Genomic DNA, 72,089 nt, shown 5'->3' with positions numbered 1-72,089 from the left:
AGTCATACCTGATGCTGCAGAAACAAGAAGATCACATTTTTTCAGCAGAGAATGATAGCCTCCTCCAGGCCCTCTTTGAGTCAGCTGGTGGATGCTTTATAGCAAGAAAGCAGATCAGGCCTTTTGTGAGTATGCCTAATGGGATGTTTTAGAGCAAATCAGTGTAATTTGTGGACAGAATAGTACCAACAAGTAGGTTCCAAGAAGGGTCACCAACAAGATTGTGCATGTGTGAAAAAAGGCTACCTTGGCACAGGAGCAGATGGCTATGGGTGGAGGTTACACAGAGTCGTTATTAACAGAAATGGAGGAGTTGCTAGCACCTCCATCCAGGGACCAGACAACTCCTTTATCCATGGTGGAGTACAGAACTGCATGTTGCAACTTGCATATTGGTTGGTGATCCTACAAGTGGGGATGTCATAATGTTGAACTATCAGTATTACCTGCCTGAGTCAAGACCATACACCTAACAAGCATGGCTTCTTTGTTCTTATAGTCACATCAAAACTACAGCTACACCATCAGCCTGCTCAAATTATCTTAACTTTAGGATATCTGTAGCTCTCTGTTATAGAGGTTTACTGACACTGGGCTGCAGGTGCTGGTGAAGGGTTGATTCTTAGACTATGTAATGTTTATATTTTTTTCCCAGGTGCTGCTTTGTCAGGCTCCTCCGCTGTGAATATAGACACGCGTGATGTTAGGGACCCTTTTAGGTGTATTGATGATGGCAGACAAATTCTGGCACAAATGGGGGTCATGGTGGCTGTGGTAGACATGGGTAATGTGATGGCAATATCACCTCCCCATTCCACAAATGCAGCTCCCATGTCTGTGCAACCCACTCCTTGGATCCAGCATGCCAAAGTAGGCAGGATGTGGCCAGCACATCAGTACAGAGAACACCATCATAACCAGCCACAGAGTTATCAGAGTTATCCATGTTTGCTGGATTGAGTGTGAGGAGGGTGGTAGGCGATGGCATACTGGTGTTTGACAATATTATAGACACTGGCCTCCTTCTGATATGAGTATCTGTTTGGCATATTTCTGCAGGGCTGTTATACAGGGACAAACAGAGATTAAATGCAACCATAGCAGAGCTGGTCATGGGCTGTATGCTGTCTGCCTGATGTACTGCAAAAGTGATTGACCCATTTATGCAGCATAATTGAAAGCCAATGTAGGGAGTCTATATCCTGTAGATGTCCCAGTGTTGCCACCTATCATGGCCACTGCCCTTCTTCTGGCTCATCCTTCTCCATGTCTGGGAGGGAAACCCACCACAAGAAGGGCGGGCACAATGTAGGTTCCATAGCACCCTCACCTCCACAGATTCATCTATTGCTGAGGGATCTACAGGATGCCATAGATTTAGATATAGATGGGGTGCTTATGCTGAAACTACCTGTAGCACATCACACTATTCATGCTCTCAGAGAATACCATATGTACCCTATGCATGCTATGACCATACCCTGCGCATGCTGTTGATTGTGATCTTCCCAGGAGTGGGTGTCCCCATGGACATGGAAGTAAATTTTCGGTGTATAGATCTCCTGCAGGTGCCCTACACCTGCCCATCAGACTCCCACATAGTGCTACATCACTGCTGGACCTGTGTCCAGGCACAGCAACACATGCTAAGCAGCACCACCCACCTCTGCCCAGTTTCAATGCACAATGTAATGGTGAACATCCCCTTCCTGCCCAGTCTTCCTGGCTCCAGGAGACACACAGCATATGTTTCAATGTCTTAGAGTAGGAATCTGGACAAAGCCATAAATAATAGGGGGACAAAAGCCCATAGGGACAATTTTTAAATATTCCTCTTACAAACTTAGAAAATTGATAGCATAGCAGATTTTCTGTTAGTATGAATTTTCTGAAGAGTATGAAGTCTGAAATTCAAATGTCTGTCATGATTTTTTTACTTTAATATTTAATGACTTGCCAATGATTTGTCAGAAAAACACAATTTTATGAAAAATGGACCAAAAATATGAGGCAAAAATCTGGACATTCTGCGAAAATCTGTAAAGTGAGAGGTATGACGCACAGTCACACACAGCATTAATTCACAATCAGTCTCACACATAAACACACATACATGCATTGACCATTGTTGACAACTAACATTATGGTACCTGTATATATGATGACAGCTGTGCTCTGCCCTCTGTAAGCTGCTACATGGATAGCTTGTATTGGATGCACAATGTGCCAGTTCATGCAGGGTATAGCACAGCCTGGATGTATCATGACATGCATTATCATTACTATTGTATGTTATGTGTAATCGTTAACAATTTATTTATTTAAATGTTTAAAATAGTTATGGACCAGACTAAATCTTAACCAGTGCCAAAGTATTTTGCACCCCATCCATCTCACATAGCCATCTCCTGCAGCTGTCTATTCCACAGGCTGCTGATTAGGCACCTCCTATACTACTGACTCTGGGAACTCCTCTTCCTGAACATCTCTCACCTGCTGTATCCATTTGTATATCAATATGTTGTGGAATAGTGCACATACTGCAAATATGTTATTACGTTACTGGGTCATACTGCTGTACACCACTGGAGACATCTAAATGGCAGAAGCAGGCCGTGTAGTCCGAACACATTTGACAATAATTCAGCTATGCAACAGGGTGGTAGCATATGCACTCTCTGCCATAGTCTGTGGATTTCTTATTGGTGTCTTTAGCCATGCTCCAGGACATATCAAGTATCACCAATAAGATGGCCCTGTGGAAAACCACCCTGCCTCTCTGCAAGAAGTTCCTTGGTTTGATTCTCAACTGGGGTGCCTTCTGTGTGGAGTCTGCATGTCCTCTCTGTGTTTACGTGGGTTTCCTCTTGTGCTTCAGTTTCCTCCCACATTCCAAAGACATTGAAGAAAAGAAAACTATTTCATTTCCCAGCATTAACTCTAACTGCTCCTATAATAATAGCCTTAAATTTGTCTGTATAGTGTCGGTATTATGGGAAGATTTTTATGAGGGTAAGGTGTAGGGATAGGGCTGAGGGAAGGGGCAGTGTTAAGGTTAGGATTAGCACCCATTACTGCGGTGGATGCTTTTGAGACTACAGTGGAGCAGGAGCCCTGGGGACCAATGTCTGCCAGGTGGACACAGGCACTGGGTGCATGGGGCTCATGACTACCCAAGTGAACCTAAAGCTGGAGGTGTGTAGCTTTTTATCTTGAATTATGCACTGAATTAAAATTTAAATGCAAGGTCAGACACCGAAGATGGGATAAAATGCCCTGAGGGAATGTGCCTGGTGCTTAAAATAGCCAAAAGAGAATACACAAAATGAAGTAAGAAGACAAGTAAAAAGACTGAGGAAAGCTTGGAGCTTTCTGTGAATCACGAAAATGAGTTAGTATTACTGAGGCTACGGGTTCAAGGACAGGATGAAACAATCTCTGATATCAGTTGTTTGCCCAGAGAGTAAACCTTAAAGGCAGTGTTAGTGTAAAGCTAGAAGAGAGGTGGCTACTGTTGGGAACAGCTACAGTGTGGCCTGGCGGAAATAAGAGCTGGGTTTATCGAAGTCTACTACTTGTTAAGGGAAATCAAGCAAACACCTGTGTTGGGAGGTAGAAAGTGATAAGCAAGCAACCTCTAATTGACCCGGTGACTGCAAATGCAATGTGATTGCAATAACAGGAAGGCAATGTAGGCTGAGAACCTTATTAAAAGAAAAATGAAAAAAATTCTTGGGGAGAAATTCTGTGTACCAAGCCAGATAAGTCCAGCCATATATTATCAAATCTGCAGTACAACACTAGTTTCATTTTTAGTCTCAGATATGAATAAATATCTCTTTCTTTACTACTGTCATATGACCATGTAACTGTCCCACTTCTATGTCAAAATAATAGGAAGCCTCAAATTAGTAATTCACTTTGTGCCATCAACTCTGTCTTACTATGTGCCAAGTGAAGCTATGTGTTTGGCAGTCGATATCTGACAGACATATGCTGAAACTGTTACTGTTGTCAGGTAATTCCAAGTATCTGTAGATGACGTAAAACTATTGAGTAATGCATATGCCAGCTGGAATAATCATGAATGAAATACTTGTTAGGAAGCCCATGTGTGAACAGGTTTCATAAATGTCAAATACAGCACAGACATTTCTCTTTTACAAAGTGGGATGAAAAAAGAACATTGACAAAACATAATGCATCAATCTTTATATTGGATTCAGCAGGATTAGGTAGCAGAATTTTGGATAGTGCTTATATTTACTAAGTATTCCAGTACTAGTATGGGATCCTAAATGGATAAAAGACCTTTATAAAACAATAGTTAAAACACATAATTACCCTGATTCAGCAATGAATTACAACAAGTTTTAAAACACTACTGCACATGGTAATGTTGTTATGGAGTTTGCCATTTGGGTAGGTTTTGGGGTTATCCACTAAAAATGTATTTATGTATCCTTTGTTGACCAAATAAGTTCCACTCTCCTCTTTTCACAAGAGACCCAAAGTGGTATTTATATACGTTTACCACCTATCCTGTTGTCAGTGGGACACTCACGGGTTGAGCTACGTCATCCCGTTGCCTCCACTGTGAAGCAGTGGGACTCTAAAAGTCTTGTTTTTTGATTCATGCAAAATTGCCAGGGAAAAGCCAAAAATACTTGTTTTTTTCACAACAATTCAGTTACGTCACAAACCTAGACCTGCAGGCAGAGGTATTCCCTGTTAGGTCCTGGTGTTCAACTCTTGAAGGAGGTGGGGGGATTCAACCAGGAAGAGTCCTACAAAGGACACAGCTGCAGAGTGTTTTTTTTTTATTAGCACTTCTAGAGCTGCTGATATTAGGACTGAGATTTTCTGTTTGTTTCAAGCCAGGATTCCAGCCATTCAGCCATCCAGGAAGCTAGCCACTAAAGCAGGTAGGAAGCCTGCTAGCCAGCCAGCCACTGTAGCAAGTAGGAAGTCTACTAGCAAGACAGCCAGGCAGTCACTGAAGCAGGTAGGAAGCCTGCTATTCAGCCACCAAGACAGCCACTGAAACAGGTAGGAGGCCTGTTAGCTAGCCAACCAGACAGCCACTGATGCAGATAGGAAGCCTCCTAGCTAGCTAGCCAGCCAGCCAATGAAGAAAGCAGAAAGCCTGCTAGCCAGCCAGCCACTCCAGCAGGCAGGAAGCCTGCTAGCCAGCCAGCCAGCCAGCCACTCCAGCAGGGAGGAAGCCTAGTAGCCAGCCAGCCAGGCACTCCAGCAGGCAGGAAGCCAGTCATCCAGCCAGCCATTCCAGCAGGCAGGAAGGCAAATAGCCTAGCAAAGACTGTAATAGTGGTAAGTACAGCAGTCAATATATTTTGTGGCTCTAGTTATTTAAAATGGGACTATTGTGTTTTATTTAAATTTAAGTTTTTAATGTTTAGAGGTAAATGGGGTGCACTGTACAGTATTTAAATCTGTGTAGTGGTTATTTTGAGATTTCCAAGTAATATCGTTTTTAAAGGTATAAAGTGTGTGTGTGTGTGTGTGTGTGTGTGTGTGTGTGTGTGTGTGTGTGTGTGTGTGTGTGTGTGTGTGTGTGTGTAATTATAATTATTGTGGAAGCAGTCTTTACAGATAAATGTAGTGTGATACATTTGCATTGTCGTGGCTTTTTCAAGGTGCTTTCCGTTTACAGATAGAAACTGTTTGAGGATAGTTTGCACTTTTTCATGTGGAAATGTCTGCAGTTTTATGCTGTTTTCAAGAAGTTAAGATATACTGCTTTGGGTAATTTTTTCTGTTGTTAGTTCTTGCAAGTCAATGTGCATGTGTGTATAACTCCTTATTTCTTGAGAGAGAATGTTTATAGGTAACATGGTGCATTTATTTTCTAGTAGGTACATGTTGACAACTTGCCATAGGTGTTTCAAGATAGCCTGCTTTTATAGCTGGAAATGTGTGTATTTTATTTTTATGCTGTCTTTAATGATATTAAAATGTCCTGCTTTGCTTATAATGCGAATATGGGTGTGCTGCTTTTACTTGGACCTGTTTATTGCATCGTTGTGCTGGGTAAATTACTGTTAAAGGTTTATTTTTATTTCTCTTAATTGCTATGTTTGGAGGTACAAGGGATCCATAGCGTCTGCTGTGCATTATAGTTTATTTTAGCGGCTCTTGCAAGACGTATTTTTGAAAGGTAAAGGGCTGGATTCATGAAGGCTTGCACGGAGTCTAAGAGTAGAGTAAGACTCCATGCAGCCAACATGTCCGCCGAGCAATCCAGGAACAGCCGGTAGGGGCGTGCAAGAGAGCTCCTAAAATGACTCTTACATGGACAGGGCTAGGATATGCGAATTACCTCAATTGCTGGTGAAAGCTATGCAAATGAGGTAAATTTGCGATCCAGGAAACCCAAACCTGTCCGAGTAAGAGTAGTGTTATTTGCAGAAATGTACTCCATTGACAACTGAGTACCGTTCTACAAATAGCAAAACGGAGCCGTGACAGCTCCAAAAAAAGGATGCATCCAGTTGAGGAAGCATGCCAATGGCCAAAAATACGGCCATTGGCAATGCTCACTGATGCAAAATAAAAATAAAATAATTTTTTTTTATCCCCATCTCCGAAGTTTAAGCGTAGCATAGTGCAGCACAAACGTGCTGCTCTCTAAAAACCAGAGAACCAATAATTAAAATCCACAAATATGGATTTTATTGTAATTCTTAATTTACAATGCAAGGGAATGGCAGGCTGAAGACAACATGGCTACTGAGTAGAGGTTGCTAAGGGGGGAAGCTCAGTCTAAGAGATGTAACCAAGCATTAGTAGGCAATCCTATGCAAATGAGGGTAAGGATAGTGAATCCCAAGTTTACATAGCAAATGAGCACAGTCAGTGGAGTGTATGAGTAGGATAAGGGGAGTATCAGAGTAGAAGATAGGTGACATCACGAGGGGGTATGTATGAAAGAAGTGAAGCTCATTGGAGCAGAGTGGCATGTGTTTGCTGTCAGTTACTCATCACTGGAAGAGGTGTGTCAACAGATACCCTAACTAAAGGCAAGAAATTGAAGGTGTATGCTGTGGATAACACTAACATTTCTTGTTGAAGTGCTTGCAATGTGTTTGTGCACGGGTGCACATCTGTATATCCGAGTAAGACTGTGTGCGTGAGTGTGCACCTGTGTGCGTGCGTTTAAGTCAGAGGAAGCATGTCTAAGGTTGTTGAAATGTGTGTAAGCACGTATGCACCTGTGTGCATGCATTTTAGCAAGAATAAGCAAGATTTAGTCCATGTAAGCATGTGTGCGCGCTTGTTAGCTGGTGTGAGCGTGTTTGCATTTGTGTGCGCAGCGCTGCCCCCCCTGAGGAAACAGAAAGGGAAAAGGAAGCACAACAAATAGTAGGAAGTTAACCAGGGAGTACTAGCAGAGCTAGCAGGTGAAAACAATCAGAATCAGGCAATTACACTGGCAGTACACTAGCCCAGCTCAGCCCAGCACTTAAAACTTTGCAAACAACTTTCCACCATGTTTTCCTCAGAGACATTGCAACACTGCAGTAAACTAAGAGAAGTGAAAACTTAAAATCTTTACTGAGACAAAAAATGTTAGGGGCTGCCATAGCTGTTATAAGGAGACATATGCAACATGCTGAGGGTGGTGACAATGCAAATGATGCTGGACAACCCACAGTGAGGAGACGGAGAAGAGTGTACAGGCCCAGGGTAACCTATCATGGGCTACATGAGCTGGAGATAGTGGAGCGCTATAGAGTGGACAGAGACCTCATGCAGCAAATTGTTGAGCTGTGCAGGCCGCACCTCACATACAGAACCAACAGAGGGAAACCCATCCCAGTGGAAACCAAGGTATGTGTTGGCCTAAGAATATTAGCAACAGGTACCTTCCAGAGACCAACTGGTGATATGATGGGGATATCACAGGCATCAGCATCCAGGGTACTGCACCAGTTCCTGGATGCCATGTCAGCACATGTCGGTGATCATGTATATTTCCCCAATTCCCGTGAGGTATTGGCCAGCAATATGTGTCTCTTCCAGCAAATAGCGGAATACCCTGAGGTAGTGGGTGCAATAGACTGCACACACATACGCATCAAAGCACCAGCCGGTGAGCGGGGTAGGGACTACTTTAACCGCAAGGGCTTCCCCTCCATCAACTGCCAGGTCATGTGTGATGCCCAGGGCTTAATACTGAATGTGTGTGCTGGCTGCCCTGGAAGCTACCATGATTTCCATATCTGGCATCTGACACAGCTGTACCAGACATTTTCCAAAGGGGACATCCCTCATGGTCATCTAATGGGGGATGCTGGCTGTGCACTGAAGCCGTGGCCAATGACACCCATCAGAAATGCACACACACCTGAACAGGAACGCCATAATGAGGCACACGCACAAACACGAAATGTAATCGAGTGTGTGTTTCGGCTGCTCAAGTCATAGTTCCCGTGCCTGGACACATCTGGTGGAGCCTTGCAGTACTCACCAACTACATGTACCCAAATTGTCATGGTATGTGCTATGCTACATAATATGATTGTGCAAAAACAGCTGCAGCAGGAGCAGCATAGGCCTGGGCCAAACAGCCCCCCACCATTGCAAAGGCCATCACAGGCAGAGCGTGACTCGGAGGAGGAACAACCTGAGCCTGCCCCAGTAGGCAGAAGGAGGCGAGCCCAGTATGTTTTGGCCTTGGCAAAGAGGCAACGCATAGCACATACACTGGCTCAGTAGGAACCCTGGAAATGATACCTCTCTCTGACTTGCACATATAGTAAAAGGGATGCCTAACTTGACACTACCTGTTTTCAAACATGTATAGGGAGTGTAGTATGTGCATCCGACATAGGCATGATTGCCATGTGTTAAGCAATATAAAGCAGTGCTAAACAGCTTTTACCACTATTTAGTATATGTAAACAAAATTGCACACACTAACTAGCACAACTTTGGTCAATGTTGAGCAATACTGGGCAACGTTCAGCAATGTTGGTTAACATTGAGCAATGTTGGACAAGTTTGGTCAAAGTTGGGCAAAAGCAGGTAAACATGCTCATATTTGCTCTACTGGCCCTTAAGCAGTCTGGTCTGCTCAGTATGAAAATATAAAGCAGTGACAGGCCTCGATCCCAGGATACTGTGCACTATAGTCATAGTACTGAACCACTAAACCACAACAGCATTTCACTGGTCAGCCTGTATGAAGAAATGTTGATAAGTCTATGCAAAGTATCTCATGGAAACCCTGCAGGCACAGCATAATCTCTGTCGAGTTATGACACAAAGGTGAGCCCTGCAGTAAAAATAGAACCTGATTTTCAACACACATATAGTATAAATGTTAATATTGGTCATGTTCACACACATTAACAAATGTAGTGGACTCAGACAGCAGCATAATGAAAGGTCACACTGGGCATGCTCACACACTTGAATAAATGAGACAAATGTCAGGCAACAAAACACTGAAAGGCCAAACTGGGCATGCTCACACACTTAGGCCATGTCTGAGTACAGCAGTGGGCCACACATATCCGGCAGTTGCATGTGTTAACCCAGGAACCACTCACTATTCACCAATCTGCCTTGTGCACGCAGTTATATGACAACAGACACATATATAATATATTGGAACCCTGTCATAATCAAATATATACTACAGATACTTAGGTTGTTCATAGAAAGTGGGAAAGCAAAGAAGATAAAAAACCTGCAGTCGGTATCATCAATAAATAATGTGCACTCCAAACATTATCATAGGTTCATAGGTTGATACTAGGCTATCTGCCCTAGGGCATTTATAAGCCTAGCCAGAGTGTGTTTGGCTTTCGCAACACTGTTAGATTAGTAGACTGTGCCTGTGAATAGTAGGTCATACAAGATAGCCCTTTTACAGTTAGTTTATTGTGCCTCTGTCTAGCAGGGACCCAGAAGAGATCCCAGGGGTAAACATAAGATCACCCATCCACTTGTCAAGATTTCTCCTGTAGAGGGTCAGTGAGGGGCTCTGCCTATGTGGGACTGGGATCTCATTCCAGAGTGAGGGGAGCCTCTGGGATATGAATCTGTCCCTCCAGCATGTCCTATTAATATCTGTGCTGAGGCTTAAGTCCCTGGAGCATGTAGCTCTAAGGGATTCGGATATCCTGAGGTGGAGCATATCCATTAATTCTGGGTTGGACATGGTTTTAAACAACAGGCACAGATCACATCCAAGTAGGTGGTAAGCAACTGAGTAGAGCTGGAGTTACTTTAGCCGAACTGCGCAGGGCATCTGTGTGAGTTCCTAGATCCACTTGGTGAGGTACTTTTGTGGCCATTACAGTTGCTGCAGATGTTGGGTAAGGTACATCCCAAATGGGGCATTGTATCAAATCATGGGCCTGATGAGTATAGGGGCACAATGACCTCACTTGATCTAGATGTGAAACCTTTTGTGATAAGGTGGGCTATATAGAAGGTCTGTCTAACCACTTTGGCAACGTGATTGTCAAAGGCGAGATTACTATCTACTCGGGTCCCCAAATCCCTAACAACTTCTTCCGTACTTAATGGATTACCATCTATGTGGTAATGTGTGGGCACTTTGTTATTCCCAAAGGGGATGACTATGTATTTAATGGCATTTAGCTGTAGGCCATGGCTCTGGCACCAGTTATCCATCTCTGTGAGACCCTTTTGGATTATGCTTGTGCCAGCTGGAGAGTCGATTATGGCACCCAGTTTGCAGTCAGCCTTGTGGGATGCCACTTGTAACTGGTATAGAGTCAGACGTGGCACCTGCAATACTGACCATGTGGGTGCTATCCCTGATTCAGTTTGCAATCCATCTTGTGACATATGTGTTGATATCTAAGCTGGTGAGCTTATTTATGATGCCCGAGTGGGGTATTGTGTCGAAGGGTTTTGCGAGGTCCAGGTAGGCTGTGTGGACTACCTTCCCTATGTCTATGGACCTGGTAACTGTTTAAAGAAGTTGACCAGGTTCAAGAGGCACGATCTGCCCTCAACAAAGCCAAATTGGGTAGGATCCAGTGTCTGTAGGTTCCCGATGTCTTTGTGTATGAGTTCCATGATGATACGCTCCATAGCTTTGCAGACCAGGCTAGTTAGGCTTATAGGGGTTTGTTGTGGCACCACCTTTGTGGAGCGGGACCACTGTTGCTTTACACCATTCCTTGGGTACATATCCTGTAGTAAGTCTGATATTGAACAGTGACTTAATGTGAGGGTTAAGTTCTTCATGAAGCTCGTGTAAGATGCAGGCCGGGACACCGTCCAGTCCCATTGATGCTGTGTTGTCTGCTTTGGAGAGGGCAGCTGTCACCTGTTCATCTGTGATGTCAGGGAGGCTACACTCTGTTAGGATGGACATTTGCTCTTTAGGGGGCATTGGGGGGGGAGACATTTGCACTGAACCTATTTGCCAGGATGTTGGCAATGTCTGTGGGTTCAGTGTATTTTTTGTAATTTTTCACTAACTCACAGCATATCTGGGAGTTGCCGCCCAGGTTCCTGACATAACTAAAGAAGGCCTTGTGATTGTCCTTAGTGTCTGGTGCAATTTTCCTTTTGAAGCGGGCCTTAGATTAATTCATGAGTGATCGTAGCTTCTTGCTAGTACTGATCAGAGATGCCTTCCCTTTTTGGGATTGTGCTCTATCATGTAGTAGCCCCCTCTTTTCATTGTATAGCTTATCTATGTCTGAGGTCCACCAGATAGGTCCCCTGCCTTTGGAGGAGTGAGTCTTGTTTTTATTTGGGATAGCACGATCCATACATTCCAGTAGGTATCCATAGAATGTGTTTGTAAAGGATTCTGCAGTCTGAGCCATATTTACCACTGTCCCAGGGTCTTTGAAGGATACCACCTCGGTTTTGAGAAGTGTGACGTTTGCTTTTGAGAAGTTCTTCACCGGGATTACCTAGGATGGGGGTGGGGACGGGATATGGATGTCCAGTGAGATAAATGTATGGTCTGACCTTACCAATGAGGGGTATACCTCTGGTGTGGAACATAGAGTCCCCATGTTGGTGATGATCAGGTCCAATATGTTTTCCCCTCTTGTGGGTGTGGTGACCAGTTGTGCCATAGCATTTGAGTTTATAAATTCTAGCAACCATTGGGTGAGGGTGTTGGGGCTTGAGTAGTATTCCCAGTTAATGTTTGGGTAGTTGAAGTCACCCAATATAATGGTGTTTGGAGAGACCTTCATATTCTCCAGTGTTCTCAGGAAAGCCGAGTGGATTTCCTGAGTTTGGGAGGGTGGTCTGTAGCAGGCTACAAACTGAAAGGCAGTTTTGCCCACTGTTAGTTGCACATGTATGGTCTCCGATGCTTCGTGCAGTGCTACTAACCTGGAGGTGTGTGTATCTGTGATGTATATGGATACTCCCCCTGTTTTTGTTGGCTAGTCCGAGTTTTGTGGCCGAAAAACATGGTATGAAGTATAACCTGGTAGTGTTGGGGTGATTTCAGGAGCCTGAACCAGGTGTCTGTTACTGCACAGATATCAACATTCTCCATACTGAGCAGAGCCTTGAGTGCATGCATTTTGAGGTTTAGACATCTGATGTTGAGCAGCATTACCCTTAGTTTCTTTTACCTTGTATTGTCTATGGAAATGGGTTTGTCTTTTGAACCTTGCCTAAAAAAGGCACTATGGGGGTGGCAAGAGCCTTAGCCAGTATTTGAAAGTCCAGGGGTGACAGGTGCAAACCATCCCTAGCGAAGCAATGTGGCATGTCGAGCATGTCATCCCAGGCTGACAGACACTGGATCCCCTTTGAATGACACCAATATGTTAGCCAACTGTTAAAATTGATCATTTTGTCTGTATACTGTGCCATCATTCTTGGTGAGGGTAAGATGCTACACAAGGTTAGAGTCATACTGGCCTGGGCTACATGATCAGAGAGCTCCTCTATGTCTCTCGTCATGTAGTCCAGGGAAGAATGTCTGCTCCCGAAAGCACCCCAGCACTACTCGTCATGTAGTCCAGGGAAGAATGTCTGAGGTCATTCACACCAGCATGGACAATGATGGAGCCATATTTGTACTTGCTTTGGAGTGACCTGAGTGCATGTGTTATGTGGCGGATCCTGGCACCCGACAGACAGCTCAAAGTGACCTTCTCCTTGTTCAGCCTATGTTTAGTAAATGTGGATGACTATGCTATAGTTGGCTTATAGCTTTACAGCATGGGTTGGTCAACAGGTATCTGTCTGTATGATACCCTTGTGGAGGATAAGTGTCTCATCCGGAGAATGCATTGTAGGCCACTGTATGCATTACCAGATGTGGACGGACATATCCCTAGTGTGTTTTCTTGTACCTAAGAGGGCTACATGCCAAACAGGAGTGGTCCCAGGGATGGGTGGCGGTCAATACCACTGGTTACTGGTATAGTATTTTACCGGAAGGATCCAAATGCTACTGTGTTTCCTACATGTGTGTGTCAGTTGTCAAGACATCAACTAATGATTGGTTATAGTCAGGCTGTTGAGGTTGTGTATACTACCAGACTGCAAACCAATGACCAATATTAACAGTATCACCCACAGCATAGTGTCAAACCATGTCATACACACATGTGTACCCAAGTTAAAATATATGTGTAGTAAAATGCATACTGGCCAGCAATAGAAACTATGAAGTGTTAACACTGTGTAATACAGGGCATGTCACCCTTCCCATGTGTCCACTATGCACGTACATGCAGACAGTGCACCTCCACCATGTTCACAAATGTACACCTGCAAATCTGTACAGCACACATCACACACATACTGTCCACTCACCGACACATGCTGCCAGAACTACACACATCAGCCAAGTGGCACATGGGCGGACAATCCATTTTTGGAATTAACACTGGTGTAAACAATACTACATTGATAATCATAGCTTTAATGCATCATGCCTGCTCAGATATACCTACAAGGATATCATTACACTTTACTGTTGACAACATGCTAACATTGCTACACTGCTATTAAGTCACCCTGTGCATCAGCACCATATTAGCCTGTTCCTGCATCAATGTTACATATGACAGGAGGTGGCACAGTTTCATCATATGCACAGGGTGTGTTGTTGGTTTACCAGAGCCCGACATTGACCCATCCAATTGACATGTATGTGTGTGTGTGTGTGTGTGTGTGTGTGTGTGTGTGTGTGTGTGTGTGTGTGTGTGTGTGTGTGTGAGGGACAACAGTACAGCATGGGTCAATGTTGATGTAATGTGTGTGTGTATGTGTTAGCCCTAGGTGTTCGGTTTATGTGTGTGTGTGTCTGCATGCACACAGTTCCACCATGTGGCTGACAAAAACATGAGGTTGTGGGACAGCCACAGACTGTACCTGCCAGGCTGTACAGATCACTGTCTCTGGCCACGGACACAGTACCTGTGCCTGGCAGGGGTGTCACAGTCAGTATTGGGTACTAAGCCAGACTGGGTACTATCATCAGAGGCAGAGGGATGTCAACTGGACCATGTCCCTGCTGGGACTGGCCAGAGCCATGTGCATGTGGTCTTCTAGGATGGTCTAATGACAGAACAGCCCCAACATTGCTAGGGCTGGTACTGCCACTATGGGAGTGGCTATGACTTATGTGTCATCCGCGATGACTGCTAGCTGATGATGTTGCTGGCATATATCCACGTCGATGTCTCAGCCATCCTGCACTGGCCTGACACATGGACATGATATTGTGGAGGACATCTAGTGTCTCCCACCCAACGTCTATCAATGACCTCGGTGTAATTACGGGTGGCACCGGCAAGGTCATGGATACTGTCATTGATAGCGGTGTTATGGGCCCTCTGCACCCTTAGTCCCTGTCTGGTGTACCATTCCATACATGCCTGTGCCTGTATTACAGCCCAGAACATACCTGAGGTTGTAAGACCTGTGGGGGCACGTCTGCCAGGGGCATTACGATCAGCAATGCTCCCACGAGAACCCCTGGACATCTGCCTATGTGGTACTGTTCCAGGAGTCTGGGTATGGCTGCTGTGAGGGGATGCATGTGCCATAGATACCACACTATCCTGGTCAAGGTCTACTGTATGCTGTCGCTCAGCTAAGGCCATTGGTGATGAGGGATGTATTGGCAGTATGAATGTGTGCATAGATGGGGTGGAAAGCTGTGTACTGTCGATTGGCGGACCAATGACAGACCCTGTCAAACCTGCCTGTGCCACAACACATGTATCATCATTTCCACTATTTGTGGCAGTGACTTTAGGTTCCCTGCTGCACTCAACCAACACAACCTCAGCACCTGTGAGAGGAAGACAGGAAACACACTTTACAATCTGTACATGATGTTAGCACATATGCAGACATGCACACATGCACACATGAACACATGAACACATGCACACATGAACACATGCACACATGCACACATGCACACATGCACACATGAACACATGAACACATGCACACATGAACACATGCACACATGGACACATGAACACATGCACACATGAACACATGAACACAAACACATGAATACATGCATGCATGCACACATGAACACATGCACACATGCACAAATGAACACATGCACACATGAACACATGAACAAGAACACATGAACACATGCACACATGCACACAAATACACTACTCAGTAAAGTTGACACACACACACACACACACACACACACACACACACACACACATACACACACACACACACACACACACACACACACACACACACACACACACACACACCAACAGCAATCCATACTCATTAGTGGTTGATGGTGGAGTACAGTATCACAAGCCAAAGAATCCTATCACACTTGTCAGCATGCAGGATGTGTGTTGCTCAACAGCATGCAGTGCAAGTGTAGAGAGTCTTGGTTAATAACAGTATACATGTGTTTGATGCATGTGTGTTGTTCAATGATTGGCCTCACCCTGGAACACAATGTGTACATGGACACAACATTGCTGTGCAAGTATTAAATGCTTTCCAATGTCCTGTGCACCATCACTCATAGGTATACATACCATGTTCGGATGCACACAACTATCAGGTGTATAGCAATGAATGCTATGTGTAGTACTGTAGTTACTGTAACTGGATGTAGTGTAGTACCGTGAGCCATCATCAGGCAGCATCATGTGGTCACTCAAGGTCACTAATGTGTGCCACGCTGGCAACTATCTTGCTGTACCTGAACTGCAGCACTTTGTCTACATTAACCATTTCACAGGCAGTTGTTACATAGGTATGTAAGGTGTTCAATAGGGAGCATTGCCTAACATGAATGTGTTGTGTGTTGAAGGGTGTTGCACCGCCCCATGATAGGCCTCTACCCCTCAGGTATAGTATGTGTGCTGTGTGGATGACATTTGGGATACCGGAGTCTGACCTTACAGCAGGTGTCTAAATAGGCCATGTGCATCCTATTAACGCTGACTGCGTATGACAATGTGGTGTATGTTGTGTGCATGTGTATTGACTCTGCCTATACAATGTCCACTACAGTGTACCACAATTGGTTGGGATGCTCTGTGTATTGCATGTGTTTGAGGCAGCTGCTCATGTTACTGGAATGTGCAGAGTCCCACAGAAAACATGTAGAGCATGCATTATGTGTAGGTGTTTTAGATGTGTATATGGCCTACAACTCACCTATGACATGCACATGTTATTTGCTATATTAAATGTAGAACACTCACCAGCATGGGTCTGCTGTTTTGCTGTCACACCGGAGGGAACTACAAGGATATGAGACAGTTTGTCAGCGTCAACAACTATGGCATTGCTGCTGTGAGTTTGCAACTTTACAGTAGTACAACATGTGACAGTCACAGGCATACAGATTATGTTCCAAATTATCAATATTGCATGACACCAGGCTCCACATCTTCTAAATATACAGTACACATCTGACATATGCATGTTCTAACAATAGAGATAACAGTAGTCTACAAATATGTCATGTTACCGGCACACTGTGAGTCGACTTGCTTGGTGACTCCGGCCTCCATGATGACACATGTCTGTTGTAGTGGTTGGCCAGGAGCCACCACACTGAGGAGCAGCTCTTCCACTCTGGTGAGGGGCGGGTGTGATGCTGCACTGCCACCTGTGGCAAGCTGTTGTCTGTGGACATCAGAGGCATGCTGCCAGACATGTCTAATTAAATCACTGCAGTGATGGCATACCTGCTCATAAGTCAGGTTATGCATGGCTACATCATTCACCCGATGGACAACATCTTGCCACAGTGCAGTGTGCCCATGCTGGTCTTGGCTGGTTCTGGAGAACAGCAGGGTGTGATGTTGTAGTAGGGCGTCTAGGAGTATTTCCTCCTCTTCAGGGGAATAAGCAGGTTTGCGATTGTGAGACATGTTCCTGGAAGACAATAAAACAATAATTGTGAGCAGGTCATGTGTCACACTTAACATTCTAAAGTACAGACATCAATGAAATGCCATATATAGCAACCTATTGGCTGTCAGTAGATACACACTTTTAATACCACATATCAGTGCTCAGCCCACAACTGCCTGACAGTGCCTGGCACATTCTATATATTAAACCATGTTCTGCACAGCAACAAAGTGAAACCAGTATGTAAGACTATACAACAGTACATGGCACACTGTATGTGACACAATGCACCACCTAGCCACAGGAGGTTTATATCAAGCTAATGGATGAAGAAAGATGTCATCCATTGCAATGAATGTAAAGTACAGTTACAGTATTAAAAGTATACCACAGTAGTCTTTGATGCCAAACCCCTGCCTAACATATGTGCACAGTTGTTGATATAGGTGGCATACTGCTGTACTAAACTATACATGTTGCTAGATACACACGTATACCCTGTAACACAGGCATGATTGAGGGCATGGTACAGGCATAATTATACACACATCAGAAATACATACAACACACAAATTTATGCCAACACACATAAACTTTACCTGTGTACCATACAGTACTGTGTGTCACTACTTACAAAACCTTATGCCTGAGGTATGTAATCTGTGAGGACTACAGAGAAGACACAAAACAGTGTTTCCAAGCAATGTGAACATACACATACTGTACTGTTTAGGCCTACAGCTTCAGGTAGTACTACAGTTCATATGGGAGTTGGATTCACCAGCAGTACCACTCACTAAGCATACATGTATTGCTTTAGCCTACAATGGGACACCACAGTCGACAACAAGGGACTACGTCACACCGTATGCCATACTACTTTTTCTGCCTAGCAATAGCATACACATCTTTTGCTGGGATCACAGCTAAGACACAAACTACCATGACAGAAACAAATTCACACTAAGCTATCACACCTTTACAGACCTTGCACACATTCACCAACACATTATTTCCAGCTAGAATGGCTGGTTCTCATTTCGCAGTCATGTTATGCAATTCCACAACAACTGCTGGTAAAGATCCACAGAACAAGAATTGTGTTATGACATTCCTATTTTCCCTTTACATTCACTCATTGTAATGCATAATATATTTATTACAGCACCAACATGTCATAAATCTACTGTGGCCTAGTGGTAATTCATGCAGTCTAATGTGTCAAAGGTCCAAGGTTCGAGACTGCCAGAAGTGTTTTATTTTGCTGCTGAGCAGAACAAGGGCCCTGCCATGCAGAGTGACTAAGGCACTTTTAAGCAGTTGTAAGCAGGTTTGCGCAGGTTTGCACGACGCTTAGCGATGCTTAGCTAAGCGCACACATGTGCACACTCGCTTAAACTCACTTACTACTGCTTAAAAGTGCTTACTCCTGCTAACCCCAGCGCTAATTTCTTTGAAAGAAAAAAAAATGGGGAGATAGGAAAGTGGTGAAAAAGGGCACAAAGAGGGAAAGACAGTAGGAAAACAAGCTCGGGATATGCAGGACGGTTGTAGGGAAGGTCCATGGCTGCCCATTTCTTACAAGCAACAGCTGTGCATATGCAATAAATTTGGAGTGAAATTTGAAACCTTCCACCCCTGAGAGAGGGGTGAGGACAACAAAGTCTGTTGTACTGCCAATTATAATTATCAGTTTACATGTCCAGCGGACATGTGTACGAAATGGGCAGCTATGTATGGGGCATCATTTTTTTTTTGGGAACAGATTGCCCTTTTTTTATTTATTTATTTTTTTTTAGGTGAGAGTGGAAAGTGAGTTAGAGGTAGTAGGTATATTTGGGGAGGTAGGTTGGGGAGGTAAACAGACACGACAAACAAGACGCATACAGGGGCAGAGTATGACACATGGGGTGGGTGAACACAATTGACGGGGACAGATGTTTGGAAATCACAAGTCCATGAGCCCACAGACGGTAACAGTGGAACTGAGATCCCCACCTATGGGCAATCACCACTGTACCTTCACAGTCCCAAGGGTGGCTATGCTGGGGGCTGCATAGGAGGGGCAGGCTCACCGGTGAGTCGCGCCACTCTCGCCTCGAGCTGGCATAGGGGATCAGCGACTGAACGCTGGATCTCCCTATGCACCACAGCCCGGACCCTTCAGAGGGTGACAGGTGGCCCTTCTCCACCCACGCTTGCATGGGGGGACGAGCCCCATCCCTTGCAGCGCTTCCACCTGAAGGTGGCACAGGACCAATGGAGGAGGGGAGCCCGAGCTGGGCACCGGACCTGCTGGTGCCAGGTGCAATCTCCAGCTGAGGAGGGACAGGTGGATCTGCTGGGACCGGCCTTCCCATATGTTCTGTGATTAGGTGTGTTTAATTTTAACATAAACAACAGCATTCCAAATTAGTTGTAACATCATGCAGTAATATTCCCATTAACCCAACACACCAAGGTTCCAACAGTTGAGCAGCAAGCATAACACATGCATATATTGAACGACAGTGGACATTCCAACAGCATGCAGGGATGACTGGCGGCAACAGGCCACCAAGAATGTGGTGTTTGAACAAGGCACATGCATCAAAGTAAATGCAGATATTTATAGAACAATAGGACATATGTCCCAACAAATGTTTTAAGACTACACATACCCATTGAGGTGTGGCATTGCATTGTTTATGCACATACAGTAGGGTGTAGAAAGAAACCTCAATTAACATCTTATAAGTACTTTTAGTCTACACTACATTCCTATTGACTGCAGGTGTATATCCCCTACATGTATTATTACACTTGGCAACATGCATTAGGTTGTGTAATGGGTTTGGCTAGTTCATTATATACCTGACCTATATCTGACATACTAACTGTCCAGGATGCAGATGTTACTGCTACATAGTTATTTATTTTATTTATATTTCTATATCTACATATCTGGATGTGTTCACGTGACATTTTCACTTAAATTTCTACAGAACCCTACATTTCGTGTAGCACACTCACATTTCTGGGGAACACATTAAGAAGCTACTCGTGTGCCAGATTTACTTATGAATGCCAGCCATTAATTGACTGTTGAGGACTGTATATATGCTTCACAGCTACTGGCACTTCCATCATCCATTTTATATGGGACTGCTCAACTGTGTGTTGACAGCACTTATTACAACAGCACTATTTGAATGATACAAGGGTACAACAACATTTCAAAGTAAGTGACACAGACACACTCCAAGTATTATACCTTTATTAATTACATTACACACTTTTCTACAGGCTCTCTCCTTTATTTCTTATTACAGTGCATACAGAAGACGTATTCAAGACATATTATACCTTTATTAATAGGTTACAACACTCTTTTTCAGGCTCGCTCACTTATTTTATATGACAGTATATGCAGAGATATTATTCTGGACTTATTTTACCTTTCTTAATGGGTTACTACACTCTTTTTCTGTCTCTGACTTATTTTATATAATGGTACATGCAGAGGTATTATTCATGGCATTTTATGGCTGTATTATTGGGCTACAACACTTTCTTTCAGGCTCTCTCACCTATTTTATATAACAATACATGCAGAATGATTACTAACCTGCCTGGTGGCGCAGCCTTAGCAGCCTATCTGCATAGGCTTGCTGATTCACAGCATGGACACCTGCAGCCGTGAAGTAAATGAAGGAATATTGAGACATACCTATCCATTATATAGACTAAATTACCATGTCTTACATACTGCATTCCATGGCTACCTACTCAGTGGTGGGGCATCTTGCATGTCACAGGCCTCCTGTATCCATTGGTTCAGTAGGTCCTGCTTCCGTCTCTTCAGGTCTGCATGGTGGTGACGGACCTGCTCACCAGTCCGAGGAATGCCTGTGGCACTGGTGAGATCATGAGCTAACCAGTTCCAAGCCACTGCCTTGTACTCCGTCCCTTGAAACTGGCCCTGCAGGAGTCTTGTCTCATGATGGTGGACAAGGAGCCAAACCATGTCTTTTGACTCCTCGATGCTCCAGCGTTGCGCTCAAAAGCATGTACCCTCTCCAGCACCAGCCATTCTAACTGCAAATGGAAGCTACAATCAGTTATGGTGAGTATTCCTGCCTATGGGGCTTAAATATGCCGCATTTCCTGTACTTTTTTGTGATTGGCCATTTTTGAAAATTCTCAGCTGACTGCAGACCTGATTAGCAATGGTTAATCTACCATTTATAAGTATATGTATGTTAACAGTGGCTGTTTATCCTCAGCTGTCATGGTTTAGTGGTTCAGTACTTTGATTATGGCGCGCAGTGTCCTGGGTTCAAACCTTGTCATTGCTTTTTATTTTACTACTGTCCAGACAGGCTAGGGCATGTGGCTGTGTTTAGCCAACTTTGTTCAACGTTGCTCCATGTTGCCCTACGGTGCACTGGTTGGCATGGCGCACACCTCCGCACAAACCGATTGCGCTGGGTAAAGTGCTATTTAGCTATGGGCAACTCTATTGCACTGGGTAAAGTGCTGCTTAACTATAGGCAACTCTATTGCACTGGGTAAAGTGCTGCTTAACTACGGGTAACTATATTGTGCTGGGTAAAGCATTGCTTAACTGCGGGCAATTATATATCAGGATCCTTTATAAATATACATTTTGTTCACTGATACATAGGCCATTTTCAATGCTTTTTAGTATAATTTTAATCATATATGTCAGGAATTATTTCATATACTAATTTAAAACATAAAATAGGAAGGGGAGCGGTGGGACACAAACCGTGAATGCCTCTGCTTTGTGCGAAGGTTCTACCACTACACTATTGCTATTTGGTATAAGGTGCATAAACATTCCTTGTTATGCTCTTCCACGTCGAGATTGCTAATTGCAGCTAAGCAATGGGCACACCCACACGCACAAATATGGGTAGCTATATCTGGAATTAGAAAAAAAAAATTTAAGTTTTACTTTTTATATCTGTGCTGGGAGTTTACAATGTTAGGGAGTGTGGTGTTGGGTACGTGGACATTTGAGCGGACTCGCTCTTGTGTGTTGACATTTTACATTTCAGACACTTGCAGGGGCGTGGACCTTTGGGCTGCTCGGCAGTCAGACATGCCCCCTGCTTTCCTGCATGGTCCATGTTAGACTTGGAGTGGAGTCAGCATGCCCTCATGAATATTCATGGCACGCTGACGTCATACAGTTCAACTGCAGTCTCCGAGTAAGACTTATTTAGTCTTACACGGAGGATTCATGAATCCTGGGGGAAAATGTTTACTTACTTTTAATTTTTTTTTTTTTTTGGGTGGATGCATGTTTAGAAATTAATGCAGTGCATTTGGAATTGTGCTAAAACATGCCATAATTTCAGAATAGTTTGCTTTTATAAGTAGCAAAGTTTGTACTTTGTTTTTAGTGATGTCTTCAATAAATTTACAATGTACTGCTTTCATTATAATGTGATTATGGATGGTGCTGCTGTAGGGCCTGTTCTTTATTGCATCATTGTACTGTGTCAGTTAGTGCTATACCTTTATTTCTTTTTTCTTAATTGCTGTGTTCAAATGTAAATCAGGTCTATGGTGCCTGTTGTGCATTCTAATTTGTTTTAGAGTGGCTTTTTAGTAAAGTGAAAATGTGTGTAACTTTATTTTCTGGAGGGGTGGTGGGCATGTTCAGTTGTAAAAATAATAATGCATTTGGTTTTCTGCAAGTGTTAATGTTAAGTTTTCAATGGCCAAAATGCCTCCTTACATTACGTCATTTACTATTTTACCTTTTTAAATGGTTTGTAAATTAATTCTCTTTTGCTCCATTCTTCCATATGCCAATGTTTTGACAGATTTCAGGTGTCAATGTTTTTCAAACCAGTTCTTTCAAATGCCAGTGTTTCTAGCCAGTTTTTTTTTTTTTTGCATGACACTGTTTCTGTCCATCTATCTACAATCCCTTTTCCCATTTTTGTACATGAGGTCATCAGGGCATCATTTAACAGTGACAATCATCTACAGCCAAGTCCAGTTCTTCCTCAGAACTTCAGTGAATCTACATTAAAGAACAACTTTAGAAACTGCTTCATGTTTCATATGCCAATGATTTTATGATCGTTATCAGGTGCCAGTCTTTTTCAAACCAATTATTTTGCATGCCAGTGTTTCTTGCCAGTTCTTTTGTATGACAGTATTTCTAGACAGTTCTTTTGTTTGCCAGTGTTTCTAGCCAGTTCATTCATGTGCCAATTTGTTACTGCACCCTACTAACACAGTTTTGCTAAATATGTTGCATATCAGGAAAGTACAGATTCAGTAAAGAGCAGCAGCTTCATCACAGTCAACCAGCAACAAGAGAATATGCAAGTGTCAGGATGTTTGGAAAATGGAATACGACTGGATTGAGAAAGGTAGTGATATAAAATCATTCTGCAGGTACTGCACAAAGGAATTCCTAGTGACCAACTGTGGAAGAAACGATGTTGCATGACATGAGACAACTGAACAACATAAGACTGCTGTTCTTCAAGCAAAATCCAATAACCTGATGACAAAGTGGGCAAGGAACACATACCCTGAGGGATCAGAACTTAAGATGATTGCAGCAGAAGCCTCAGAGGTGTTCCATGCTGTTAAGCACAATATTTCCTATAACAGTTTGGACTGTGCAGTAAAGTTGGCCAGCCAGTTGTACAGTGACTTGAACATTGCAAAAAATCTATCTTGCGGAAAAACCAAGACTCAAGCTATTTTCAAAAATGTTTTAGTACTGCACTCATTGGAATGCCTCCTGCATGACCTTCAGAAACCAGGCACTTCATTTGCAATTTCATCAGATGTTTCCAGAAAGGGGAACATACAATTATTTCCACTTGTTGTGAGGTATTTTTCTAAAGAAGAAGGGGTGGTGAATGGCATTTTGGACTTCTATGAAGACCCTGATGAATCTGCTCAGGCTATATCACAGCAGATTTCGACGATTTTGGAAAAGCACTCATTGCCCTGGAACAGCATTTCAGCATATGAGGCAGATAATGCCAGTATGAATTATGAGCCTGAGCTGACTGCACTATATCCAGTGATTGCTAGGGTATTATCTATACCAACATCAAATGCATTTGCAGAAAGAGTTTTTTCTTTGGTGAAAAGTAAACGGACAGATGTGTGAAACCAATGTAGTGTGGACTTGTTAAAAGCTGAGCTAATGATGACTATAAATTACCGGATGAAATGTAGTGACTTTTATTCAAATATTGTATCAAACTGGGCCCTTCTTCAGGCCATAAACTCAAAAGCAAAGTACACATTAAAAAAAAGTGATTTAGTCTACTAATCTTATAGTGTGCAGCATGTAGTTTTGTGTTATTTTTTGCTTTAGCTTTTATTTGCAATAAAATAGTTTTAATTATACACGTTTAGCTTGTGTGCAGTATGCAGATTTTTTAGTTTTCTTTCAGAATACATGCTGTACTGCAGTGTCAATAATTGATCTACCTGGTATGAGAGTAGAACCCACAGCCTTCTGCACCAAAGATGAGTGTGCTACCTGCTGTGGTACTGGCACTGCTTGTGTTAAAAAAGCTAATGTTTAATTTTTGCTGGAAGCTACTAGCTTGGCATTACTTTCTATTGCACACTCACTTTTTCCAGCTTCATTTACCACCTGTTCAGGTAATCAAGGAATGTCACAGAACACAATAGCCATACAAAAGCTCAGTCACTTCCAGTCCCTATTAATAATCATAACATCATCTTCATTCTGTCAGTGGCTGACTATGTTTTCTCTTGTATGGTCTGGTCCCTGATTTCAACCAAAATGTCTCTGGTATTTTTTCAACAAACCAGTCTGAATGATTAGCGATGTGAATGTGCTTCTTCTCTGTCAGAGGTAGTAGTACCCCTGATAGCACTTTTGATGACCTGAGTTCCATTATAAGTAGAAGAGGGGTGGGAGTTAGAAACCAATTACAGATTACCTTCCAGGTGAAGGATGCTGCTCTCATCCTGCTGTGGTGTGCTATCTGCAGGGATGTCCAGAAGACCATTCCATGCAAAGAGGGATCTGGAAGCATGAGCTCTCCAAAGAGTGACTACACTCTACCCACAATGCTTAGCTAGCAGGGCTACACTATAGCTGAGCATTTTGGGCACATGGATGCATGCAACCACACTGGGGTTCACGAGTATGGGAATTTCACTTCACCTGCTGGAAAACAGAGATGGAGTATAGGAGCATTCACATTCTCTTAGCTCTAAGAAAAAGCTCGGCGTCAAGAGGTTGGTTGTCTTAAGCAACTGTTTAATTTAAAAAGCTGACATCTAGTGTTTTCTGTTTTAAATTCTGCAGGGATGTCCAGAAGACCATTCCATGCAATGAGGGATCTGGAAGCATGAGCTCTCCAAAGAGTAACTACACTCTACCCACAATGCTTAGCTAGCAGGGCTACACTATAGCTGAGCATTTTGGGCACATGGATGCATGCAACCACACTGGGGTTCACGAGTATGGGAATTTCACTTCACCTGCTGGAAAACAGAGATGGAGTGTAGGAGCATTCACATTCCCTTAGCTCTAAGGAAAAAGCTTGGCGTCAAGAGGTTGGTTGTCTTAAGCAACTGTTTAATTTAAAAAGCTGACATCTAGTGTTTTCTGTTTTAAATTAGATAAAGTTTGATACAGTTTATGGTCATAGATTAGTAAAGCAATTCTAAGCACTGATTGTCAAAGTTTTGGAAAATTTTGATATGTGTGGAACGTGCAGAAGTTGTGGTTGCTGTTGCTGAGGTTGATTACGTGGGTATGAATATACAAGACGCCTGTGGGGGAAAGGTCTACCACAGCAATGTGGTTTAAGGATGTAGAAACTGCAGCTGAAGTTTATTTATTTATTGATTGATTTATTTAGTTAGTTATTTATTTATTTATCATTTATTTATAGGCAAGCCCAGCTGGGTGAAAACCCATTTTCAGGGAAGGCCTGCTGTTAAGTTATTCTACATGATTTGAGAACCTTGGAAAGGAAACTAATAACATTTATGAAGCAGATGACTGGAAGTGAGGAAATGGATCTTGAATGAATTTAGGAGCATTATGACACAATAATGCCTGCGTAAAATATACCCAGAAAAAATGGAGATAAAGTATCTGAAGTTTATAGCCAGATAGTTTATACTGAACAGCAACTGGTGTGCATGTAAGATGAGGCAAGACAGCAAAACTTATTTATTTATGTATTTATTATTAACTGGGGTAGAGAAATGATACAATTTGACCAGTTTCAGTCTCGACACAGAATGTGAACACACATCAAGTGGGAAAAAATAAAAATAGTTTATACCATAAAAGAGCACACTAAAAACAAAGTAATGGTTAATACACAATAAAAAATGACTTAAGGTTATCAACAGAAACCACTATGTACAATATTTACATCGGTTGGAGTAACGACATATTAGGAGTTAAACAAGAGATGCTATAATGAAAGTGATAGACAGCATGCACAAGAGATTATGGAGACTACGTTATGTGACCTGAAGCAGAGCTGTTACAAGCAGCTTCTGCTGTGAAATTTTTTTAAGTTGTGCCAGAAAAGGAGGAGTAATTAGAGAGGTCTTTAAGATTTGAGGGAAGATCCCTCCAGAGCTTTGGTCGAAGGGTAGACAGGGAGTGGTTAGAGGACTGAAGTCTGGTTTTAGGTGCTTAGCAGGCCCTGAGTGGCTACAAGGTCTAAGATTATATGACAGAGGCTGTCTAAGTAAGTTAGAGGAAAGAGAAGAGCAGGAGTTCTCTTTCACGAGCTGGAAAAGTTGGGAGCCAAGGAGTAGATTGGCTCATATTTGAACTGGCAGCCAGTTGGCTTTGGCTAGTGTAAGACACTGGTGTTCATACTTTAGAGAAAGGGTAATGAAGCAGCAGTTAGAGACGGAGATCTTTTGGATAGTGGCAGTGTTTCTTTGCTGGCAGATGCTACAGGAAGTATTCAGTACTCAAGCTGGGCTAAAAGAATCCCTTCGCCAGTATAGCATTTCTTGCTGGATGGGAGAGGAAAGATTACATTTTGTCGGCCTGGAAGAGTACTTTCTTTTTAGTGATGAGGCATGTTTTATATATGTATATATGTGTGTGTGTGTGTGTGTGTGTGTATATGAGCTATGGACATTTGTGCCTTAATTTTAATCCCAATTAACACCAGAGAGGGAAACAAAAAAGTGACTACCTGTTTTGAGGTGGGGTCTAGGTGACAGATACTGTTCCCAGATATGATATATGCATGCTCTCAAGCATTTGTCTTCTCAGTTTTTTGTAAACTGGTGTTTTGTTACTTTGAGCATTAAAAGTTAGACACAACTTATTTCTTCTTGAAATAAACAGTAGGACTGAATTTCTTTTCTTCATGTGTGATTTTTGTTCAGGCCATCATTGTATCAAAAGTTAGAAAAAAAGCTCCAAAATGCACCTCAGAAAATTTATAATCCCATGTTGTCTGGGGGCCTAGCATCCCCCCAGACCCACAACTTAGTTTAGTTATTACAGTCTAATCTTGGTCAGTTAGGATTTGGTGAAAGAAGCTGGAAAAAAGTTGAAGGATAAGACTAAAGTTTGTTTCTTTGATCATGTTTTTTGTTCAGGCAATCACTAGATGACAAGGTTGTTTAAGAAGCTCTAAGAATGCACCTCAGAGAATCTAGAACCTCTTGGCTTCTGGAAGCAACCCTGGTTTAATGCATCTGCTTCCTCCACAGTTATCAGATTGCTGTCTTGCTTAGATAGCACATGTTGGATGAATGAATGAATGAATAACTACAAGACAAAATGAAGAGTAAGACATACTGAGAAAAAGGGAGAAAAAAATATGGACTATGAGCAGGCCCAGGGGGCTTGGGCAGTGTGGGGGGAGGGGGGCATGAAGCCTTTCCACCTAGGGCACCAGTTTACCTATGGCAGGCCCTGCCTGTGACTCACAGGCCTTCTTCAATATGTCCTTGAATTACCATCTATTGGGTAGAATCTATTTAAATCTTACACATGGAGCAATAGTCTGTTCTAGTGACTTATTATTGTTGTACTATAAGAACATTTACTGCTATTTAATTTGCCTGTACATAACATTACTTTCTTTGGGTGGATGCTTAAGTACTGAAATTAAATATATTGCACCAAATCTGCTGCAAAGAATCTGTCCACTGCCAAGTAAATAGCCACAATATTCCTAACTAAATATAATGTGACTGTTGTTAATGTTTTTTTATGAGAACATCACTGATATGCAATAATGGGATTGTGAGTTTGGTAAACTGAACCTCAGAGTGTTATTTCTTCATATTTCAAGAGTTAAACCCTTTCTTTCTTTTCCTATGATCTTTTGTTAAAATAAGCAAATTGATACTTTAGATATATAGCTACATTGATAGAGTGATTTGTTTCTTAATGAACTAAAATGTGTGGTCTGGGAAATAGTGAATTAAGATAGTATGATAATGTGTCATCACTCATGCCTGCATCCTGTAAAAAAATGGATGTAACAGTGCAGGGGTCCCGGTTCTTTTCATTATTCATAAATAATCCATCCATCAGTATCAGTGGAGCTCACTTCATTTGTTATGCAGAATTAAGGACTGCAGCTAAACTGAGATGTCTTTAGATACTGTGCTCACATTTGTTTATTTCAAGGTCTACAATTATCTTGGTGCAAAGCTGGCTACTTTCCTTACTTATGCAATGTGCACTAGCAAAACCATTTCCAAGTCTATGCTTGTATAGGTTTCTTGCACCAATATAGCCAGCCGTGTCTCAAGGAAAGACAAGAAAACTCTGAACAAAGGGTGACTCTTCCTACAGTTAATTGAACCTTTCCATTATTTTCAGGATCATCTAAAAAAATTACTAAGTAGGCTGCAGACTACTCACTATAAAATTATCACCTCATGACGAACACGACAACACTCGTACTGAATGACACGACTACACTCGTACAGAATGGCACGACTACACTCATACTGAATGACACGACTACACTTGTACAGTATGGCATGACTACACTCATACAGAAGAAACAATTGAAACTTGCATCTATATCAAACAAAGTTCCTCATTAGCACTCAAGAAAAATCTTGATGATTGGATGGGAAATAGGAAATTCACCCCGGGGATCACCTCTGTGGCTCTGCTCGACAGGGGCACAGGAAAATAATTTTCCTGGGTAGCAAAAGCCAGGGTACCTTTTTGGCTAGGCTTGTATAGGCCCTAGGGCAGATAGCCTAGTAACTACCAATGAACCTATGAACATCATCACTATGACTAAAGCCTGATGCTTGTCTGTTTTTCCCAGAGCCAGTCTGGAATTTAAAATAGATTTAGACACCCTTCATAGCTAGGGAACTAAAACTGGACAAAACAATTGTGACCAAATTGTTTATATGCACATTCGGTTGTACCTATTTAAAGTGATACTATCCAAGTAATGTAACAGTGCAAATCTAGTGAATTTCTAACAACACAATCATTGGTTTATATATTTTCAAACTTCTGCAATGTTATATACGAAGTTGCAGTGGTGCAGTGGTAGCGTTGTCACCTCATAGCAAGAGGTTCTCCGGTTCAATTCTCAGCTGGGGTGCCTTCTGTGTGGAGTCTGCATGTCCTCCCTTCATTCATGTGGGTTTCCTCCCATACTGCAAAGACATGCATCTGGAGTGTTTCTCCCCAGGCTTTCGCTGAAAATTGACTTGCTCCAAGTCAGACTTTCCTGGTTAAAAAATGTTAAATAAATAAAAATATGCATAGTATCAAGACTTAGAAATGCATGTGAATAATCTTAATAAGTGGTAGGAAAACACAAGCAATAAAACATCTGTTAATTTCAGACATTACATTGTATAAACAATATGAGCTTAACTTAACCATATGTGTGCAATCAGCCTTGATTACACCCATATGAATTGCTATTAGTTATATTAGCCGATTTATTGACATTCCAATTGCATCTTTATTATAATACACCTTTCTACAGTCTTGGTAGCATTTTAAACAAGCAAATGTCACAACTGAGAGCCTAACAATATTTATATATACAAAAAGTTAACATCATCCAACAGTGTACTGCAATGATTTCACAAAATCATACTCTAAAATTCTCCACACAAAGTAATACACCCACAAACAAATCAAACAAATGAAATAGAGAAGGTTCTCTGCTCAACTTTTACTATCGAACAATTCAGAGTACTAAAGTCCAAAAAGCATCAAGGTCATTTTATATTCAGGGAGCAAAATTATTAGGTCACTATTTCCTCTACAGCAAACTCCCCCAGCAGAGATAGAAAAACACAACTCTCACAGCTGTCTTCAATTTGAGTCACACTTTCATACTCATATACTCAGAAGTTAGGTTTATGTGATGCCTGGACACAAGTTTTGACTAAAATGCTTATGCATAACAGATTCAGAGTTCCTTGACAAGTCTGTAATCCAGTTCATAGCAGGCTTTCATGAAGAGATAGAAAACTACTGAGAGCATATATTTTTAGCATTGCTGGAAAACTTAACTTGTGCCTTACTTTCTTGATTTGACTGTCTTTCATTACCTGTGAAAACCAGCATATTTGTATCAGCATATTTTCAAAAAAGTCTTGATTAACATGACGCTTCCTTCCTTCCACATATGTTACCTAAATCTTTTTGTGCTGTTGCCAGGTGTGTCTGCAACAAACTGAACTAAAACCATGAAAACATAAGAAAACAGATTCCCGGACTGAAGACAGGGCAGTTTATTAAAATACAACATATTCTAGGGACGAAAGAGATTTAACTGTATTTTAATAGTCTGTGTTGAATTGGTAACCAATTTTTTGTGTTTTTCAGACTGTGTTTATAGACTCTGTCATTGCAATTTTTGGAATATCTCTTGTCTTTTTAAACTAAAATCACGTGAGGTTTTCCTGTAACAGTTTCAGCTAACATCAATGGCAGGCAGGTTACTTTAAGAGTACTGAAAGATTGTTTTTTTTTTTTGAAAATCCTGTCCATTCCACATTTTTTTATGAGATCAAAAGACTCCAAAGCATTTTTTCCTTCTGGCTCACCAATTGCTCAGGTCTTATTCTTGAGCACCTTAGCAATGCCATTGAGCATGTTAACACCTTCAGATACATAGGAGTCTGGCTTGATTCCTCACTTAACTTTCACCATCATCTTGAAATCACCCAGAAAAAAGAGAACACTAAAAAGAAAGTACTCTTCTAGGCCAACAAAATGTAATCTTTCCTCTCCCATCCAGCAAGAAATGCTATTGGCGAAAGGATTCTTTTAGCCCAGCTTGAGTACTGAATACTTCTTGTAGCATCTGCCAGCAAAGAAACACTGCCATTATCCACTTTCTTCACTGTGCCATGGAATGTTTTCTTTTAGTAGGGGTTATTTATTTATTTATTTTTAGAGCAGAGAAATATTGTTCTAAAAATAAATAAATCGAGAAAAAGTGTCCCTACAAGCAGAATACCTTAGGCGATTGCTATTTTGCCTATCTGTAAGGCTGGCCCTGGTCACAGGCCTGAATCAGGAAGGTATTTGATGTCAAGAGAGTGGAGCAAGGAAGGTAAAAGACAAGTGTCCCTCTGCTTCTAGGTAGATCCTTGGATTAGTCAGTAGTCCCTCATCTGGTAACCTAAGAGACCTGGCAGGACAAAGGGCACCAGGAATTCTTTCAAAGAAGTAGAATCCAGTGTTTATGGCCTGGTAAATCAAAAGAAGGCTCTTAAACATAGGTGTGGTATAGACTGGTAGACAGCACAGCTCTCATAGCAGAGGTACAATGTGTCATGAATGGGAGTTCCCTGTCAGTAATCTCACAGTCAGATTTTGCAATCTCTGCAGGCTCACCAGGACCTTATCAGACAGCCCAAGATGGAGGGTATTACTGTAGTGCAGGTGAGAAGATATCAGAGCATGAATCACAGCCACCAGGTCTAATGATGAAATATGATTTCTAATCTGAGCAATGTGCTTCAGATGGCAATATGATGTCTTAAAGGAAGACAGCACATGGTCATTAAATGTCAACTTGTCAATAAGAGTGACGCTGAGATCATGTGCTTGAGAAGCAAATTCCAGTGCATTCTCTCATATTAATAGGAAGAGAAAGGAGAGTGTAAAGGACATACAGTGACATGCATCACGATCACCACAATCATAGCTGGAGGAAGATTCAGGCAACTCTTCATCATTAAAGGACAGACTCCAATCATCCTTCAACCAAAGTAAATTTAGGTGCAGAGAGAAATGAATGCTATTATCTACATATGCCTGATAAGAAATGCCATACCAAAAGCAGAATATAAAAGAGTCAATGAATCACAAACATAAAATAATTCTACTAACATAAAAGACTTCATCTGATTTAATTTATATTATGGTACAGAGCCCATTCACAGGTGAAAAAGAGAACACATCACTCCAGCAAATATATCAGCCACTTTCAGCTCTTTATACAAAAAAAAAAAAAAAAAAAAAAAAAAAAACAAGCGCCAGCTAGAGAAAAGCTTTATCCACAATAAGAAAGAAACTAACTATCCAGTCCACTCCAAAACTTACACAAAACATCAACTTCAATTTCCATTTTAAGTGCTTAATTCTAAGTACTTCTGTTAGCAAGTAAAGCAATGATAATTGGAACTGTTATGCAGAGTATGAATTCATAAAAAAAATCACAGTAATAGTTGCAAAACTAAACAACTACAAATACCAAATGTATGAATATAAGATTGCTATAAAACCCAATCTGCACTCTGAAAAATTAATTCAATACCCAGCTTTATACATTAAATTGTCCAGTTCACGCCTTATTGTACAAAAGTACAATCTAAAGATGTAAGTGACCATCTAATGATAGTCAATGAATTGCCTCAGCCAATTAATGACTGACCAAAAACAACTACAAGTAAAAAAATATCCAGCAATGCATGTTCTGCTATATATCTTCAGAAGGAATTTGAGGATTGTTCCAGAAATCTAGGATTAGTCCCAGAGATCAATGGAACTAATAAGAACTGCTAATAGATTGTACACTGTAGAGTTCCAAATCCTTCTGACAAAAATGGTTACATAACAGGGAGAGGGTACTTAGGGTGATACACAAGGATTAAAAAAAAAGACAAAATGAGAAAAAGGGGTGAAGGTGAATGTGACTAGTTCCTTTAATATTATATACAGGTCAAGTATATTTTATCAACCAGAGGACGCGCTATGGACCATAAGTTTTAAAGAATTTAAGGACTTTATTTGTGAGGGGAAAGATGGCATGAGTTAAATAGGATAAGTTGTTTCTCTCCACAGAACAATGTGGTTTTGGATTATCAGACTGGAAGGGATACTTTATAGCTACACATACATAGCTAAGGCTCATACAAATAACACAGGCAGAAGACTACAAATCAAAGCGGAAAGAAGTAATATTGAAACAGGGAGGACTTCATGAAATAAGGAGAGTATGATTTTGGATACAGGCCCTTAAACAGAACAATAACAACAATACAAAATATTATATTTACTAAGTAGCAGAAGATATTTTGAAAGCAAAGCCAATATGGAAAGAAGAAATTAGATTTTACCAATATGGATGATTGCAAGTAGGGGCATATAAAACAGGTTAGAGGGAGCTGGAATTTGTTGGAGAAAATAATAAACAAACAAAGGTACTGGGAGTAAATAACTAGGGAGGGAAGTTATAGAGCAGGATGAAGCTAACAGATGTTTGTACTGTGGGTTTGAGACTGCCTTCCCTACTAGGGATTAGTAACAGTATATAGGCAAACTGTGAGAAAAGGATAGGGGAGTGTTTCATGAAAAAAAAACAGCTCTGGCTGAGTTTATTGTTGAGTCTAGAACAAAAGCTATGGTTAAAAAGGAATAATAAAGTAATGCATGACAACTATAAGAATCAATTTGAGGAGGTTAGAAAATATTGAGAAATGAGAATAGAAAGGCAATATACACAGGAATAGGAGGATATTTGTATAGCTACCAACTATGCAACAAAATCTAGAAGGTTTAGGATTTTTGCATGGAAGTGTTTATATACGTATTATTATACCCAAGTTGACTTTAGATACTTTTTCTATAGACAGCAAATGTTGGAGGTATGCTGGGAAAGAGAAAGGCACTTAAGAATATGTTTTTTTGGGAATGCAACAAGCTGGTAGATTTTAAAAATTCCCCACAGGGTACTCTGCCAGAATGTTGGGGGAGAAAATTGTTGTAACTAAGGAAATAATTATTTTGAGCTGGGGTATAAAAACTGAATTGCCCAGACATGGTAAGGCCTATTAAGTTTAATGCTGGCGGTTGCCAAAAAAGCAGTTACTAGAAAATGGAAATCAAAATCTAAACCAACCATAACAGAATTATTGAATGTTGTAAAAGAGATAAAAGAATTGGGGTGGGATCTCTAGAGAAGAGAACAAGCTAACTATATAGATAATAAATGGAATCTATAGGAAGAATATATGCAAAATAATGTTCAGGAGGAGGAGTGAAATTTCGAGGAAGACAGGACTTGTGCACTCTCATGTAATGTTAAACTAAATAACTGTTAAGAAATAAACCATATATGTATAATGCATGAAAAGGAAAACTATTTGCAATGTTTTGTTTACTTTTTATATTTGTATGTGTACTCATGTCCAGCTTAATGAAGGTGGTAAAAAATCTTCTTGACGTTGTCCTAAATAACACCTATTTGCAGTATTCTTATAGTATCCTTATCTCTGATCACATCCAATTACAAATCAATCATTTTCTGCTTTGGGATTCTAAATCATCATGAGGAACTCTTCTGAATTTAATGACTTTAAACTGACAGACCTATTAAAACTATATGATTTGTTGTCAAAGTTCAGCCGCAAGATTTCCAGCCACCATGTAACCTCAACTGTCATTTATGCAAACTCATCTAACAAATAGCATAACCTAAGTGGGTCCAATCAGAACAAAATACATTAGGGCACATAAAAATAAACCACCATAGAGGAATACCAGCATTAATAATTGTCATAAAAAAGAAAAAAAAAACTAATAAATGAAAATGAACCCACATTAAAGACAATATCCAAAAAAAAGATCAGGAAAAATCTGAATGTTACCATAAGGAAAACTGAAGATGAAAATAATTATAATTAGCATATTAGCATCACAAATCCTTCTTTAAGTACATCATTCAATTAAGAAATAGTACAGGAGGGGTTCAGAAAAGGTGCCATTCTAATGGGATAAGAAGTCCATGCCCTGAAATAATTCATAATGGTATTACCTACTATGACCCTATATAGATTGGTAATCAACTTGCAGATAAATTAATTGCCAACTTCACATCAGAAGCAGACATTGTAGTTCTACAAATTCCATAGCTGCTCCCTTTTCCCAAGATTATTATGGAGCATGTCTTAGAGTGCACTATCTAAAACTAAAAATGCCACCTCTACAGACCCCAAGACCATGCCTCCCTTGTTGTTTAATCAACAGTGCCAAACATGCCATCTCTGAAGCTCTACTGAAACTATACAACTTAAACATAGTCACACACTATGTTCCTGAGGTATAGAAAATTCCTATTTCTATGCCAGTCCATAAAGAGACCTATATGTTATCCCAGGAACTATAGATCTGTCAGCCTATTATGCATAATTTCCAAAGGCATGGATTTCATATGCTCTGATTTAACACCTGAAAAAGACATTCAGTTCACAAAAAGAAATTATGTTGCAGCGTTGCAGAACGTCACAAGAATCACTTTTCCACACACAAAAAGTCTGCTAAACTCCTTGGTAAGAGTTGAATAAACCACTATCTGCAGCTGTAATTCACAATAAAATTTTAATGCAAACAACGTTAAGCACTTTCACTCACAAACTGTGAGCTTCTTCAGAACGTTAAAAACAGCTGATACAGAATGTTTAAATATTTTCTATTGGCGCCTGAAAGCTTGTCAGCTTCTTAAAGCTGAAGTACCCTTATAAAAACTTCCTAATGATATTTGTGACTCAAAAGCACATCACTAAAAACATTTCCCCTCAATAAATAACAGTACTATAACAATGTACAAAATATAAAAATGATATGCAATAATATATAATACTATCAAAATGAGCATATTGTCAAAAAATATAAAATGTTCAAAAAATATATCTAAAAATATACTGTCATTACCTTATTTCTAATAGAGGTTCAATAGGTATGTGTTCATTTAAACCAGGTGGCATCACCTCTTTGTAGGCTAATACATTCTTACTACTACCTCCCCTAGGATTTTCCAATATATTCTCCAGGATAGCAAACCTAAAATAGTGTTTGTCTCCTTGATTATCTATGTGTTTAAACAGGGCATTATTTTGATCTTTAGTTCTAATACTATATAAATGAGAATATATTCGCTTTCTAAAATTTCTCTCAGTTTTTCCAATATAGAATGCTGAGCATACCATACACTTAGCTAAATATATGACCATTTTGGTGTTACAATTGCCCTGTTTAAAACATATTTTTGTCTTGTTAATGTTATTTAATGTCACTCCTACATCCTCACAAATGGTAAAGCACTGATTACATGCACCACATTTCGATGTATGTGTGTCTCTTTCTTTCTTTTTTACTTCCAGGCCCCTTTCTAGAAGTATTTTTAACTTAATCCCCATCTTATAAACAAATAGTGGTTTGGGACCTAATATATCCAACTTCTCCTGATCTGTCAACATTACATACCAATTTTTACTTAGGATTTCTTTAATTTGATTTGTATATGGGCCATATTCTAATATACATGCCCTATTGTATGCTTTATTATTTTTTCCTTCAGTGGTTATTACGTTGTTCCTTTGTTCACCTGTGTATTTAGCTCCTAATAATGGGATATATTTCTTTCCCCATTCACTAATTACACATTCCGTAACCTCTCTCATCATTCTAATATCGTAACATCTATCCTTAAATAAGTCAGAGATGTATCTAACTTTTTCAATCATATCCCCATAATCAGATGTCATCCTCATTGCTCTAATACATTGCCCCTTGAAGATGTACATTAATCTCCTTGGGTGATTACTGCTATATTCCACATATGAGTTTGAAAAGGTGTTTTTTCTATGAATCCTTGACTTAAAGCCTGTCCCATCATTGCTTTTAGGTGCCAATAGAGAATATTTAAACATTCTGTATCAGCTATTTTTAACGTTCTGAAGAAGCTCACAGTTTGTGAGTGAAAGCACTTAACGCTGTTTGCATAAAAATTTTATTGTGAATTACAGCTGCAGATAGTGGTTTATTCAACTCTTACCAAGGACTTTAGCAGACTTTTTGTGTGTGGAAAAGCGATTCTTGTGACGTTCTGCAATGCTGCAACATAATATGCTCTGATTTAAAAATATCATATTGCAATAAACCAGTCATATTTTTAGTACATGTAGCTACTGCTAATCATTTTGCTAATTCTAATCCTTCTCCTTGTGATAAGGATGGGACAGAGTTTGACAAGCTTGAGAGTAAAGTGTATGCATATACAACTTTTATTTTTAGAATTCTGAACTGTTGTGTGCATATGTTGAAGTGTATCTTGACTAATTGTGAATCTATGAGGGATGTTTTGACTTAGGTTTCCTCTTTTAAGGAAAAAAAAATATCTGTATTGTGTAGTTTAGTTTATTCTGCTTCTCAAGCCCCTACTCATTGTTTAAAATGTGCTTATGACTCTGTAGATACTACTTCCTGGGCTATGGCCACTGGCACGGTTTTAAGGATGTTTGCCTCTAGAAAATGAGAAAAATGAAATTTTGAATTATCCATTGGATAGAGATTAAGTTCATAGGTTCCCAGGTTCATTGGTATGTAATAGGCTAATGGCCCTGGAGCCTTTACAAGCCTAGCCCATAGGATTACCCTGTCATCGTGCCACCCGACCTTAGTTCCTAGTGCCTCTGTTGAGTAGAGCCATTGGAGTGATCTCTGGGGGGGGGGGGATTTTCTATTTCCCATTAACTCATCAAAATTCCTCTTGAAGAGGGCCAGTGAGGTGCTCTGCCTGACATGTATGGGAAATCTATTCCATAACATGGGCAGTCTCTGGGCTATGAACCTGTCCATCCAGCATGTTCTGTTGATTGTGGTAATGAGGTTGAGGTCTCTGGAGCATGTGGTGTGGAGGGATTGGGATTTCTTTAGATTTAGCTTTTCTAACAGAGCTGGGTCAGACATGGCGTTGTAAGTCTAGCCGAGATTGCCTCTAAGTAGGTGATATGAGAATAGTTGGAGATTTTTGAGTCTGTCCATATAGGACAAATGTTTAAGGCCTAGGATCCTTTTTGTGAGGTACTTTTGTGGCCTCTCCAGTTGTTGCAGGTATCTAGTGAGGTAGATGACAAATGGGGCATTATACTCGATGACTGGCCTAATGAGGAAAGAGTAGAGGGAGACAATGAACTCTTTCTTCCTGGATGCAAAACCCTAAGTAATGAGATGTGCCACATAGAAGGTCTTTCTGACCACAGTGGTAATGTGGTGGTCAAAAGAGAGGTTGCTGTCAACCTGTGTTCCTAGATCTCTTATAACACCTTCTGTGTTCAGTGGACTACCATCAATGTGGTAATTCAAGGGAACTGGGTTTTTCCCAAGGGGGATGATGACACATTTTTTGGCATTGAGCTTAAGGCCATGATTCTGGCACCAGTCGTTGGTCTCATTGAGGCTTTTCTGTAGGATGTCAACATCACTTGGGGAGTTAATAATAGCTCCCAAGTTGCAGTCATCTGTGAACTTTGCCAGCCAGAGTCCCTTCGTGTTGGATTAGACTTCAGAGAAGTAAATACCAAACAGGAGAGGACCCAAGACCGAATTCTGTGGGACTCCACTTGTGACTGGTCGACGGTCTGACTTGGAGTCAGATACTTTCACACTGTGGGTTCCCTCTGTGAGCCAGTTTGCAACCCACCTTGTGATATAGGGGTTGATGCCTAGCTTAGGGAGTTTTTCTATGATTCCTGAGTGAGGAATGGTATCAAAAGCATTGGCCAGATCAAGCTAGGCTGTATGAACCACCTTGCCTTCATCCACAGCTCTGGTGACTGACTCAAAGAAGACAACCAAGTTGAGCAGGCATGATCTACCCTTCACAAAACCAAACTGTGTAGGATCCAGAGTTTGGAGATTTCCTATATCCTTGTTTCTTAGGTATACGATGATGCATTCCATAGCTTTGCATATCAGACTCATCAGGCTAATGAGGGATAGTTCCTGGGGTCTGTAGTCACTCCTCCCTTGTGGAGAGGGATGACTGCAGCAGTGCACTATTCGGTAGGGACAAAGCCTGAGGTGAGGCTGTAATTGAACAGGGCACACAGATGACGTGCCAGTTCACTCTGTAGTTCATGTAGAACACAGCTAGGGATATTGTCAGGTCCCATAGAATCTGTATTCTCGGCCATGGACAATGCTGTTTTAACCTGTGCAGCAGTAATACTGGGTGCCTGGAAATCTACTAGTATTGTGATTGATCCTTTGGGGGGAAAGAGGGGTAAAGTTGGCACTGAATCTGTCGACCAGTATATTGGCAATATCTGTTGGCTCAGTATTGGAGGTACCATTATGCAGTAGCTCAGAGCAAATCTGGGTATTGCCTTGGAGATTCTTTACTTAAGTATAGAAGGCCTTATGGTTGTCTTTACTATTTGCTGCAATTCTGTTTTTAAAGCTAGCTTTAGAGGATTTGATGACAGATCTCAACATTTTGTTGAGGCTGATAAGGGAGTTTTTCCAGCCTTGGGTCTTCACCTTATTCCGCATCAGTTTCCTCCTTCTGTTGTAGAATTTGTTTATGGTAGGGAAACACCAAATTGGCTTCCTTTTTATTGAGGAGATTGTCTTGGTTCTATTGCGTATGGCGAGATCCTTGCATTTGTGTATGTGTTCATACAGCAACGATTCTCCATTTGCATGGATGTCGTGAAGTTAGCCACCTCTGTTTTTAGGAGCCCAAAGTTAGCTTTGGAAAAGTTTTTCATGGTGGTTAGATTTGTGTGTGTGTGTGTGTGTGTGGGGGGGGGTGGATTTCTAAGCTGCTTAGTTTGTGGTCGGATCTAACCAGGGAGGAGTTGACTACTGGTGTAGAGCAATGCTCGCCCATGTTAGTATTGACCGGGTCAAGGATGTTGCTACCTCTAGTGAGGGTAAGAATGAGCTGGTCCAGGGCATTGGAATTAATGAATTCCAGAAAGTGTTGGGCAAGTATATTGGTACATGAGTAGTTTTCCCAGTTAATGGAGGGGTAGTTGAAGTCACCCAGTATGAGAGTGTTAGGTTGGACCCTAATATTCTCCAGAATGCTTAGGAGCATGGAGTGTAAGTCTTGGGACATGGTTGGGGGCCTATAGCAGGCTACAACCTGAATTGCTGTCTTACCCAATGTTAGCTGCACATGAAGTATCTCAGATGCATTATGTTGGGCTACCAGTCTGGAAATGTGTGCATCCCTTATGAATATGGAAACACCACCACCTTTGGAGCTTCTGTCCAGGTTCTGAAGCTGAAAGTTGTGGAGTGAGTTATAGCCTGGTAGTGCAGGGGTGCTTTTTGCTGCCTTGAACCAGGTCTCTCTTACGGCACAAATGTCGATGTTCTCCATTTTAAGGAGTGCTTTGAGGAAGTGCATTTTGAGATTTAGACTTCTAGCATTGAGCAGCATGACCCTCAGATTGCATTTATTTGTAGCTGTTACAGTGGTAATTTGGTCTTTGGAACACCACCTGAAAAAGGCACTATGGGGTGGCAAGAGCCTTAGCCAGTATCCGGAAGCCCAAGGGGTGATAGATGCAGGCCATCTCTGGCAAAGCATCGAGGTCTGTCAATCATGTCATCCCAGGCAGACAGATATTTGATCCCCTTAGAATGACACCAGAAACTTAGCCAGTTGTTGAAATCAATCATTTTCTGCTTGTACTGTGGTATCATTCTGGGTGATGGTAGGATGCTGCTCAGGGCTAGGGTCATACCCACCTAGGCTATATAATCTGAGAGCTCCTACATGTCTCTTTTCATGTAGTCCAGGGAGGTATGTCTTAGGTCATTCACACCCACATGTACAATGACAGAGTCATGTTTGTACCTGTTGTTGAGGGACCTGAGTGCATAAATTATGTGGCAGAACTTGGTGCCTGACAGGCAGCTGACTATTACTTTCTCCTTATTCAACCTACTGAGTGGGACATCAGTGTGCCTCACTATTGAGTCGCCTATGAATAGTGTGCTGGGTATGCTGTTTTGCCTTAGGGGCTTTGGTTGACTGGCTAACTGTTTGGGAGAGTTATGTGTCTCATGATTAGTGTTGTGTTGTGGTCGAGTGAGTTTCTGCCTTGGAGGTCTCTGCTGATGGGTAGATTTTTATTGACAGCCTCAGTGAAGGTGGGTGTGTGGTTTGTGCTTTTATGTGAAGACAGTGCTGGTGTGTGTTCTAGAGGGATATGTGTTCCATGTGGTGTGGTGCAAGTGTTGATCTTCTCCTCTGTACCAGCTATTCTGGTCTTGGCTGGAGAGTGCATGGCTTCCAGTTTGGATATATAAGTGCATCTCTCACAAGTCTGAGTGTTGGGAGGTAATAGGAGAGGGTTGTCAGTGTACATGAGGCCATTGCTATATTGCCTCAGGATGCCCAAGTTCACCAGGTTAATAGTAGAAAGCACATGGAACTGACCTTTAGACATGCCTGGAAGGCTGGGCATTAATAATAAGTACTGGAGCTGTTTCCTTGTAGAATGTTTAGTGCTGGTAACACTTTTGTGTGCTACAATAATTGCTACAAGAAGTCTGGTAGAGTGCTAAACTAATAAGCTAGTAAAAGTGCAGGAGAGGAGAGAACTAGCAGATCTAAGGGAAAATTTGAAAAGCAGACTTTGGCACTGCTTAGAAGTTTACAAACAGTCCTGGATACAGCAAATCTGTATCTGGACTAGACTAGTTACAAGAAAGGTGGGAAACAAGCAAAAACACAGGCTTTTAAACCAGAAAGTTGAAAGAGATGGAAAAACTGCCCAAATGGCCAATAAACTACAATTTCTGGGCCAGAAACCACACCTCTTGTGGTAGATAGGCTACCTAGTGCTTACCACTCCCACTGATAAGCTAGAAGGCTTCCCTCCAACACAGAAAGGCTTGGGAGACTCAGAAGCTAACCAATAGTTCTGGATACAGCAAATCTATATCTAGACTAAACTAGTTACAGGAAAGGTGAGAAACAAGCGCAGATGCAGGCTTTTAAACCAGAAAGTTGAAAGAGATGGAAAAAGTGCCCAAACAGCTAATAAACTACCATTTCTGGGCCAGAAACCACTCCTCTTGTGTTAGGTAGGCTACCTAGTGCTTACCTCTCCTGCTGATAAGGTAGAAGGCTTCCCTCCAACACAGAAAGGCTTGGGGGGCTCAGAAGGTTACCAACAGTCCTGGATACAGAAAATCTGTATCTGGACTAGACTAATTACAGGAAAGGCAGGAAACAAGCTTAGAAGTTTTTTTCAGAAAGCAGCTAAAACAGCACTAAAAACAATTCAAGTACAGTGCAAGCTAGCACACTTGACTGTGTAGCAGTATTAAAGCAAATACAGTTTAAATAAATACAATTTATTCAAAATATATTCTGAACTAAATTCAACTCTGAACAGTCGAAAAGTGCCAAAAATATACTTATCAGCTGAGAAGCACACTCAGTCAGAACACAAGGAGAGAGATTTTTATTTTTTTTTTGGTAGTAAAGTGCAAAGGAAGGAAGGAGGAGCAGAAGATAATTCAAGGTTAAGAAACTAAGTGGGTTGGTCTTCTCAAATGTTCTCTCTGTATCAAATAGAATGAACACTAGACTGTGAGGAGTGTCTCAGATCAAATTTACAGTAGGGGTGGGCAACTGCAAAGCCACCAACTATAACAACACCACCAGGAATAGGGTGTTATATGCAGGAGGGAGAGAAACAGTTTCAGAACAGATGACGGGTTATCAAAAAGTGTTATGAGAGAGGAAAGCTGATTCAAGGGCATGTCTCAGATTTTCAGCCCTCCTTCTCTAAGTTTTCCATGGGATTATCTGGTTTCTCATCTAACTTTGGCAAAAAAGAAAATAATCAGTATCAGCAAATTGCTGGTAAGCAGACATTTAAAATACAATGGCAAGAAAGTTCCAACAAGAAAGTAGGAATGCCTAAGAACAAAAGACAGTCAAATAAGTTAGAATGATTAGATCAGGGATGTTGTTCATCCCTCACCCCTTCCCCCACCCTGGCAGTCCGTTAATCCTTCCAGAACATCTGATTTTCCATTTTGGTGTTTGGCAATGGATTGTTTCAAACAAATGAGTCCTGAATGTGATCCATCTTGGCTACAAATGGCAGTGGGAGGAATAGGAACTTCCTTATTTTCAGGAATTCATCCTCATCCACCAGAACAGACTCTTCTCTTTCCTCCTGTTTACATCATATGCTGTCTTGGGAGGATTAGAGCTCCACAGGAAAAAAAGAAAATAGATCTATATTTAGATCTATTCCAGGGGTTTTCCACTCAAACTTCAGTCTCATTGAGGGAATACCTCAGGATTCTGGGTCTCATGGTATCCATGATACTCTTGATACCTCTTGCAAGACTGCACATAAGAAAGATACAGTGATATCTGAGATCTCTTTGGTCCTAGCCTCAGCATCCACTGTCATTTCAAATTCCACTTCTGGGATTTGGAAAAACAAAAATTGGAGAGTGGTGACATCAAATTTGTCAGAATCCAGGTCTCCCATTCTCCCATCTTGCTCTGAAGTTGTTAGTTGTAACAGACGCCTCGGACTTTACTTGTGGGAACGGACTAAATGGGCATAAAGGTATAGGGTCTTTGGGACAAAAAAGACAGTGCAAAACTTAAAACATAAAAGAGATATTAGCTCTTACAAATGGTCTCAATTCTCTTAATCTTCTGTAGTTCCCGGGACCATTTCAAATATTTACAGACAATAGCACAGTGATGTGGTACATAAACAAGTAAGGGGGAACAAGATCTTAACCCCTATGCAGACTAACCATGTTAGCATCTACAGCACAATTTCACTCATAGGTTCATAGGCTGGTACTAGGCTACTGGCCCTAGGGCCTATACAAGCCTAGCTATAACAATTCCCTGGATATTTCTTCCCACAATATTTACTTCCCTGGATCCCTGTCTATCAGGGTGACTGACGTGATCCCCAGGGTGAATTTCCTATCTCCCATCCAGTCGTCAAGGTTCCTTTTGAAGAGGGTCAAGGAGGTGCTCTTCTTGACATGTATGGGCAGTCTATTCCAGGGTATGGGGAGTTTTTGGGTCAGGAACCTATCCCTCCAGCATGTTTTGTTCATTCTGATGACAAAGTTTAGATCCCTGGAGCATGTGGCTCTGAGGGATTGGGATTTCTTTAAGTGGAGCATGTTTGACATGACTTTGTATGTTAAGCAGAGATCGCCTCTGAGTAGATGATATGCCACAGAGTATAGCTGGAGTTTTTTTAGACGGTCAGCATAGGGCATCTGCATTAGGGCTGTGATTCTTTTAGTGAGGTATTTCTGTGGCCTTTCCAGCTGTTGCAGATGTCTTGTGAGGTACATACCAAATGAGGCATTGTACTCTATAATGGGTCTAATGAGGGATGAGAACAGTGGGACAATACCCTCCTTTTTTCTGTATGAAAAGCCCTTAGTGATGAGGTGTGCCACATAGAAGGACTTCCTGACTGTTGTGGTGATGTGGTTATTGAAGATGAGACCACTGTCCACCTGTGTCCCTAAGTCTCTCATCACACTTTTGGTGTTTAGTGTACTGCCGCCTATGTGGTAATTCATGGGTACATGTTTTTTCCCAAAGGGGATAACTATACATTTCTTGGCATTTAGCTTGAGTCCATGGCTCTGGCACCAAGCATCCCAGTCTGCAGTCATCTGCAAACTTTGTTAGCCAGAGTCCCTTAGTGTTGGCTTGTACTTCAGAGAAGTAGATGCCAAACAAGAGTGGTCCCAGGACTTAACCCTGAGGTACTCCACTTGTCACTTGTCTGGAGCTGTATTTGGAGTCTGCTACTTTTACAGTCTGGGTTCTATCAGTAAGCCAGTTGGAAACCCATCGAGTGATGTAGGGATTTATGCCCAGCTTAGTAAGTTTATCTATGATTCCAGAGTGGGGGATGGTGTTGAAAGCCTTGGCGAGGTCCAGATAGGCTGTGTGGACCACCTTACCCTCGTCCACAGCTCTGAAGACTGATTCGAAGAAGTCAATCAGGTTCTGGAGACAAGATCGGCCCTTCATGAACCCAAACTGGGTGGGGTCCAGTGTTTGAAGGTTGCCAATGTCTTTGTTTATAAGTTCCATGATAATGCGTTCCATGCCCTTGCAGATCAGGCTCATCAGACTGATGGGATGGTAATTCCCAGGATCCAAGGTGGATCCCCCCTTGTGTAGTGGGATAACTGTAGCTGAGAATGAAGCCTGAGGTGACGCTATGATTAAACATGACACTTAGGTGAGGTGCCAGTTCATTTTGTAGTTCATGTAATACACAGCCCGGGATGTCATCAGGTCCCATGGATGCTGTATTCTTAGCTTTGGAGAGTGCGGTTTCTACCTGTGTGGCCTTGATTACTGGAATTTGGCAATCTTTTGGTATTGAGATGGGCCCTTTAGGGGGTGGGGGGTGAAGTTAGCACTAAATCGATCTGCCAGGATATTGGCAATATCTTTGGGATCAGTATATTTAATGCCATTCTGTTGTAGCTCAGAGCATATCTGACCATTGCCATTTAGATTCTTGACACCACAGGCATTTTACATTCTACCAGATTAAAATTGTGTGTCAGACAATCTGAGCAGGATCAGGGCAGACCTGCACAAAAGGAAACTGAATCAGGGGATCTTCCAAGATTTGCTCCACTGTGGGAATTCCAGTGTTAGACCTTTTTGACTCCCCTCCAAACATTCAGCTGGCAAAATCCTGTTCCAGGACTCTATGCAGGATGACCTGGATGATATATGCCTTTTCTTTTCCATAGACAAGAATATTACTGCATGCTTTTCCACCCTTTCCACTGATACCTGGGTATTTCTGAAAATTGTGAAGGACTCCCCAAAGATCATTGTGGCAAATCCCTTCTAGTCCAGACAACAGAGATTTTCTCTTCTTTTGGAAAGGACCAGGGGCAACTAACACAAGCTTCCTCACAGACTGGATTTACTCACCCAATATCAGGGGTGTTTGATATATCCTTAGACCAAATGACTACAACTGACTGCCTAGATGACAGGGTCTTAATTCCCTTTAGGCACCTGTTTACTCAGCATGTGCAGCAGGTATCAATGGAGGCAAGAAAGCCTTCTACTTGAAAATCATATATGAGCAAATGGAAAAGGTTTTCTCGCTGGTGCCAGCAAGAAAACCAGCACCCTTTCAGGGCTAGTGTTTTTCTATAATCTATGCATGCCTCTCAAGTGTATCTCATTACGAGGAACGTACCTCATTTGGCATCTTAAAAAGCTAATGTTTTTCAAAGTTCCAAATTGGAAGGGTTTGTCACACATTCAGTGTTAGGACTTTTTTAACTGATATCCACGGTTAATAGAAATGGATCATATTAATTCATTAAAATATAATTCTTACAAGTAATATAAGCCTATTTTAACCATTCTATGACCTTCCTAGTTGAAGTTGTTTATAAGCCGTTAGTATGTGTTCCACATTTTGTCCATTTGTTCCACATTATCAGGGCTAGTGTTCCTCATTTTTGAGTTGGAAGGATGAGAGCTATGATCCTATGGCCTGTTTTACTCTTCTGTCAAGGCTAGTTTGTCAGCCATTTCAGCATGCCTCCCAGAAAACCTGTGGCTCCTCTTTGGGATCTGAATTTTGTGTTATAGCAGATAACACCTATCCATTTGAACCAGATCATCAGGCTGACTTGAGGGTCTTAGCATGGAAAAACAGTTTTGCTGATTGTTCTGGCATCTTCAAGAAGAGTATCTGAGTTGCAAGTTCTTATGGTGGGTCAACCTTATCTCATCTTCTACAGAAACAGGGTATATTTGAAAACTGATTATTGATTTTTGCCTAATGTCATATCTATCCATCTCCTGTTTTCTTTTCAGAACCAAAAAAATGAAGGGGAAGGATACTTCATATATTGGATATCCATAGTCAACTCAGGTACAATCTTGACAAAACTAAATCGTTCAGATCTTCAGATCAGTTCTTGATTTATTTTATTCATTTATTTATCCTTTGTTGACCAGGTTACTTCCACTAGGCTATTGGCCTCTTTTCAGGGAAGACCTAAGGTGGTATTTATACTACTAGGGGAAATTTGGACAGGGCATTGGATAACTTCCCCATTCTTCATTGTTGTAAGTGGGGCCCATTTTGGAGGAGCACTTCCTGTTTCCATTCCAATAGCAGAGGCAGCTTGCAGAAACAGGGAGGCAGATGGAGAGAGAAGGAGATGGAATGGTAAAAGAAATGAAGGAGAATGCAAATACTGAGACTGGGGAATGTATGCAGGATTTTGAGGAAATGTTTCAAAGAAATCTGTTTGACAGAGATGAGTCAGCAAATGATGGATGCATAAATACAACCCTCCAGTCGGGAGGGTTACAGGATGATTTACTTAAAGAAATGGTATGCAGAGTGTGCCAGAAAATGAAGGAGTTGTTTCCTGTGGAGACATTATGGAGAAAATACAAAAGGAGATTGCAGATGCAATTTTGAAGAATAGTGGTGAGATGGAAAAGAAAACATATACAAAGAAAGTAAAATGGCAAAGTGGAATGGCAGAGAAGAAGGTGGAAGAAAATGAAAAATGGAAGCACAAGATAGGGATTCAGAGTAAAGAAGACAAATAAATGGACAGGTATGAAGTGTGGGACAATTTAATAGCTCCTTTGGGTATAAAAGCACATGAAGTAAGAGCATTTATTCTTATTAACAAAGAGACATTTTGTGACATTATATTTGAGACTACTTTTCAATGGAATTTTTTCTTGTAGAATGGGAAAGAAAAAGGTTGCAACCCATGGAATCATTATGTGATAAAGACATTTAACAGAGACATTTAACAGAAAAACAAAAAAGATTCATGTACAATTTCAAACAGAGGTAGAAAGAGAGACTTTGAAAGGACATTTGAGAGCTTTATGCAAAGAAGTACTGGACATTGCAAACATTTATAACAAAAGGGGTTTCTTGACTGGTGGCTGGGACTGTAATATTGTGATGAAAACAGAAAGAGAAAAAATTATATATATATATATATATATATATATATATATATATATACTAAGCATGATAAATGTGGAGATGAATAAGGCAACCAAAAACATATATAAATATATATATTGGAAAAGAACGATATTTGATAAGCAACTTTGACAAAAGAAAATATATTTGTGGGAAAATGGGACTTGATGCAAAAGAAAGTGAATTTCAATGTTATAAATGTAACAAAACTAGACATTTATGGATGGATTGCAAAAATGATAATAAGAGTAAGGGAAAAGAAAAAGAAAGAGAAGAAAATGAACAAAGAGAAGAAACTTTACAAGCAGCAGAAATAGAAGAAAAATTAGATGAGAAAAAATAATAAGGAAGACATAAAAGAAGGTTTTGAAATCAGTGATGAAGAAGACATAAATTGGGAGGTAGTAAAAGGAGAAACAAAGTCTATTGGTAAAAAGGTAAAAGAAAAAAGGAAGGAAATTAATGAAAAAGAACATATACAGCTAAAGATTGGGATTTGGTGTAATGGATAAGTTGGACTTACATACATAACGTACAGTGTTTAATTCTCACCTTTGGGAAGGAAATGGTTAGGCGTAAAATGCACTATTAAGAAAGCTAGCTTAGTAATTAGTTATGAATGTATAAAACCATGAATATAAGGAAAAGGGAAATGAAAATTTTAGAGTGCTTTCTGTAAATGTGAATAGTATTAAGAATATAGTAAGAAGAATGGGAATTTTGTAATGTTATAATATATATGATATAGATGTAATTATATTAGAAGACATGACTTTTAACAAATAAAGAATGTCTACAATGAGACAAAATTATGGGGAAGAAAGATAATCTGGCATTTCAGAAATTAAGGATGTTCTGCAGAAATACAGTAAAGATGTTAGCTGTAACTTTAGCAAAAACAGGAAGATTAGCCATTGTAGATATAAAATGGAAAAAACAAGTATATAGAATTATAGCATTACATTCTTATACCATTTCTAAAGAAAGAGAAAGCTTATTTAATCAGATTTTAGACTATGTAGTGATAACTATGAATATTATAATAACAGAAGATTTTAATTGTGATTTAGGAGTCAAGTGTAAAAAGAAAGGAAATGATATAAGAAAAATGTTAGATATTATAAGACAAGGTAATTTAAAACTTTGGGACAAAAATTCACGGACTTACAAAAGGAGTATGTATAGAACTGAAATGCATTATTTTTTACTATCAGAGGTTTTAGTTATAGGAGAAGGGAAGGTAGTTGAAAGAGGATTTTCTGATCATCTTGCAATTTGGCTATAGATAAAGGATAACAAGGAATATATAAAAATAGGCAAAAGAATAAAAAGGATAAATGAGAAAGCATGGAATGAAGAAGGAAAGAGATTAGTAATACAGTTATGGAAAGATCCTATTACTGTGAGAACATTTTATAAAAATTGGTCTGAATTGGGGATGATATTTAAGGAAAAATATAAAAAATGTTTTCTACTGTGGCAATATGATGTGAGAAAAGCAAACAAAGCAAAATATAAAAGAACATATAAGAATGTATGGGAAGATTTAGAATATAATGATAGAAAGTACTTTGACAAAGAAAAAGAATTATATGAAATAAATCAAGAAAAAATACAATAATAATGATATAAGCATAGATATTTTACATGAAAAAGAGAAGTATCAAGTTGGATAAAAGCCACACCACACAACTGTATAGGTTAACTTGAAATATAATACACATAAATATAAACTTTTGATGAACAACCATACATATAAGGTTGGTATGAATAATTTGTTATGTGATAAACATAATTACTCCTTGGTCATAAGAACTTTATCATAAAAAGTATCCTTAAGATTGGCAATACACTGATATAACTATTAAATCAGGGTTACATAGACTTGGCCACTTTCAAGTTTCTTTTGGTGGAGGAACCACAGTTAGGCATTTTGTCTGGAATCCCTAATATACACAAATATGTTTCTAACCCTCCTCTTAAGCCAATTGTTTCAGACAAGAATGGTAAAACAGTAACCTTAGCTTACTACTTAGGTAATATGTAAAACCCCCTGACATGAAAGACTGATTATTTTCTTAAGGATTCTTGGGTCTTTTTGGACATATCGAAAACTATACTTTTTCAGGAAAATAAACTTTGTTAGTCACCATTGATATTGCTTCCTTATATACTTCTATTAAGCAAGAAAATGGTATTTGCTCTATAAATCATTTTTTACTACATTACATATATTACACACACTTCAGTTTGATCAAAATCAACAATGTTTACTATCAGAGTTGGGGTTGACTAATAACTTTTATTGTTTGATGGTAAAATATACCAGCAGAATAGTGGTGTCACAGTGGGTGCCAAGATAGCATCGACATTTGTTATTCTTGTTCTTTAATGGTGGGAAACATCTGTGTTGTCCAAATTGGAGTTTTTTAAATATGTCTCCTTATATTGGAGATATATTGATGATGTATTTTTTTATCTGGACAGGCACAAAGGAACATTTGGCCCTAACCTTAAGGGCAAAGGGCTTTTGTTCAGTCTTAGTGGAGGTGGAACAACTGTTAATTTTTCGGATTTATGTATTTCAACGGATACTTTCAATAAACAGTTTTCAAGTACTATTTACTGGAAAGAGACATTTTCAAACAATTATTTACACCATAAAAGTATGCACCCACAGTTTATGAAAAATAACATTGTTCACGGGCAAATAATCCATCTGAGTAGACTTATTAGTTCTGACAGTGAATTTATTAAAGAAACTGACAGCCTTTTAAATACATTTTTAGAGGCTATTCTTGGGACAAATTGATAAAAATAGAGACAATATTATGGCCAGTAGAGATAAGAAATGTATTCCTATTTTGGTTACTGGGTTCATACCTAAAGAGAATTGTGCCAGTACTAATGGCACTTTGAAGTCTGCATTTCTAGTGCCTATTTGTGTGGATTCTTTTGAGATTAAAAGCATTATAAATAATAATTGGAAAGTTATTTTAGGAAATATAGAATTTGAGTGGTGAGTGACCACCCACAATTAATTTATAAAAAGGTTTCTAGTATCAAATCTTTGCTTTAATTTGATGACTATACTACAGCGCCCTATGTTTTGGGACCATATGGCACTTTTGCTTGTTATAATTGTAAGCAATGCAGATTTATTAGTTCTGAAAGCAGTATTTTTTTCAAGTATTCAGATAAAACTGTTTACAGTAAGAAAATATTTAATTGTAAATGCACTGGAATTGTGTATTTGGCTTCCTGCTCAAACTGTAAATGTAATTATGTGGGGAAAACAGTCAGAGCCTTATATAAAAGGATTTATCAACACTGTGCTGCCATTAAAAAAGGAGATCATTTGAATGCTTTAGCTAAACATGCAAGGAAATATCCTATTTTTTTTGGAATTCATATTTTTTGTGCTGGATTATGTGGATCATATCTTATTTATTGATAATTTTAATACTGTGCTAGAAATTAAGGCATTAAAGTAGCAGGTTACTTTAAGAGCTGAAAGAGCAACTGGGCTTAATGTCTTATTAATATTAAATGTTTATTGAAGGACAGATTAATTTATAGATGTCCACTCATTTAGTTCTTATGGGCGATTGGATATTGTTTTTACTTATTTTATAAGTCCTGACATTATTGGTGGTTGTTGCTTTTTTTTTGGCTTTTCCTGGTTAGGGGTCACCACAGCAGGACTCCGGTCTGCTAATGATTGGCAGTCGATTTTTATGGTGCCGAGGTGCCAGCCCAATGCCCAACCTTCAACAAAGGCATACCCATTCATGCATGTCTTTCGAACGCCACTCGACCATAGGGAGGACATGCAGACTCCACACAGAAGGCACTCCAGCTGAGAATCGAATGGGAGAACCTCTTGCTGTGAGGTGACAATGCTACTGCTGCACCACCGCAGCTTCCTGACATTATTGGTGCACTAGTTTCATTGTTATTTCTATTCAAGTGTATTATATTTCAAGTTTGTCATTCTGTTCTGAAGAAACTCCTACATTAAAATGAATGAAAGCACTTAACCTTTACAGTTGTGTGGTGTGTTTTTTCTAAGTCTCTGGGTATTTTTTCATTTTTTATCCAGTTTGTGTTCTAGTGTGTCTTGCCATTGGTTTTGAATTTGTTTTATATAAGTATCAAGTTACTTAAGCAGATTAGTAAAAAATGATGTAAAAGGAGAACTAGAAAGAACTCAGGAAAAGATTATGAACAGTGTAGTACAATGTGTACACAAAGTATTTAAAGAAGTAAGAAGGTAGTGACAAAAACATGGAAAGTAAAAAAGGTAACAGGAAAAAAGAATAAAGAGTTGGAAAAAGGAGATTTCTTTAAAAGAGCTAAAGTATTAGGAAAAGTAAATATAGATTTGGCTGCAGGCCCAGATGAAATAGGGTATGAAATGTATAAAAATTTAATGGATTGGCAAAAAAAAAATTTTTTTTAATATTGAATGAATGGTTAGATTAAGGTTTTATGTATAAAGAACCATGCAGTGGAATACTTAAATCCATATGGAAGAAGGAAGATAGAAGACAATTAAAAAATGGAGACCTATAGTATAAGATTTTTTATGAAAATATTACAAAAGAGATTTTAAACTAAAATGGAAAATATTATGCAATATAGCACACACACACACACACACATATATATATATATATATATATATATATATATATATATATATATATATATATATATATATATATATATATATATATATATATATATATATATAGTATAAAGGGAAAGGGTTGTCAAGAATTATAATTGATAGAGAAACTGTGGATGATATTATGAACAGAAAAGAAGAAGCAAAAATCATGATAAGAGGCCTTAATAAGGCATTTGACACAATTGGACATGAAATCTTATGGGTAATAATGAAAGAATATAAGTGAGAAAGTTAAGAAATTATGTATGCCAGCATATAGTAGTAATAAATTAAAAATACCTGTAAATGGCTGATTAAACCAAGAGATACATATGAAGAGTGGTGCAAGACAGGGACATCCAATGAATTGTATGCTCTTTGCATTAGTTATGAACGTGATAGTATGTGAAATAAATTACAAAATGAAAGAGGCAGGGTATAAAACACCTGAAAGGTTAAGAATTCCAGTCCTGTTAACATATGCAGATGACATTATAATAATGTCAAAAACAATTTGGATAAAAGAAGTAATAATTTGTACAAAAGAGTGTCTAGCGATGATAGTGATGGGTTTGAAATAGAGAAAAAGTAAAGGTTTAGGTGATAAAGTAAAGATCAGGAGTATGTATTTTACAATGAATGAAATTTCTGTATTAGGTATAAAACTTGGGAATAAAGATGTAAGTAGAATTCAATGGGAAAAAAACAATAGAAGAAATAAAACAAACCTGTCTTTTCTAGAAAACATATAAATTACCATTCAGAAAAAGGGTGCATTTAATAAATTCAGTACTGATGGGAAAATCAGCATACTTAGCAAGTGAATTTGTGCTGCCAACAGTATTTGAAAATGAATTAATGCAGATCATTTTTTTCATTTATATGGGGTTCTAGATTAAACCCAGTAAAAAGATGAGTTTTCTTTGTAAATAAATAAGTAGGTTTAGGGTTAATTAACCCAGTGGTATATGCTGCTTAATTAAATTTGTTCAAAGTGTTAAAGTAGATAAATAAAAAAGATGAGAGATTAGTAGTAAAACTGTATAAATATAAGTATGATAAATTTGGTGGTATGGTAAAAAAAGAGTAGAAGAGAAAAAGAGTGTATAAATGAAGAAATAAAATGTTACTAAGAAAAAATATCTTTGTGGAAACTAAACATTAATGATATAGAAAGAGAAGTACAGTATGAGAATGTAATGATAAAACATTACTACATAAAACCATGGGAAAATCTAACAGATGAATAAATTAAAGCTATAAAAATAAGAAGCAAATGGTGTAATCAGAAAGTAGAATGTCAAGATTTTTTTGTGGAGACTGGTAATAGATAAATTGCCATTAAAAGGAAATATGCGATATAAAAAGAAAAGTGACAGAATTTGTCTATGTTGTCAAGAAAAAGAAATTACAGAACATATGTTTTTGAAATGTTAAAGAGTAAAAAGTTATGGGGGAAGCTAAGTAAAGAAGAATGTTTTCAAAATATAATAGAAGTGGATAAAATAAACATGGATATAATTTAATATGGATATTATAAGAAGTAAAGAATACGTTAAAAGAATATATAAAAAGTTATTATATGTTATATGGGTTATATGGAATGAAATAATACATTAAATTATGCTTAATGGTAAACAGATTTTAACAACAATATTAAGTAAAATTAGATGGTGGTTATGGAAAATGGAGTGGGGTCTAATAGAGATGAAAATGTAGTATGATTGTAATAGAAATTATGAATGTGTATAAACAGGCCTATTATCAAACGGCCACATTGTTGAATGGCATCTTGTTGACAATGCAGGCCATTGAACCATTCTAACTGAGACTGTGTTATGGTCGGGATAAGGAAATTTGTCCTCTTCCCCACTATAGTGCAATCTCGAAGTTGGTATATATAATTAGCGGGGGGTGTGGGAGTTCAACAGCCTGCATGACAAGATGCAAATAAACAATGTAGCCATTCACTGATATGACATAGAGCCATATAAACCGATTTGTATAGTTTTATATTTGTACAGATGTAGATATTTGTAAATATGCAAATATTTTGCAAATAAGAGTTATTTTTGTATAAGTAAAGGACCCTGCTCTTTTCAATAGGGGCTATAGGATCTTTTACATCCACCTCAGCTATCACAAACTCAGTAGATGGGGCCTCAGTATAGCATCTCATCCTAAAGATGACACACTCACAAGCACAGCACATCCTTATGCAGCACTGCAGTGTCACTAATCAATCTACCTGGTGTGGGAACAGAACCCACAGCCTTTTGTACTAAAGGTGAATGCTTTGCCTGCTGTGCCACTGATACTGCAGCACTCATTTTTTTGTGAAGTTAAGACGCAAAGACATTCTTTGCCAATGCAGACTATTTTCAAATGGTTGTCTTGGGCTATTGCCTTTTGTTATTCCCACCACAACAAAACTATTCCAGGCAGGGTCAAGGTTCACTCTACCAGGGCCTTTGCTTCATCTATGGCTTTTTGGAAAGGGTTGGACTCAAAGTATTTTCGTAGCAGCAACTAAGTCCTCTGTGCATACTTTTACAAAGCATTAAAAATTGGATTTTTTCTTCAGGTCTAGAACAGGCTTTGTGAGGAACATTCTCCAGGGGGGCTCTAGATCCTTCCCCTTCCACCTCCCAGTTACTTTAAGCTATAGTAATCTACCTATATAGTTAAGGCTACTGCAACAGTGATGATAATGATGAATGTACAAAAGTTAAATAAACTTACCATAACTGTAGATGTTTGAATGATCATTGCTGCAGTAGCTGCTCCATCCCCCTTGATTTTGTGTGTTTTTATGCCAGGTATGGAACCATATTTTTTCTGTTATTAGCAATGTCCTGTCAGGGCTTAGTCTGTCTCTTTCAGTTGGCAAGAAGGCTTTGTATGTCTTGTCACCCAAACCTGACATTTTAGTCAGTTCATCTAGAGGTCACTAACAGTTTGTGCATGCAGAAGGTGCCCTAAAGCTTTGGAAGCTAGCCAGATGTTACATTCTATGTAGTATATAACTCATATGGCTATGGTTAGTGCATCAGTAATAATTTTGAACAACTATTGTTAATATAAGTTTACTTACACAACTGTACGTTCTTTCATAGTTAGAAAACACTATAACAAGTGAGCTCTGGTTGTCATGGTTACATACTTCTAAATTTTCACAGACCTGCCTTCTGTACTCTAGTTTGGCACTTTGTTGGTTGGACTTTATTTGGAATCAGAAGTTGACATCTTCGTTGACTATAAACTTAAAATGTCTAATGTATGTCTGTAAAGGTGGAAGGTTCCCATTCAATTTGGAAGTATTGTTGCAGCTTCATATATTTTTTAAATTTCACTATTTTTCTCTTGTATTTGGTAGTGGTGCTGCGGTAGAATTGTCGCCTAACAGCAAGATGTTGTCCCATTTGATTCTCAGCTAGAGCGTCTTCTGTGTGGAGGCATGCGTGAATGGGTGTGCCTTCATTGAAGGTTGTGCGTCAGGGCTGGTAACTCGGCACGTAAAAATCCACTACCAAACATTAGTGGACCAGAGTTCTGCTGTGGCGACCCCTAAGCCGAAAGACACAGCATTTGTCCATAAAAACATAAAAAGAGTGTCACTATACTGTATTGCATGTCTGCACATACTTTAGAAAAAGGACATACAATTAAGAGTATAAGGGTATGAACTGTGGTAGAAGTTGGAACATACAGTGTTAACTTGCAAAACTCTAAGAAAATAAGTTGAAATTGTTTATGACTGTGCTATAAAGTTAGTTAATGCAAAGAGCTAGGATGTCTAGAGATAGGAGGGTTTTCTAGTGTCTAGAGACAGAAATAATTACAAGTTTCAAAGGTAAAAGTGTTTAACTGTTTTACGACTTAACTTCTGAGAGATAAGTATTTTTGACATAGCGATGCTAAATTTTTAAATTTCTGTTAGCCTGGGAACTGAAGGCAGACGTGACAAAGAATGATGTAATCTGAGATAATCCAGCAGTAATGTTTGATAGTAGTTAAAGAACTATCTCAGAGAGTGAGTCAGTGCATTTTGTATCTTGTCTTTGGACCTGAAACATCCATCTTCAGCACTTCTCATCTGCATTTGATTTGCTCTGTAAGTAAGACTTAGATCATAGTATCTCTCTTAGAGATAGATGGGAATATAGTAAGATTAGTTTAGATGTTTTCTATATTTAGGTGAGACTGTCCAGCAATATTGATTTAAAATATTTCCTGTGATTCTGAACTCTGTTGTCACTTATTGAGTTATTGAGTATTGTATTGCTCTTTTATTATTTATTATTAAATACATTTAAACATTTTAATTGTGGGTGGTTTGTTAGAGATATTTAAGCTCTTATAGTACTAGCATATGCATTTGGTGACACTGTATAGGCCACTCCTAAATAGCCTTAGTCTTAGTCACACTTACCATTTGGATAACAGTAACATTACACAGTAGAATTGATCACCCTTTGGGAAGGGCCTTATAGTAGCTGATAAGCAGTGGTTGGTGGCAGCTGGTGCTACCTTATAGTCTGGGGAGAAGGGGGCATAGCTAGTAAACCTGTGCCAGCCTTCCCCAGGAGTGTCTGTGTGTTTGTATATAAATCAAATCTCAAAATGTCTATGTGTGTGTTAGCTACTTGGGCAGGGACATGAAGCACTGATTGGACAGAGGGGGTTTTGGCTTGACCACTTAGCTGAGATCTTAACCCTATAGCTGTTCTAGTGGGGAGTCTTATTGGGGATCTGGAAGATAGGGAGAAACCAGACCCAGATTGATGGTGATTTCTGTGTGCTCTTAAGGTAAATTGTACTTTACTGTGTGTGAACTTGTCATCCTCACAATGTGCACATCCCTCACTGGTGCTGGTAGTGAGGATTGAGGTTCCTTGATTACTGGCCCAGTGCAGGGGCATCACATATTAATTGTTTGGCAGTGGTGGGATAGCCACATCACATATTAATTGGTTGATAGAGGTGAGATAGCCACATCACATATTAATTGGCTTGTAGTGGTGTGGATATTGAATTCCTGTAGCCTGTGCACAGTGATCACTGAAGGTGCTTGTACTTTTAATCAGCCATGCGGTGAGCACTCAGAGTTCATATCACAATTGGTTTATTTATTTTTTTTGTTAGCTTAGTTAGTCAGGGAGAGCAGGCAAGCATGTCAGCAGAGGAGTATGGTAAGCTGACAAGGAGCCAGTTGGCTAAGATGTCCGCCAATCTAAAGGATTGCTGCATACCAACCTGACTAAAGCAGACATGATTGCAGCTTTAGTTACAGCTGCATTGCAGAATAGCAACCAGGAGGACAATCAGACTGGCTGTGGAGATATACAACTCTCAGAGAATGGACAGCTCAACCTTTCCACAGAGGACTTAAAAATCCATCTGGAGTTAAAGAGACTTCAGCTAAGGGCCAAGCGTTTGGAAACAGAGGCAGCAGAGAGACTGAGGTGTCTAGAAACTAAGGAAAATGAGAAACTGTTATGCCTGGAAGCCAAGGAGAAGGAGAGGCAGAGGTAACATGAAAAGGAGATGTTGACTCTTCACCAGAGTCATGGAGGTAATAGGGCAGGGAGTAACTGAACCCCAAAAGGAACAAAGGTCAGTAAATTTCTTCCACAATTTACAGAGAGGGATAATTTTGATAGTTTCTTTCATATGTTCGAGAGGGTATGTAAACAGTATAATGTTGACCAAGAGCTCTGGGTATGGTTCCTGACCCCCTAACTCCATGGTAAAGCTGTAATTGTTCTTTCCAAACTGTCTGATAATGACTGCTTAAATTATAATGTTGTAAAGAATTGTTTGCTAGAATTTGTTAAGTTGACACCTGAAGCTTATAAGAAAATGTTCTCTGAGCATAGACACAAGACAGATGAAAGTGTGTGTGAATATGTTGCTGAACTAATCACTTATTTTCATAGGTGGATGAATGGATGAGAGGTCACAACTTTTGAAAAGCTGGCAGACCTTTTGGTGAGAGAACAAGCCCTTAGCACTTTGCCTGAGGACACGAGAATCTGGTTAGCTGATAGACAATGCTCTACTGCAGAGGAGCCAGGGAAGAAGGGAGACCTATACCTAGCAAACAGGGCATCACTGCACAGGAAAGGGACACCCATTGCTGCTCATAGGTCTAAGGGAACCCATGGTTGGCAGCCCAGATTGCCTCAACAGGGAAGTGTGCCAGTAGCAGAGGAATCCACTAGTCCAGGTACATGTCCAGGACCTAGGGTTAAATGTTTTAAATGCAACCAGTGGGGCCATGTAGCATATAGGTGTCCATGGAGGCAAGGTGGGGAACAAAAGGTGGGAGAGCCAGTAAGTGGGAATGACAAAATGCCAACAGTAGGTCTCACGGCAACAAGGGTACCAGACTACCAGAAGAAGTTATATCCTATCTTAGTGAATGGGAAAGAGACCATGGCTAAGAGAGACACAGCTTCTGACCTAACCATTGTGAAGCCTGCAATGGTTACAGAGGAGTACTACTTGCTTGGGCAATCTACTCCAGTCAGAGCTTTAGGAGGTACCCCATTCCAGATACCTTTGTCTAGGGTTCACCTTGACTGGGAGGCTGGAAAAAGAAGCAAGCAAGTAGGTGTGTTTGAGGATATCCATGCAGATGTCCTGATAGGGAATGATTTTGATAATGCAGTACTGTACGTTCATGCAGTTAGGCTTGGAGACAAGCATGTGGGTCTGGTAGCCTGGTGGAGACCCAGACAGACTGCACACTTGCAGCCAAGACTAGTGAGGTGGTTGCTTCAGGGAGGGAGCCACCCTGAAGCAGTGAGACTGAAGGTGAGCCACAGCTGCTTGTGAGTACTGATGTTGCCTTGGACAGAGTGACTGCAAGGGCAGAGGTGAGTAGCAGGATGACAGTGAGGCATGGCTGTCAGAAGATACCAGACTTCCTGTGGAAGGGGAGCTGGAAAGGGTTACCAAGAGAGGGCTGAGACAGGCTCAGCTCTCAGACCCTGCATTACAAGGCCGGAGGGAGGTAGCTAGTGAGGCACTTGATTCTCAAGGGAAGGGGTAATCTGTATACTGGGACAAAAGGTTACTGTACAGAGAGTGGACTCCTGAGGGGGGGCTAGAGGGTGAGAGAATACAGCAGTTGGTAGTGCTTTGAGCCTACTATCTGACACTTCTAGCCATAGCCCATGATATTCCCTTTGCAGGTCATATGGGCATAAAATGTACAAAGAGACGTATTATGCAGAACTTCTATTGGCCTGGGATTTTCAGAGCTGCAACAGGGTACTGCGGGACCTGTGAACAGTGTCAAAAGGTATGCAAGGCAGTAGACAAGGTGAAAGCTCCTTTGATGCCTTTGCCTGTGACTGAGGAGCCATTTCAGAGGGTAGCTATGGATATTGTTGGGCCTCTGAGTACCCCAAGTTCAACAGGAAAAAAGGATATCCTAGTGCGAGTAGATTATGCTACCAGACACCCTGAGGCAGTGGTTCTGTCTTCCATTGAGGCAGAAAAGGTGGCAAATGCTTTGCTAGTGATTTTCAGCAGGGTAGGTTTCCCAAACGAAATACTGACTAACAGAGGTGCCAGTTTCACGTCAGACCTGCTGAACTGTCTGTGGAAGTACTGTGGGGTGAACCACCTAAAGACCACTCCCTACCATCCCCAGACTAATGATCTTGTTGAGAGGTTAAACTCTACACTCAAGATGATGCTATGGGCATTTGCAGACCAGTTTAAGAGGGATTGGGACAAATATTTGCCCCATCTGTTGCTTGTTCACAGAGAGGTTTCCCAGGAATCCACAGGATTTTCACTCTTTGAGTTGTTGTATGGGCATAGGGTGAGGGGACCTTTAGATTTAATTTGAGATGAGTGGGAGGGTGAGTGTGAATCCCACAAGGAGTCTGTTGTGGCATATGTCCTAAACCTCAGGATAAGGCTCAGTGAACTGATGGGCTTGGCCCAGGAGAACCTGGCAGAAGCCCAACAGCAGAAAAAGGTCTCATATGACAGGAATGCTCAAGCTAGAGAGTATGATGTAGGACAGCAGGTAATGGTTCTCATTCCTGTCAGACACAACAAGCTGCAGACAGCCTGGGAGGGACCCTACACAGTGGTAAGAAAGGTCAGTGATGTTAGCTACATGGTAGAACTGCTAGGCAGGAGGCAGGGGCATAAATTGTACCATGTTAACATAATGAAACCTTACCATGATAGGGAGGCCTTTGTGCTGAGTATTTGCAGTAGATTGCAGGAAGAGTCTGAGGGGGATCTGGTGACTGATCTCCTCAGTGAGGCTCGGACTGATGCCTCAGTGGAAGGGGTAAAAATGTCCAAGCAGTTATCCCCTACCCAGGTTTGAAAATTCCAAGCAGTGTTACAGGAGTTTTGGTACATGTTCACTGGGAAACCAGGGTGCACCCACCTGGTGCAGCACCATGTGGATACAGAACCTCAAAGACCTATTAAGCAGACCTCTTATAGGGTGTCTGAGAGAGTCAAACAGACTCTGAGGGGGGAGATACAGGAAATGTTGGAACTAGGGGTAATTCAGGAGTCCAGTAGTCCCTGGGTTTCTCCAGAGGTGCTGGTACCAAAGAAGAATGGCAGCATCAGGTTCTATGTGGACTACAGGAAATTAAATAGTCACACAGAGTCAGATGCTTACCTCATGCCTAGGACGGATGAAGCCCTAGAGCAGCTGGGTGGGGCTAAGTATCTTACTATCATTGATCTTACTAAAGGTTACTGGCATGTGCCCTTGACTCCCAGTGATAGAGAGAGATCAGTCTTTGTGACTCTTTTTGGCTTGTATGAGTTCACAAAGATGCCTTTTGGGATGAAAAATGCCCCAGTGACTTTCCAGAGGTTGGTAGATCATATCCTAGCAGGAGCATGAGATTTTACCCTTGTTTACCTAGATGCTATTGCCATCTACAGCCTTTCCTGGCAAGAGCACCTTCTGCATGTCAGGGAGGGGCTGGCCAGACTACAGAGGGCAGGGTTGACCATTAAGCCCAGCAAATGTCAGGTGGGTATGGCAGAGGTCACCTACCTGGGACATAGAGTGGGGAGTGGTAAGACCAGGCCAGAACCTTCCAAAGTAGAAGCCATTCAGGCATGGCCTGCACCTGTTACCAAAAAGCATGCGAGGGCATTTTTAGGGACAGCAGGGTACTACAGAAAGTTCATCCCCAGTTATAGTACCATAGATGCTCCCCTCACAAACCTGATAAGAAAAAACAGGTCAGATAAGGTAGTGTGGACCCCAGCATGTGAGCAGGCATTCCAGAAGCTTAAAGAAGCATTCGGAGGACCCCCTGTGTTACTCAGTCCAAATTACAACAAAGAAGTTGTTGTGCAGGTGGATGCTTCAAACCACAGGGTGGGGGCTGTACTTAGCCAGATTTCTTCAGAGGGAGGAGAGCACCCAGTGGTTTATCTCAGTCATAGGCTTCAACCTAAAGAGGAATGCTAAAGAGCTATAGAAAATGAATGTATAGCCATAGTGTGGGCATTGCAGAAACTTCAGCCTTATCTGTATGGAAGGAAATTCACTGCAGTTGCAGACAGCAACCCCTTAACATGGCTACATTAAGCCAGCCAGCAAAATGCCAAGTTACTAAGGTGGAGCCTAGGATTGCAAGCATATGATATGACAGTGCAACACTGCAGTGGGGTTAGCAATGCCAACGCAGATGGTCTCTCAAGACAGGGAATGGAGTAAGGTATTCCCAGATAGGCTCAACCCTCTCAAGCAATCTTTCTTACAGGACAATTGAAAAACTAGCTTAAGTTTTCAGGAGGGGGAGAATTGTTAGGCTGCCAGCCCAACTAGCTAGAATTTTGTAAATAATTCTATGTCATTTGTAAATATTAATTTGATCCATAGGCATGTCTCACAGAGAACTATATGTTATGTGTGTATTAAACTGCTGATGCAGGAGTGTGTGTTAAACTGTATGTTATGTACTGAGCTTCAAGAATGTAACCACAGTGTACCCTGCTGAAAAAGAGCAGAAATGTGTATAAACTATATGCCTGTGCAAATGTATGTTTTCATGGTAGAAGTTAGAGCATACAGAGTTAAAACTCTAAGAAAATTAGTTGAAATTGTTTACAACTGTGTAATAAAGTTAGTTAATGCAAAGAGCCATGATGTCTAGAGCTAGGAAGTTTTTCTATTTTCTGGAAACAGAAATAATTACAGGTTTCAAAGGTAAAAGTGTTTAACTGTTTTACGACTTCCAGTTCCAGGCAAACTTCTGAGAGATAAGTATTTTTGACACAGAGGTGCTAATTTTTAAGTTTCTGTTAGCCTGGGAACTGAAGGCAGAGGTGACAAAGAATGATGTAATCTGAGATAACCCAGCAGTAATGTCTGACAGTAATTTAAGAACTATCTCAGAGAGTGAGTCAGTGCATTTTGTATCTTGTCTTTATACCTGAAACATCCATCTTCAGCCCTTCTCATCTGCATTTGCTTTGCTCTGTAAGTAAGACTTAGATCATAGTATCTCTCTTAGAGATAGATGGGAATATAGTAAGATTAGTTTAGATGTTTTCTGTATTTAGGTGAGACTGTCCTGCAATGTTGTTTTAAAATATTTCCCATGATTCTGAACTCTGTTGTCACTGTATTGAGTTATTGAGTATTGTCTTGTTCTTTTATTATTTATTATTAAATATATTTAAACGTTTTAATTGTGGCTGGTTTGTTTGGATATACTTAATCTCTTAGAGTATTTGCATATGTATTTGGTGACACTGTATAGGCCACTCCTAAACAGCCTTAGTCTTGCTCACACTTGACTTACCATTTGGATAACAGTTACATTACACAGTAGAATTGGTCACCCTTTGGGAAGGGCCTTATAGTAGCTGATAAGTAGTGGTTGGTGGCAGCTGGTACTACCTTATAGTCTGGGGAGAAGGGGGCATAGCTAGTAAACCTGTACCAACCTTCCCCAGGAGTGCCTGTGTGTTTGCATATAAATAAAATCTCAGTGTGTATGTGTGTGTGTGTGTGCGTGTGTGTGTGTGTGTGTGTGTGTGTGTGTGTGTGTGTGTGTGTGTGTGTGTGTGTGTGTGTGTGTGTGTGTGTGTGTTTTAGCTAGCTACTTGGGTAGGGACATGAAGCACTGGTTGGACAGAGAGGGTGCTCGAGGTTTTGGCTTGACCACTTGGCTGAGATCTTAACCCTGTAGCTGTGCCAGTGGGGAGTCATATTGGGGATCTGGAAGAGAGGGAGAAACCAGCCACAGAATGATGGTGATCTCTGTGTGCTCTTAAGGGAAATTGTACTTTACTGTGTGTGTACTTGTCATCCTCCCAATGTGCATGTCCCTCACTGGTACTAGTGGTGAGGATTGAGGCTTCTTGATTACTATGCCAGTGCAGGGATGTCACAAATGTATTAACTTTAGCAGGAAAATTTGCAGAGCTGCATATTTATAGTGATCAATTTAATTTGTATCAAGTGCAATTTCTTGTAATTCCTATATAATTCTGCTCGGAACTGTAGCCAGAGATTTCTGTTTTGTACTCAGACACATAGAGTTGTCACCAATCCACCTCATTGTTTTTAAAGAAAGCAAACATTCTGTCAAAATATTGCCACCTTTCAGATGATACCCTCCACAGTAATAAAAAGTTGTTCTAGTATGCTGATTCTTAACAGCAGTTAATATATTGATCTGTGTTGGCCTCACTTTAGACAGATTATAATATTGGCTGTACAATTTTCATGGCACATTTTTGTTTTCTCAAGAATTCTGTTATTATTCAGTTTTACATAGCATGCTCAATATCTCATAATTACATTAATCCAGGGTCCAGAAATATCACTTTGTATGATTACTACTGCATTATTTTCTTGGCTTAGGACTCCAGTGATGGAAGACCTAATGGCCTGTAGGTATAGTGCAGGACTCCATATTCCTTGAATATGCCTCATTATATTTACTGGGTATTGTTAGTGTTGTTGAGTCACATGCTGATTATTATGTATAAATGTAGCACAATGTATATGTTCTGTGGTGATTCTGGCAGCTTGTCACAGTGTCTGGCTGGTATGAGAGATGTACATAACCTATGTGTAATTTTGTTCCATACATCAGCCTGGCATTGCATAATTGTATTAAGACTGAAACTTTCTGAATGATGAAATCAGTAAACAAGATGAGTTCAATATATCAATTACTGGCTCATCTATAGCATGAAAACCCATGAAACTGGTAGCAGGGAGTATATACTATATATATATATATATATATATATATATATATATATATATATTAGGCATTAGTTATTGCCTTTTGGATAGACCGGGGAAAAGTTTTATATATATATATATATATATATATATATATATATATATATATAACTTTCCCCAGTCTATCCAAAAGGCAATAACTAATGCAAGCTGAGAAGGTTGCAAAACAACAGAGCACATGACTGCTACACAACTGCAAACACTAGACAAACTATAAATTAAGCAGTGCATGCCACAGCCATCATGGCTGCTGAACAGCAGTCAAATGTCTTGTACACTATGAAGTGCCACAGTAATGATTAGCTGGTTTTGTGAGGCAGGACATCTACACCTCTGTCTCTGCGTGATTTGCTCCCTTGCATCTTGTTCAGCCTGTAGGTGGCCATTTTTTCTATACTGAGAGGAGTGGAATTATAAAATTATGATTTTCTAGCTCCAATTTCATATTTTTGCTGTAATGTTATAGACTGAACCAGGGTCTTAATGCATATTGCAGGTCTGACAACAATTAAAGTATTCTTTCATGATTTTTAAAATGATATTTTAAGCAGTTCGGACATTGTCAGGAAAACAGGAAGTCATTAGCAGATGTTTTGTTTATGCTATGAAGGGAATGTAATGTGATTTTTAGGACTGCAATGATGGAAGACCTAATGGCCTGTAGGTATAATGCAGAACTTCACATTCCTAAAATATGTTCACTTCAAAGAACCTGTTATAACAATGAGCACAGTTTGAGGCAATGAACACCTGTAGGGGTCTGTGATCTCTGAATACAGAGATAAGGCAATAATGCATTCTAGTTTGTACTTCAGGTTTTGAATAAGTGTATTAATTACCTACATCTCAAGTTGCAATAAAGAATAAAGTATAACACCAACAAGACACTGTTTATTTGTTTTGTTGAAAAAGCTGTTAATTATCATAGCTATTCTATCATCTGCCTGGCTGTACACATCATACTTAATGTATTTATCATTCAGTAACACTGTTTATTTAAGGTTAGAAGTAGGTGGCATTTGTTTTCTATTTATATAATGTTTTTTGTGCTGCACGTCTCTGGAATACAAGTATTTTCAAACATTTAACAATTACCGGTTAACAAACTGTAAATCAATACATAAAATGCATGCGTTTGACTATAAATAAACTCCTGTCTTTGTGAACATATGCCAAATAAGTAGTAAGAAAATGCTAATCCTAAATTATAACTAAGCAGGTTTAATTTAACTCATAACAAGCTGAGCTGTGTGTAATGTCATACTTCTAGCAGTCTAAAACAAAGTCTTAACGTTTCAGAGCATTTACTGAAAATGTATTCTAAAAAGCAGAAGTCAAACAAATGTAAGTATCTTGTGAACAAAAATAGCTATTGAAAAGGTACAAATAGTGATACTACTGATAAAGTCTTCTTTACAGAGATAACAGTCAGTGCATTTACTGTATTATATTATCACACACAAAGCCAGAAGTATATTTTTCTCAAAAGCTGCACAAACACATTTTCTTATCTCAGAAACTGTATAGTTTTAATAATAGGGTGAAATTCCTAGACATTACATGTGTACAGCAGGTATGTATGCTAGTTGCACACAGTTGCAAGCAAGATGCAATTTAGAGAGACATCCTGCGCATATGTGCAGCCTTTAAAAGGTCAGTGAGACTGTCATATGTAAATCATTGTATAATGACATTCAAATGAGAAATGGTATGAAAATGCTATGCCTATTCTATTATGATAGGTATCTTTCTCACATTTTGTGATTCAAAGTTGCACTTTGATTTGCAAATGCACATTGCACATCTATTCTTACATCCACAACCTCTTTTTCCCATTTTTTGTGTATGGGGTCGAGGTGTCATTTCAACAGTGACAATCATCTAGAACCAATGTTTACACCACCTGGTGGCTAGCATAAGTCATAAAAAGAGAAGCTCCAAATGTTTTACTTACTTTGCAATTGGCAAAGATGATTAAGTTGCTGCAAGTGTTTTTGTATCCCACTTTGTTCTACTTGCTTCTCTTGTACCCCAACCCAGTTTGTAGAATGGCAATTGGATGATATACAGGCAATGATTGATTCATTGCAGCATTGAGGAACAGGAGCTGCTTGGTTGGCTTAGAGTAAACAGAAACATTTTAAGAGCTTTGGTGAACTTGTGTGGCCTGCAAGCTAGAACTGAGGGAATGCATGGCTTTCATATTCCTATGGATGCAAGAGTATGCATAGCCTTTACTATACTTGCCAAGGGGACTTCTCAGAGACAGATGGGAACATGCTGAGTATCTCATAGGATTCAGCCTCAAGGATACAACAGCAGCCCCTTTAAATACTCTTGGCCCATGTGAATTAGCATATCTATTTCCCAGTGCCACCATAGGACTGAGCCAGTACCCTGCATGCCTTCTGCAGAATGGCATATTTTCCTGAGCTGCTTGGTATGACAGTGTTTTATTTTTATTTATTTATTTATTTATCCTTTGTTGACTGTGTTAATCCCACTAGGCTAGTGACCTCTTTTCTGGGGAGATCTGAGGTGGCATTTATACTATTAGGGGAAATTTGGCTAGGGAATTGTGGAACTTCTCTTCTCTTTTCAATCAGTGCCATGGGATCTTTTACATCTCCCTGTACTTCCACCAACTCAAGCAGACAGGGCCTTGGTTCAAGTTCTCCTCTGAAGGACATTATACTCAGGACTGCAAACTGCCCCCCTTATGTTTGGCCTACTGAAGGCTTAGGGGGTTCAGTATGATCCAGCTACTGTTTGCAGAATGTTTATGGCTTCTTCCATTCTGCATAATGAGATTATGCATTAGTCTGGAGTACAACTGTCACAACCAATGGCCGATGGTGGCAATGCAGTTCCATGTACCATTTACTCAACAAGTGATGATACTGATGGTGGCATGTAGTCCACGACTATGGGCCATGACATTCATTACCTGATAGTGAAAAGCCACAGTGATAACACTTGGTGCAAGCAGTGCTACCTGTGGCCTATGTTTTGTAGTGCATGGTCAACTCCTACACTGCATAAGATGTTCCTCCATAAACCAAGCATTAATGTATATAGTTAGTATGGTCACAGCTGTCTTCATTTGAGCAGTGCTCTGTGGGCTGAGGCACAAGTGGTAGGCATAACAGTGTGTCAGAGGTATATCAAAGTAAGCAGGGATGTGAAGCTGTATACATCTCAACCAGACAGTCGCCTTTCTCTGCTGAATTAGAGTTGTGATGATATCATAATGAAGTTAACATGGATTCATTTTCATGTGTCATTGTTTTTGCAATCAGGAGTTTTCCATTTTTAATGACAATTTTTTGCTATGTCTCATCTCCCTTTTTTTCTGCATCATGCAGGTATATGCAAATGTTCTGATTTCGCATCACAAATGTCAAGCACTGAATTACTTTAGGTTCATCTGTATTGTTGTTTGGTATATTTTTCCTAACCTTTTCTGGGGGCAGGTCCTTCAACAGTACTGCAACACAATGTCAGTGAATTTTTGCAATTTTTCCAAAGTTGTTTCTGTTATTTCTCCTTTTTTTTGTGTGTGTGTGTGTGTGTGTGTGTGTGTGTGTGTGTGTGTGTGTGTGTGTGTCTGCCTTTCTTGACTTTTTTGTGTGTCAAGGAATCCTGAAATATGAGTGTGATGTTTTAGAGACTGCAGGATTTGTGTGATTGCAGTCCGTGCCTACCTGGGTGTGCAGGGGGAGAGTCTCTGGCCTACTTTATGAGAGGTCATACTAACTCTGTATTTTGACCCTACTGAAATTAACATCACAAATCAGTAAAAAATTATTTAACTCATTAGAGATGAGTGACACCTCCAGGTGCTGATTACAGTATGTATATAACTTGTGTGGTTGACGAGATATCATACATTGTTTACAAACTATTACAATCATAATAGCTAAAAGCTATAAAAGCATTATAGCAAAATACTGTGTTTACTGTGATTTATAAAATCCTGTTTAAGAAAAAGAACCTAAAGAATACTACCACTATTGTACTGAAGAGTTTGAAATTTACACTTTTTAGTAAACCCTATGATTTCAGATGTATGAACATTTATTTGAAATGTGAGGGCACAATTTTGTTTTTTCAAAAAGCTTATGCTATGTCCATTGGAAATTACAGTGCAAACTTCCAAAGTTCCGTTGGAGGGAATGAGTTATCATACATACACCTGACTAGTAATTTGATGCTCTTCATTCTTATTAAAATATTTTTATATGAATTGTAAAAGGTTATCAATGTACTGAGAGCCATAGCTGCCTCGTGTAGCTCCAGGTTCTAGTCCCTGGTCTGGCTCCCTGATGCCTCAGCTCTTAAACTGAAGTGAAAAAAAAAACTGTAATAAGCTGCTTCCTACATTTTAAAATGTTATCAATGTACTGAGAGCCATAGCTGCCTCGTGTAGCTCCAGGTTCTGGTCCCTGGTCTGGCTCCGTGACGCCTCAGCTCTTAAACTGAAGTGAAAAAAAAAAACTGTAGTAAGCTGCTTCATACATTTTAGCAAACAGCTTGTTACAACTTACCACATACAAATCGCTGAAGCACAGAAGTGCATTTCTGTACTGGCATTTAGAAATGCCAGTACAAAAAAGGAATACAGGAACTGCACTTCGCAATTGCACTCTCTAACACCTTCTACCTGGAGAGGCTGTCCCCAGTGCACTATCCTTGCTATACTTCTGAATGTACTGAAAGTTTCCCACCACTTCACAACTTTACTATGTCAGGAACCATTGAAATAAACAAGCACACTTTAGTTATTACTTCTTTCACAGGAGGCTGGTACAGTTGTTTCCCAGACCCCTTAAGTAATCCTTATGCAAAACAAATGTAATGGTTAAACTTAATCATTCATTGCATTACAGCATATTACACTGACTGTATTACACATTACTATTATACTGAGTACTGCACTGCAGTATTTAAAATATGTATATCATGAACTGGTATGATGCAAGATACTAATAATGACATAGCTAGATAGTATAATAACAATAGCTAGATTACTCTATTAAGTAAATGATTATATTAGATCAGAATTTTCAACAAATTACTGGAACCACCACGATGATGATAAAAAATTATTTTATTACAGTAAAAACGAGCGCTTTCACGCACTAACAAGTGCACTTCTTCAGGTTATAATGGATTTAAAAAATACATCAGTATATATACACAAACACACCCTCGTTAATAAGCCAAATTGGCGGCAAAAGCCCAATTAATTGTACAAATTAGCAATCATAGGGACTCTTGTTGCTAAGAACAGCAATATACTGGCTTGACATCATACACAAAGCTATATGTAGTTTAGGCATATCATATAAAAATATATATAAAACGAAAATCAAATCTCATCAAAAATAATAATTAAAACTATTAAATAAGCATTCATCAGATCCTAAATATTTGATTAAATAATATTGCATTCTTCTACAAATAGATTGAACATCACTCTGCACAATCTACTAATAAGCTAACTAAAAATAAGAATAAGTAAGCGAAAAAGGAAAAAAGAAAAGAGAAAAAGAGAAAGGGGGATGACAGCGAATAGAAGAACAAGAATGAAAAAATAAGAAAGAGAGGAGGGTAGGAAAGATTCCTACTATTAAGTAAATGATTATATTAGATCAGAATTTACTATCATAGCATTATTCAGAATAATGCTGATACAGACTACAGTTAATAAAAATGGTTTTACTGCCCAATATCCTATATATAGCCTTGGCAATACAACTGTTACCAGAAAGGAATATACTTAAAGAAATAAATTCATGCCTAATAAAATTTTTATGGTTTCCCAAAAGAAACAGAATGGCTTTAATACATCTTATCAAACCATGGAAATGTGTCTACTTTATTTAATCGAAAACGTGTTACGTCAAACACCACTCCATCGACACATATACATCGAACTGTGAAATAATAGAATGCACAAAACCGTGAAATTACCGTGAAATTCGAAATGTGGAAGTGTTTTGGTTGGCCCGTCTGAGCTACAGATCCATAAGGTAAGTGTGCGATAGTTACGGACATTAGGGTTAGGATTAGGGTGTGCGTTAAGGTAAGTGCATAGATAGGTAATGTAATATGGGTAATGTATTTAACGTTTAGTGTAGGGTTTGACGTAGGGGTTTGGTTAGTGTATGTGTGGTTTATTTATTTTGTTTGGGTATAACTCCATAGGGTAAGTATGCAGTAGTTACGGACCTTAGGGTTAGGGAGGGGTTAAGGAGAGTACATAGATAGTGGTGTATGTGGGGTTTAGTGTAGGGTTAGAAGTAGGGTTTTGGTTGGTGTATGTTTGTGGTTTATTTATTTTGTTTGGGTGGGTAGTGTGTTTCAGGGTGGTGAGGTTGGCCGAGTATGACAAATCAGTATTTTGAGTTTTGTGGTTTTGTGCGTTCAATTATTTCGCGGTTCGATGTATATGTGGCAATGGATTTGTATTTGCTGGAATCA

This window comes from Protopterus annectens, chromosome 2.part0 (genome assembly GCF_019279795.1).
Source record: "Protopterus annectens isolate FY-2018-M chromosome 2.part0, PAN1.0, whole genome shotgun sequence".
Lineage (NCBI taxonomy): Eukaryota > Metazoa > Chordata > Ceratodontiformes > Protopteridae > Protopterus > Protopterus annectens.
This window is presented reverse-complemented; position numbering follows the sequence as displayed.